The sequence below is a fragment of the Schistocerca gregaria genome, chromosome 6, assembly GCF_023897955.1.
Source record: "Schistocerca gregaria isolate iqSchGreg1 chromosome 6, iqSchGreg1.2, whole genome shotgun sequence".
Classification (NCBI taxonomy): Eukaryota; Metazoa; Arthropoda; class Insecta; order Orthoptera; family Acrididae; genus Schistocerca; species Schistocerca gregaria.
Window position 1 is genome coordinate 414,487,577 of NC_064925.1, and position 72,089 is coordinate 414,559,665.

Consider the following 72,089-nt stretch of genomic DNA (forward strand, 5'->3'; position numbering starts at 1 on the left):
TACTTTGTGCCAGGAAGTGCTATCAACAAGGGAAGTGTCCAGGTGTGTCGGAGTGAAACAAAACGATGTTGTTCAGACATGCAGGAGATACAAAGAGACAGGAGCTGTCGATGATATGCCTCGCTCAGGCCGAGAAAGGGCTACTAGCGCAGTGCGCGACCGCGACCTACGGATTATGGCACGGGGGCACCCTGACAGCAATGCCACCACGTTAAATAATGCTTTTCGTGTTGCAACAGGACGTCGTGTTACAACTCAAACTGTGCGTAATAGGCTAGATGATGCACAACTTCTCTCACGACGACCAACGCGAGGTTCATGTTTGCAACCACGATACCATGCAGCGCGGTACACATGGACCTGATAACTTGCCGAATAGTTCGCTCCAGACTGGCATCATGTTCTCTTCACTGTTGTGTGTCGCATAAGCCTTCAAACTGAGAATAGCCGGAGTCATGTTTGGAGGCAACGTGGTCAGGCTGAACTCCTTAGACACATTGTCCACTGACTACAGGAACGTGGAGGTTCCCTTCTTTCATTGGGATTGAAGACTGAGGGTATTTCGCTGTCTCACACATCTTGCTCACCAGATGGTAGGGTTTTGTAAGGACTGGCTCTAACAAGGTCGTCAGTAGTTCTAATGTAATTTTGTGTATTCCCGGGGCCTTGTTTTGGCATAGGTCTTTCAGTGCTTTGGCAAACTCTTCACACAGTATCGTATCTCCCATTACATCTTCATCTACATCCTCTTCCATATCCGTAATATTTTCCTCAAGTACATCGTCCGTGTATAGAGTCTCTATCTACTCCTTCCACCTTTCTGCTTTCCCTTCTTTGCTTAGAACTGGGATCCATCTGAGCTCATGAAATTCATGTAAGTGGTTCTCTTTTCTCCAAAGGTCTCGCTAATTTTCCTGTAGGCAGTATCTATCTTACCCCTAGTGTGATAAGCCTCTACATCCTTATAATTTATCTTCTAGCCATCCCTACTTAGCCATTTTGCACTTCCTATCGATCTCATTTTTGAGACGTTTCTATTCCTTTTTGCCTGCTTCATTTTCTGAATTTTTATATTTTCTCCTTTCATCAATTAAATTCAATATTTCCTTTGTTAACCAAGGATTTCTTCCAGCCCTCGTCTTTTTACGTACTTTATCCTCTGCTGCCTTCACCACTTCGTCCCTCAAAGCTACCGATTCTTCTTCTACTGTATTTCTTTCCTCCATTCCTGTCAATATTTCACTTATGCTATCCGCGAAACTCTGTACAATTTCTGGTGTAGTCAATTTATCTAGGTCCCATCCAATTAAATTCCCACCTTTTTGCAGTTTCTTCAGTTTTAATATACGGTTCATATCCAATAGATTGTGGTAAGAGTCCACTTGTGCTCCTGGAAATGTCTTACAATTTAATACCTGGTTCCTAAATATCTGTCTCACAATTACATAATCTATCTGAAACCTTCTAGTATCTCCAGGATTCTTCCATATATATAACCTTTTTTTATGATTCTTGAACCAAGTGGTAGCAATGATTAAGTTATGCTCTGTGCTAAATTCTACCAGATGGCTTTCTCTTTCATTACTTACCCCAATCATTATTCACCTACTATGTGATGGGAAAAAAGATAGTAATTCCTTTAGATCAATTACTGTTTTGCCCTATGTGAGTGCTCTCTCCTCGAAGATCCGTCATATTCTTGAGAAAAACTGTGTTAAGGCTATCTTACGAAGATTGCAACTTTACTCGATGTAGATTAGCTAATAATTTAATAAACGGAGATAGTGGTTTCTGTTTGGACAAAGCATAGAACCCTGCTCTTGGGGTAACTAAACTGCAGAGAAGTTGTCATGGTTTCATCTACGCCGAACATATATCAATAAGCGAATCGAATTTCTGTACGCTTTCTTCACAGGCGGCGCTGATATAAGCGCATCTTACTGCTGCTGACCAGCGTCTGTGACCCGCATACGAAACTCCGCCGCTGTGGAGCATGTAAGGACGCGCATAGCACATTGTCGTCAGCCTTACCGCACGTTCTATGGATGGCCGGACAATATTCATCCGAACTATCGGCGGAAGAAATTTTATTTGCGCGGCCGCATGTCCGAAAATTAGAGGGCTAACATAAAATCTCTTTTGTATGGTGATTTCGGTTAACTGTTTTCTGTGCACCAATTACTTAGTCTTTCAAGAACTTCACTAAAATCTTCTACTCATTTAGCGCTTCTGCTGCCAGATACTGTAATTAGGAGATCATCTCCGTAGGCTACGCAGCCTCTAGTGTCTGCTGTACTATGAAGCTGGTTTATTAATGACTCTATGCCAGCATCTCAGAACTGTGGACGCAAGGAGCATCCTACAAGCAGGCCTTTGGTGATATCTGTCACGATTTTGGTTCCAATGTTTCAAATGGCTCTGAGCACTATGGGACTTAACATGTGAGGTCATCAGTCCCCTAGAACTTAGAACTACTTAAACCTAACTAACCTAAGGACATCACACACATCCATGCCCGAGGCAGTATTCGAACCTGCGATCAAAGCGGTCGCGTAGTTCCAGACTGTAGAGCCTAGAACCGCTCGGCCACTCCGGCCGGCTGTTCCGATTTTGTTTCAAGTACATTCCAGTTCCATCTGAATGTCTGTGCAAAAATTTCGTAGTCTGTTATAGAGACATATGAGGCAGTCCATCTGCTTCATTCATTTTAACAGGGCCCGCCACCATAAATTACCAGAAGCCATAGCTATACCAGTCATTGTGCCTATAACGTACTTGTCCACTGAGGTGGTCACAACATATGCTGGTTGATTTACCGATCATGGGTGGTTTTCCATTTCCTGACACCATCCTGCAGGGGATTAACGCCTATTATATTTCTGTGATCCTTCAGGTGGCAGCACAGAAGCTCTTCTTGTGTTTTGTCTAGAACACACCATATTTTCCCCCTCACCTTACTTTCATTGCGGGGCGGAGCTGAAACTACTCTGATTCCTTGGTTACAATTTCTCCCTCTACTAATTTTGAGGCTAATTATACGCTGCATTACCTCCTTCCCTCTCGGTGTGACGTATTGCCTCTCGTCGCATATAAACTTTCCATGCAGCGTCCTCATTTCTGCTGGCGCTCTTCTAAACTCCCTTCGCACTACAGTTGTCCCGTTCCCTGTTCATACGTGCGAAAGCCACCTCCGAAGTTGCCTTTACTATTGTGACCCGTACCGCTACCTCGGGAATCTCTCTTCGCACAGCTGCCTCGTTCTTCTCACTGTCCGTCATTAAACTTTTCGGTGGGAGAACGTTATCGCGCCTCTGAGGCTTTCGCCGTTCACAAACTTTTTTTGTGATTTCTCTAGTTCAGACCCCTGTTCTACTCATTAATATCGAGACCCTCCTGTTGTGCTCTCTTTCCAACATCATCATCTCCTTCTTCTACTCCTTCTTAGCGTAGTCCCATTGGAGCATGGTCTGCTTTCTTGGACAATGTACACCTTTTCGTACGTTCTAACGCTAGCTGTGGGTTTATGTTCCTTGATTTTAGATATACGTTTATAGTACCTATCCGATGCGGTTAAGGTCTTCCGCGTTGGTTGTGGTCTTCAACAGTGAGACGATAGGCTAAGCTGATGACTAAAGTAGATACTATATAATGTGTCCATACCACCGAACGCTCCATTTTTGGATCTTTTCGTTGATTGGAGCCACTCCAGTTAGTTGTCATATCGTTGTCTTGTTACTATGGCCGAGCGGGAAATGGCTAATGGTCTTCTCAGCATCCGAATTTTCATAATGTAGTGAAACCTGAAAACTCCTTGGTGTGAGCTTACGCTCAGTATCACATAATGCAACTGTCTTCACCGTTGTGCCTTATATCTTTTATTTTATGTGGATGTGCATCTTGTTCTCACAAATAATATCAGTGATGTGTCTGAATCGATTCAGATCACTGTGATTCCTGCTTGTTCATCCTCTTACCTGTAGTCGAGAACCTAGATATAGAAATATGTCCATCTTGCTAAGAGTTTCAATAGCCTTCGTTGTATCCACCACGTGCATCATATCTTCACCATATTGGATTGTCATCTATACTATTTTCTATAAGGGGCTTGTTATGGTAAACATAACAGTAAAAAGAGCAAGTATGTAGCTGAATTATTTAAGTATCTGAATCACACATGATCACTAAATTCACAAAGGGGATATTGGCTACAGGTATGCTACAGATAGCGCAGACAACACATGCTCCAAAATAACTCACGAAAATTAAATAAATGACCGAAGGAGTGTAAATGAGTAGCCATAAAATTTAACTGATACACAGTGTTAACTCTTTCGCGGGCACATTTTTTGTAGCACCTCAGCGAACATAATATTTTGCTATCGTTTTATGAATGTGGTAAACGTACTGTACTTATTTTTAATAACTTTATTTTTGAGATAGAGGACCAAAAACTAAGTTCGTACATATATCACCACCCCGTCTTTGTGAGGTATTTAAATTGGTTGTAAATGGATTTACACTTCCCTTTTGAGTGCTGTTATGTGTCGCCACTCCACGCAGATAAAATCATAAACAGTGTTTTCTGTTTTTATTTTGTTCTGAAAATAATTGTTACTGATATTAATGTTAACTTACCACAATGTGAAAACAATCCTTGAAACTTTGTAACTGGATAAAGCTACGAGCTGATAAGGGATACAATAAAGGATATTGCAGGAGGGAAGCAATGTAATCTGACAACAGTATTAATCCCACGACATACAGAAACTAATTGTTGTAGTAGTTTTAGTACACCTTGTGCAGTGTACTACCACAACATGTCTGGAATAGACAGAGGTGGTAAGAAATGTTCCTAAATGTTTTTGGATACCACTTTGTTGGTGCTAAGTACGCTTACCAAGGACCACAAATGACAGATAAATTTTACAGGAAGTATACTTTCCAAGCCACTTCCAGATACTATATTGGTGGTTACCATCATTCAGAATAACCTATTAATACACCGCTTTTTGTCGGGATATATACTTCTCGCAAACCTGAAGGCTGTATTTCACAACAAACTAAAACTACAGCTGGTGCAGCGAACTTCCACTAGATGCCAGGAGGGTTCACAAGCGATAACACAAATTCCCTTACGCACTGTAAATACACTCCTGGAAATTGAAATAAGAACACCGTGAATTCATTGTCCCAGGAAAGGGAAACTTTATTGACACATTCCTGGGGTCAGATACATCACATGATCACACTGACAGAACCACAGGCACATAGACACAGGTAACAGAGCATGCACAATGTCAGCACTAGTACAGTGTATATCCACCTTTGGCAGCAATGCAGGCTGCTATTCTCCCATGGAGACGATCGTAGAGATGCTGGATGTAGTCCTGTGGAACGGCTTGCCATGCCATTTCCACCTGGCGCCTCAGTTGGACCAGCGATCGTGCTGGACGTGCAGACCGCGTGAGATGACGCTTCATCCAGTCCCAAACATGCTCAATGGGGGACAGATCCGGAGATCTTGCTGGCCAGGGTAGTTGACTTACACCTTCTAGAGCACGTTGGGTGGCACGGGATACATGCGGACGTGCATTGTCCTGTTGGAACAGCAAGTTCCCTTGCCGGTGAGGAATGGTAGAACGATGGGTTCGATGACGGTTTGGATGTACCGTGCACTATTCAGTGTCCCCTCGACGATCACCAGAGGTGTACGGCCAGTGTAGGAGATCGCTCCCCACACCATGATGCCGGGTGTTGGCCCTGTGTGCCTCGGTCGTATGCAGTCCTGATTGTGCGCTCACCTGCACGGCGCCAAACACGCATCCGACCATCAATGGCACCAAGGCAGAAGCGACTCTCATCGCTGAAGACGACATGTCTCCATTCGTCCCTCCATTCACGCCTCTCGCGACACCACTGGTGGCGGGCTGCACGATGTTGGAGCGTGAGCGGAAGAGGGCCTAACGGTGTGTGGGACTGTAGCCCAGCTCGCCGATACCCCAGGAGCAACAGTGTCCCTAATTTGCTGGGAAGTGGCGGTGTGGTCCCCTACGGCACTGCGTAGGATCCAACGGTCTTGGCATGCATCCGTGCGTCGCTGCGGTCCGGTCCCAGGTCGACGGGCACGTGCACCTTCCGCCGACCACTGGCGACAACATCGATGTACTGTGGAGACCTCACGCCCCACGTGTTGAGCAATTCGACGGTATGTACACCCGGCCTCCCACATGCCCACTATACGCCCTCGCTCAAAGTCCGTCAACTGCACATACGGTTCACGTCCACGCTGTCGCGGCATGCTACCAGTGTTAAAGACTGCGATGGAGCTCCGTATGCCACGGCAAACTGGCTGACACTGACGGCGGCGGTGCACAAATGCTGCGCAGCTAGCGCCATTCGACGGCCAACACCGCAGTTCCTGGTGTGTCCGCTGTGCCGTGCGTGTGACCATTGCTTGTACAGCCCTCTCGCAGTGTCCGGAGCAAGTATGGTGGGTCTGACACACCGGTGTCAATGTGTTCTTTTTTCCATTTCCAGGAGTGTACATTCTACAGTGAGAAGTACACACTAAAAGGGTTAAAACAATCGAATAATACATATACATCACATAGGCTCTACACTAAGTGTGAACCTCTACCGAATTTTTAGAAATCACAGAAAGATAAGGTTTCTCTGCACATATTCCAGCAGTGCATTAAGTAACTTGAAATGCAAGGGACGATAATAAAACGGAGTGCATAAGACATTAGACAGAACAATTTAAATACTTTAGTGTAGTCATGTTGCAACATACGAAAAATAATCGATCTCTGAGGCTCTTCAATACCATGTCACTCAAAGCTAGACAGTGCCGGAATTAATCACCACTGCAGGACAGAAAACAATTACAATTTAAATATGTAAACATCACAATATGTAAGTATCCAACGCATTGTGTATTACTATGCACTGCAAACAACTGTAGCCGTCTAACCAAATCCCTAACTGAAATTTCATTCTGTGATCAGTTCTGTAATGTGTTCTGAAAAGATTCATTTCGGGATGTTATAAACTCATGCAAAACAAGAGAAAAATATCCTTTATACTCACATAAGGAAAGGAAGCCACTTAGCAATGAATATTAAGTTTGTGTGATAATACTGAAGCTAGGTTTTATTAATGCTAACTTCATGGTGAAGACTGCATGCTTGACGTTATAGAAACCTAATTCATGAGTACCAATTTTTTAGTTCCACAATAACAATAAAGTCACATATACAACATTGCAACTCAAACAATTATTCGAAGGTAAATATATAAATAGATTTTATTTATAGAAATCTAATTCATGAGTACCAATTTTTTAGTTCCACAATAACAATAAAGTCACATATACAACATTGCAACTCAAACAATGATTCGAAGGTAAATATATAAATAGATTTTATTTATAGAAATCTAATTCATGAGTACCAATTTTTTAGTTCCACAATAACAAAAAAGTCACATATACAAAATTGCAACTCAAACAATTATTCGAAGGTAAATATATAAATAGATTGTATTTAATCGTTGCATACAGAAGTGCTAAAAGGTATATTATTAGAATGTAGATACTAAACTTTACGTTAAAAGACTGATTAACTCCCGTAATACCAACACATTTTACATAATGTGCATTACCATGAGGATGGGGGGCGACACATTGAACACCCTGAAAAAGTTTTTTAAAAAATTCGTTAATTGAGATGCTGATGTATAACTAAGGCCCTCAACTTGGAAACACTGGAAACGTCCTTCATTGTAGAAAGTGACATCTACTACTGAGACTTAAATTTTTCGGTTGAGTTTACATGAAAAATATGAAATATCCTCGGTATATTAGGAAAGTAATGTGACTGATTTTTGGTCTACCAAGGTTTTTTTTCGAGAATTGGTTCCTACACAGTAGTTTCTTTCGGCAAATTTACGTCGGTATAATCATTCTTCCCAGGCTTGGACGCAGCGCCGAAAGGCTTTGAGTCCTACGGCCTTCAGTATGTTTCCAGAGTCCCAAAACGACGTCTTTTGAAGAAATTCTTAGTTTCGCCAACAGAAAATGCATGACAGGGACACACATCAGGTGACTAGGGTTCCTGTGGGACAACAGGAATGCCTTTTGTGGTGACAAGATCCGTGATGGAAATGGTTGTGTTAAATGGAACGCTATCACGATTCAGCGTCCATTCGTCTGCATGTACAGTCGGTCTCACTCGATTTAATCTTCTCCTGAGAGTTTTAAGGATATCCTTGCATAACACAAGGTTGACAGTTCGTCCTGAAGGAACAAATTCATTGTGCATGATGTCCCTACAGAGAAAAAAGTAAATACAAGCTTTTTTTATATTTGATTTTCTCATTCGAGCTTCTTTTGGTGGAGAAGGTGTCTCAGTGTGCCACTTCTCACTTTGCCCCATTGTCTCAGGATCATACTCAATAATCCTCAATACAACAACGATGATTACACTAATGAAACATTCGCAGTTAATAGCAGACTTCTCATGAACACCAACACACGTGTTTCTTCAATTGTTGTTCTTCTGAATTGTGAGATTTCTCAGCACGATTTTGGCACAAACCTTCCACATGTGCAAGTCTTCAGTCAGATTTTTGATTTAACGTGAAAGTTGTCAAGTTTGACAGTTCACCCATTATCTTTATTGTTAAATGTCCGTCTGGTCTCGAAAGATAATGCACACGTTCGACGTTCTCGTCTGTTTTTGATTTTGAAGGCCTCCGTGAGCAAGATTCATCTTCATCGGGCTATCAGCCTTCCAAAAATGATTTGTGCCAGCGAACAATTTGTGCTCTTAACAAGGATTTTTTCCTATAGGCCTGTTTCAACTTTTGAATGATCGCACTCATTGATTCCCCAAGTTTAACAATAAACGTGACTGAATAACGTCGTTCTAAATTCCGCTGTTCCATTACTGTAAACACAAAACAAAAACTCAACTTCACTGATGGGGGCTACCAAAAATCACATGATTCATGTAAAGAGCTGAAAACTCAGACTGTCAGAAAGCGACGATCACGCCAGTGTACATAGCACTGCTAGATCGTTCAAGTGCTGTCTGCGACATTACTTTTCTCACACCACACATATACGGAATCTGGTAGTATAATTCCTTAAAAACAATAATATAGTTTGAAGGTGTCAGCTTGCGAACCTTTCAAAGAAACAGCACCGATATGGGCTTCAGGAGGCGAAGGCCGACTCCTGTACCCTGATGACTGCACGATACAATACTTTACACTTTGACTAGACCAATCAGCACATCATTGGACTGTTGATCACTGGAAAAATTATGCCTGGTCGTCATCAGAGGACTGTTCAAGCTGGTGGAAGCTTGTGTAATGGTGTGGGATGTGTGCATTTACAGTGATATGGAACCTCTTATACGACTCTGACAAATGACAAGTGCATAAGCATTCTGTCTGATCACCTGAATCCATTCCTGCCCATTGTGCATTCCGATGGACTTGGGCAATTCCATCAGGACAGTGTGGTACCCCCCACGTCTAGATTTGCTACATAGTGCCTCCAGTAGCACTCTTCTGCGTTTAAACACTTCTTTGACCACCAAACTCCCCACGCATGAACATTACTCAACATACTCCATACCACATCGTGTTGCAGCAGTTCTGCGTGCTCGTGGGGCCCTATGCTGTATTACACAGTTGTACTAGTTTCTTTGGCTCTTCAGCACATAATCCACATGTAATCCATTCACATTAAAGTATTTATGAATGGTCTCACAGTGAACATCACCTCAGATGATCAATAAACTTATAGTGTCAACATGTACATCACAGAAAACTTCATCGAAAATTCTGTGCTAGACTTGTGGCTCATAGTAAAATCCCTTTATCAACACTAAGTAGAAAAAGACATCTAGCGGTACCGCAAAAATTAATCGAAAACATGATAACAACCAGGGAAATCATGTCCATAATGCAACAACACACACAAAAGAATTTTGTGTCTCTGAATGCACTGAAAATATTGAAGAATTATGTCGCAGTACACTAAATAAATTGCCTTTCAGTAATTTGCCTACCACTTCAGCACAATTACTCCAACTCAATATTTATTGTGAAGTTCAACGACCTCATTGGTAAATGATGAAATAAGATTGCTTGAACACCATACTCAGTCACTACAGGCAACTCTTCCCTCATGCTTTAACATACCATCATTATACTTAAAACTCACTACAACACAGCCAAAGGCCATCACTTCTTGGTATTTCAACAAGAAATCAGCCCCTAAAATCGTATAACTAGCCAAATTCCACACAGTTACTAAATTCGAATGAAGCTATAACCTTGACAAAGAAAATCAATACTGACTTGTCCCTTCATCCCTGCTCCTTTTCTGTTAATCATCCCTTTCACTTGAGTCCACGGTAAAGAAGGAATAATCCATAAAGCTACAACTTCAGATCTGTGAAATGCTGACTCGCTCACCCCAGATGACTGGCTTCCAACACCTTAAACACAAGGTGAAATATATTTGAAACGTTGGACTCTTCAGAGAATTGAGATTTTCCTGTCTATCACTTATCAATATGTAACTCAAACATACAATAGTCAACATATTCAATTTCTCACAGGCATTTTTCAATCTGCTTTCAGCACTCAAATCAGCCGCGCACATCAGTTTTCAATTATGTGGCTATGGGGCTATGGGCTACCCACTTGAATATTTTTCTGTGGATGAAATAAGCGTAATTCTACAAAATAGGGACTTGTCAATGTCAGTGACTACCATTCTCTTCAGCATCTTGATTTGACGTAACAGTCTTCTAATCTAATCACTATTACCACTCCTAAAATTGTTGCTTTCATTGCAATCACATAATTCCTCCGATTCCTCCAGTTTCCGTTCCCATATCTATCACAATATGTATCACATTGCTGCTGATCATTATTCCAATTGCTCTGTGGCCTCCGATTAGGATAAATAACTCACTGTTGCTTCTACCACATCCATTCTCTTCAGCATTGTCATATTCTAATTCTTGGAGCAAATTTCAAAACCCACTAACTACCCATTTACCTGACCAGGAATAATAATATGACTCAACTTGGGAGGAATTTTACCACGTCAATTATAATTCAGTTCAGTAGGATTGTAAGTATTGTTAAAAATTTATTTTTCCACACCATTCATTCAAAGAATGAAGCAGGATTTATAAAATGAGTATTATTAATATTTTTCATAACCAAATATGCCAAAGATTATCTCTTGCGCTGCTCAGACCATTCTTCTAACAGGAATATCTGATAAAACTCGTCATATGGTACACAGTTTCACGTACTAAGGTCACCCACGAAACAGCCACATACAAAATCAGTTCTGTGATCGGCTAGCAATGTGGAAGGAAATACAAAATCAAACTAGTCTAATCAAGCATGAGGATAAGTAATATTTAATTTAATTATGAAAACTTGAAATTTTAGAACAGGCAACAAATGATTATATTGAAAACCATGCTTCATTTCATAGTTTCCAGCATCATGATTAAAATGACCATGTTGGTGAAGAATTCTCCTCCTTTCATAACGAGCTTCAGGATCTAATTCATCTTCCTGAACAGAATATAAATCACTATTATCTGGCACACGACCTTTGCTGTAACAATGACCTCAACATTTTTTCACTTTTAGAAACTCTCTCATTCAAGTACTGTCATAATTCTTTATTCTCCTGTTACACTCCATTTCATTTTCTCCAAATCTCCAAACGTCTGGAGAGTTTCTAGAACAATAGATTGATTCCAAACGAAATTGGCAACTTCACATTAATCATGCCTTAGAAAGATATTAAAGCCGTCCTACCTCATACAGAGATTATTTGATCCAGGTAGAAATAAATATATTTGCACAGCTTAATTTGGCTCTTTTAGCTTCACACACATATGGGTTGTTGTTATGTGGTCACTCATGTCATGTCTGTGACGTAGTACTGATTCTGAAATAGCTGCTACAAATAATTATGAAATTAGCCCAAGGGTAAAATGCAGCCCTTTGTTCACTAAGATAAAAATAGTGATGATGATAAAACTTTATCTCTTTTTGTCATTTATATTCACTGAAAACAGCACAGAAGATTTTGACACCACAGAGAACATACTCTATCATGATGCCAGAAACAAAAACGATATTGACATTGTTGTTGTTGTTGTGGTCGTCAGTGCTGAGACTGGTTTGATGCAGCACTCCATGCTATACTATCCTGTGCAAGCTTCTTCATCGCCCAGTACCTACTGCAACTTACATCGTTCTGAATCTGTTTAGTGTATTCATCTCTTGGTCTCTCTCTACGATTTTTGCCCTCCACGCTGCCCTCCAATTATAAACTGGTGATACCTTGATGCCTCAGAACATGTCCTACCAACCGATCCCTTCTTCTAGTCAAGCTGTGCCACAAACTTCTCTTCTCTCAGCATTCATCTGTAGCACCACATTTCGAAAGCTTCTATTCTCTTCTTGTCCAAACTAGTTATAGTCCATTTTTCACTTCCATACATGGCTACGCTCTATACGAATACTTTCAGAAACGACTTCCTCACACTTAAGTCTATACTCGATGTTAACAAATTTCTCTTCTTCAGAAATGCTTTCCTTGCCATTGTCAGTCTACATTTTATTTGTTCTCTAATTCGACCATCATCAGTTATTTTGCTCCCCAGATAGGAAAACTCCTTTACTACTTTAAGTGTCTCATTTCCTAATCTAATTCCCTCAGCATCACCCGACATAATTCGACTACATTCCATTATCCTCGTATTGCTTTTGTTGATGTTCATCTTATTCCCTCCTTTCATCACAGTGTCCATTCCGTTCAACTGCTATTCCAAATCCTTTGCTGTCTCTGACAGAATTACAATGTCATCGGCAAACCTCAAAGATTCCATTACATCTCCATGTATATTAATACCTACTCAGAATTTTTCATTTCTTTCCTTCACCGCTTGCTCAATATACAGATTGAATAACATCTTGGATAGGCTACAATCCTGTCTCACTCCCTTCCCAACCACTGCTTCCGTTTCATGCCCCATGGCTCTTATAACTGCCATCTGGTTTCTGTACAAATTGTGAATAGCCCTTCGCTCTCTGTATTTTACCCCTGCCAACTTCAGAATTTGAACGAGAGTATTCCAGTCAAGATTGTTAAAAGCTTTCTCTAAGTTACAAATGCTACAAACATAGGTTTGCCTTTCCTTAATTTTCTTCTAAGATAAGGCGTAGGGTCAGTATTGCTTCACGTATTCCAATATTTTATACGGAATCCAAACCGATCTTCCCTGAAGTCTGCTTCTACCAGTTATTACATTCGTCTGTAAAGAATTCCCGGTAGTATTTTGCAGCTGTGACTTATTAAACTGATTGTTCGCTAATTTTCACATCTGTCAACACCTGCTTTCTTTGGGATTGGAATTATTACATTCTTCTTTATGTCCGAGGGTATTTCGCCTGTCTCATACATCTTGCTCACCAGATAGCTGTCAGTAGTTCTAATGGAATGTTGTCTACTCCCGCTGCCTTGTTTCGACTCCGATCTTTCAGTGCTCCATCAAACTCTTCACGTAGTATCATCTCCATCCTCTTCCATTTCGGTAATATTTTCCTCAAGTACATTTCGCTTGTGTAGACCCTCTATATACTCATTCCACCTTTATGCTTTCCCTTCTTTGGTTAGAACTGGGTTACCATCTGAGCTCTTAACATTCATAATAGTGGTTTCACTTTTCTCCAAAGGTCTCTTTAATTTTCCTGTAGGCAGTGTCTATCTTACCCCTAGTGAGATAACCCTGTACATCCTTACATTTGACCTCTAGCCATCCCTGCTTAGCCATTTTGCACTTCCTGTCGTTCTTATTTTTGACACGTTTGTATTCCTTTTTGCCTGCTTCATTAACCGCGTTTTTATATTTTCTCCTTTTATCAATTAAATTCAATTTTTCTTCTGTTACCCAAGGATTTCTACTAGCCCTCGTCTTTTTACCTACTTCATCCTCTGCTGCATTCACCACTTTATCCCTCAGAGCGACCCATTCTTCTTCTACTGTATTTCTTTCCCCCATTCCTGTCTATTGTTCCCTTATGCTCTCCCTGAAACTCTGTACAACCTCTGGTTTATCAGTTTATCCAGGTCCCATCTCCTTAAATTCCCACCATTTTGCAGTTTCTTCAGGTTTCATTTACAGTTCATAAACAATAGATAGTGGTTGGGGTGCACATCTGCCCCTGGAAATGTTTTATAATTTAAAACCTGCTTGCTAAATCTCTGTCTTACCATTACATAACCTACCTGAAACTTGTCAGTATCTCTAGGCTTCTTCCATGTATACAATCTTCTTTTATGATTCTTGAACCAAGTGTTAGCTATGATACTCCGAGATTAGACTCAAAAAATAGGTAACTTTCGCAAAGTAAACTGTTTGAACTTTTTGAATAAACTGACATGTTGTCCAATCAATACCGCTTTCAACAATTTTAGGAGTAAGTTGTATAAGTAAGTTCTATAAGTTGTTAATAATCAATCCACTCTACAGTTCAAGAGAGTTCTTCGAGAGTAGTAGAGTAGAAACTCAGTTTTAGGATTATGATTACAGTTCTGTACAACTGGTTTATATATGATAAATAATTTGTATCTGCAAAGTGAACAGTAATTTTGTCATGATAACTACTGGACTCTCATCTACAGAAACCACTCTTATTTTTTTCACAGCAGAGAGCCTCTCTGCAGCTCTTACCTTAACCGAGTGGTAAGTGCACTAAATTTTCTTGAAATGTCTTCCACAGTGAATTCAAACTTCTGCACAAAATTCTGAATTCGTCTCTGTAGTAGAATAGCACTGCCTCCGTGTTGACTGGGAACATCCAGCAAGTTACCATTAAACCAATTCGTACTAGTTTGTAATTTCACTCTATGTTCCTCTCCACTAGTTCTCGGGCTAACATTTCATTAGGCCCCTTACATTAGACTCAAATCCCATAATTCTTGGAACATTAGCATATTATTCATTTTTTAATTGTGTTTTGAAACTGAATTACATCTCTATAGATCATCAACAGGAGCTATAGTATCATTTTGCAGAATACCACAAGTAGTACTAGATTCAGAAATTGTATCAAATTGACACATCAGTGTAAACATTAAATCCTTGTAGGAGTGATGTACTAAAAGTTACATTATCGCTCCACGAACATTAATTATTCATTGGAAAAACTGTGTTGATGATCACAGAAGCACAATCAGCCCAAGCTGACACCCTCTTTCCACAATCCACCGCATGACCACTCCAGATATATATATATTTTTTAAATCCAGATTGATACTAATAGTAATGAAACAAATAATTTTAATATCAATTGTTCTATATTCCATTATACTCGACATGCTCTCTCAATGCACAAACGACTTAAGTCTCTAACTTCTTCACAATCTCGCCCTATTCAAACAAAGGTGAGTGTACAGGTGGTAGTTAGAAGGCAACTTTAATTTTCAAACACTAATTTATTAAGCAAACTCATGTCCTTTTTCTACTACAATTACATCATGTTTGTTGGGTACTATTCCTACTCCAGATATGACTCCCTGTAATAGCATCTGAACTATTGACTCCTATGTGGGAGGTAGAAAAACCACAACTCTAATCTACATTGCAAATCCAGTTCCCTGCTGAGGTCATCAGTCCATAACTTTACACTCTACTTAAGCTAAATTATCCTAAGGACAAACACATACACCCATGCCCGAGGGAGGACTCTAACCTCAGCCGCGAACAGCCGCACAGCCCATGACTGCAGCGCCTTAGACCACTCAGCTAATCATGCGCCGCCGGTGGCCAAAGACGTCTACGTTTCTAGGAGACCGCGAGTGAGCATCTCTCGCAGCTAGACTGTAGACATCTGGTAGTCCATCGACCAAAGTAGCTCAGGGGGTGGAGATTGGCTGGGCCCAAACTCCCCACATCATCAAACTTCGCGCAAATCCCGCAGCCAACACGCCACAGACATGGTGTGCCTCGTTGCCAGGTTTGCCATCGGATTTCCATCACCAAGGCTGGGTCATGGTTTCTCTATAACACAGATGACAGCATTCTCTTCAGTTTAATAAGCAGACAGAATGGAGGCATTACTTCATGCTTTGAGTTCCTACACTCGATCACTTACAACCATACAACTACGAGTGCGACTTAGTACTATTATAGGGGGACGAGTATGTTTATTTCATGTTACTTGGCTTTCAGCTTTTACTAGCTCGCTGTGCCCCGAGTACGGGCTCCTACATCCAATGAAATTTGCAACGCGTTAGTTTCTCGGTAGTGCGCAAGTGTCTCTTATGAAACATCTGCTCACTCTTGGTCGTACTATGATTCGGCATTGCGTAGTCGCGAGTGGGAATAACACGTTTAAGATAATCTCAACTCGCGCATCTAAATTTTTGGTGTGCAACACACATCCCCTCTTTCGAAAGATTCGTCCAGAATCTTCCAGGACCGAGCCTTCCATTCTTAAGGTGTACCACATGGGTCCTTCCTTATCCATTTACAGCATGAGCTGACTCTTAATGGGAGGTCACCAGGACCTTACTACAATACAATCCTGAATGTAAATTTTATACCACCTAATACAGAACTTCTACGTCCATCAATCTTTCCCACGGCCATTGCCTGCTAAAAACTCGTCTGGCAACTGGTGTTTCGGCTGATCTGTAGGTTGTGCCTTTCTGCGATTACTGCATAAATATAATATGAAATACCTAGTAAAGACACGACATCTTGGTTGCTGAAAATCATCTATTTAATCATGATTTGACGATTTTCTTGAATGTTGTGCATATAATGTAACATGCTCTCCACTGAAATTTCCACCTGCTGTGAATCGATAAGTATGTGTAATGAATGTGTAAGTACAGGAGTGAGGGTGGCCTCAAGGTGCTCTCAATTCTGGAAGTGTAACACGCTTAATGGCCCCTCTGGCCAATGCAGTGAATTCCGCGTTAGTGTATTGACAGTCACACAAGTGAGTGTACACCTAAGACAAAAACCCTTCCCAGGATGAAAGCCAAAGCACCTCACTCTTCATAGCAATACCGCTTTTTCAAAATGACCAAGTACATCATTTAATTTAGGAACTTCGCCTACTCTGCTATCGCGGACAACGTTTTTATTAATTTTTCTTCCGCATTAAACCAAGTTCACTTCCTACAAACACCGAGTCAGGTGGCGCAGTGGTTAGCACACTGGACTCGCATCCGGAAGGACGACGGTTCAATCCCGTCTCCGGCCATCCTGATTTAGGTTTTCCGTGATTTCCATAAATCGCTTCAGGCAAATGCCGGGATGGTTCCATTGAAAGGGCACGGCCGGTTTCCTTCCCCATCCTTCCCTCACCCGAGCTTGCGCTCCGTCTGTAATAACCACGTAGTCGACCGGACGTTAAACACTAATCTCCTACTCCTCCTCCTCTACTTCCTGCAAACAACAGGTTGTGGCCAACATATACAAGCTGTGATAGGTGTGCTCTTAATTTATTGTGATTATGATACTCTTGAGCACCTCCCTAAAATTTGTTACTTCCCTGTGAATCTGTATATCAATCCGAAACAAAATCTAGCAATGTCGGAATTTCATTTCTCTGATGTGATGATTTTAATGACCACTGATGTCTCATAAGGAAGGCATCCGACTGCCTTGTGATATATATATCTTAAACAAACATATGAACGACAGCTAAACATTCTGCTCGACTCCCGATGAAGTATGGCAAATCCAGGACCATTCCCATCATCCAGGATGTCATAACAAGTTCGCCAACTGAGGAGAGGAACCATCTATCACTCCTGTCCTCCTTCCGAAACGAGTAACTAACGACAGATAGCAACAAGAACAACATTAACAAGTACCTGACAATGAAACTACAATAATAAAAAACACATGTGGCAAAGACATGAAAACAATTAATACCCTGAAAACAACACAATGCAAAAAATACCCATAACACAAATATGAAGAATAAATCCAACACCAACATAATATTTCAAATATTTATTTATTTTATATTTATTTATTTATGCATTTATTTTACCTGGCAAGATTAGGGCCTTCAGGCCCTCTCTTACACCTAACCAGGCATACTCAGATTGAACGAGTTACAGTTTCTAAATAACATTAAGGACATTTAACGTATTATGCAGTATTGATGTTAAACAAAAAAATTGAGATTATAACAGTAGTACAATGATAATTATAACAATAAAAATAATTATGACAATCAAGAATAATAATGATAATAATAATGATAATAATAGTGACTATGTATATGAAAGTAAACATACTTTTCTTTTGTGAATGTCAGTCCCATTGTTAGTTGGGAATTTTCTCGTTATATTCTTGCAGCTTGTGAGTTATTCTCATCGAGCACAGACATAAGACGATAGAATGGGGTGAAAGAGATATATAAGAGGTAGATAGGTTAGAGGAAGAGAAAAAGAATGGTAAAATTCGAAGCTGTGATGGAGAGGAGAAAGAAATGGATGGGAGGGACACAACAATGGTGGCTATACCGTCCCTAATATGTAAGTTTTGAGTTCCCTCTTGAATGTTGAGTAGTTCTGGATAAGACGCAGATCACAGGGGAGTGCGTTCCATAGTTGTATGGCTGAGATGGAGAATGACACAGAGAAAGATTTTGTGTTATGTAAAGGTACAGCCAAGATGATAGACGTAACCGATCTGGTACTGCGATTGTGGAATGATGATAGGTGTTTAATGTGAGAAGATAAGTATTGGGGGCACCAGTGGCTAAGAAATCGATGAAGTAAGCACATCGTGTGGAGATCGCGTGGCTTATGTGGGCGTATCCAACCTAGCTGGGAGTATGAAGGGCTGATATCATACAACCGAATATTGCACATGTATCTAACGCAAGCATTCATCACTAGCTCGAGGCATCTAGAATTTTCACTATTTGTGCTGTGTTGAACTACATCGCATTAGTAAAGATTAGGCAAGACTAGTGTTTGGACTAATTTTTGTTTAACATGGGTTGGAAATATTTTTCTAAATTTTTGATTTGCATGTAGGGAGGAGAGCGATTTCCGGCAAGCTGTGACTGTTTGTTCTTCCCAGTTTAGGTGTTCATCCAAGATTATTCCAAGGTCTTTTACTGTTTTTTGGTATGGTAGTTGGGTACCATTGAGGAGTATTTTAGGGACCGTTTCGCGAAAGTACCGGCTGATTAACTTTGGATGAGATATAAGTGTGACCTGGGATTTCTTGGGGTTTAGTTTCAGACCTAGGATCTGTGCCCAGCGAGAAACAGAGCAAAGATCTGCGTTTATACTCGCTACTGCGCCAGCCATGTTTTTGGGGCTTGCACATATGTACAGTTGGATGTCGTCAGCATATAGATGGTAGCTGCAGGAGTGAATCACTGAAGAAATATCATTAATGTACAGTGAGAAAAGTAGTGGACCAAGGACGGAGCCTTGGGGAACTCCAGAGTGCACGCTTTTCCATGATGACTTTTCCGACCCACAAACGACTTGTTGACTTCTGTTTTTGAGGTAGCTGTCGAATCAGTATATTGCGCTGATTGAGAAATTCAGCTGTTTCATTTTAATTAGTAATATAGCGAAGTCAACTGTGTCAAAAACCTTGCTAAATTCAAGCAGTGTTAGGATAGTAGCTTCACGTCTGTCCATAGCAAGTTTAATGTCATGAGTTACTTTGATTAATGCAGTTGCTGTACTATGGTGCTTTCGAAAGTCTGACTGATATTCGTCATGGATATTATGAGTTTTGAGGTAATCCGTCAACTGTTCATGGACGATGTATTCTAGGGCTTTAGATATTGCAGGTAGTATGCTGATCGGCCTGTAGTCACCTGGTGACTTAGAGTTGCCAGTCTTGGGTATAGGCGGCATTAAACTTTGCTTCCACTCAGTAGGATATATACTACTGACAAGAGACAGGTTGAAGATGTCTGTGATAACTGGAATAATAGTTTCTACGACGTTTTTAATCATGTCCATGCTCACTCCATCATTTCCTACTGCCTCGGAAGAGATTCTCATAATTGCCTTGTGTACTGTGCCGGTAGTGACATGTTTTAGGAAAAACTTGTCTCTCGAGAGATTGATATCTTGGGGCTGGTAATTTGTCGCTGCGTGGCAGATTACAGATGTTGAGAAGAAATCGTTTAATTCTTCTGCAGACGCTTGATAACTATAATCAGTGATACAATATCTACCAGCTGTGATAACTATGCTCATAATTTGCCGTAGATAAACTGTGACTAACACAGCTCACTTGTAAGTCCCGAAATAACCGTCACTTTCCTGTATCTCTTTAAACAATTCCGAAAGAAAATCTTTCAATCTACCAATTTCATTCCTCATTTCAATATCCGCTGATGCCTCATAAGGAAGACATACGATTGCCTAGAGAACAACTCAAATCATACCAGTTGTTGACCGACAACCAAGCGTTCTGCTCCACTCCCGATAATGTATGACAAACCCAGGACCATTCCATCATTCAGGATGACATCACAAAATCGTCACCTGAGGAAAGAAACAGTCTATCAACGCTCTCCTTCCAAAGACAGGAACTAACGGCAAGCAGAAAGAAGAAACAATAGTAACAAGAACCTGATAATAGTAGTATAGTAATAAAAGAAAAATATATCTTGCAATGATACGAAAACACCAAATCCACCCTAACACAAGACAATGCAAAAAGTATACATAAGAGAGATATCAAGTATAAATTTAACACTAACATACCACACTAAATAATCCAACAACATTATTAATTACGTGACGTCAAGGTATTAGGCATCCTAGTGCCTCTAATTGTCTAACGGACGAGGTTCCTACATTCTACCTTCTCCAGACTATCCCACCAAGGACACAGGTAACTGTGGCACAGCATCCAAAATACTCTTAAATAGTTTCACCAGCCTGATGTGCACGACATACATTTTGGTAGGAACCTGTACCTTTCCGTTAACCGGCGTGTTCATCCCCACGACCAGATATGGTTTGTGATATTTGATCAAGATTTTCTTCGTCTTTCCTTCTGGCGTACTGGGATTAGCGACCAATACCCACTGCCGTACACGGTACTGTGGTAGTCTGCCCATTAGCCTATTCGGCGGTCCATGGCATTCGTGTTCGCCTTTTGTACGTTTTTCCACACCTCCCGATTTCTTCTCACAAACTTCTTCACTGCTTCGCTGTTGGCGCCTAATTTAGGACTTAAAGCGTCAAAGTGGGACAGCATTTTCGGCTCGTATACTGGCTCAGGTAGAGACATAACTGTTACCATGTGGACCTTCGAGTTGCACGTGCAAACTACACTCCTGGAAATGGAAAAAGGAACACATTGACACCGGTGTGTCAGACCCACCATACTTGCTCCGGACACTGCGAGAGGTCTGAACAAGCAATGATCACACGCACGGCACAGCGGACACACCAGGAACCGCGGTGTTGGCCGTCGAATGGCGCTAGCTGCGCAGCATTTGTGCACCGCCGCCGTCAGTGTCAGCCAGTTTGCCGTGGCATACGCAGCTCCATCGCAGACTTTAACACTGGTAGCATGCCGCGACAGCGTGGACGTGAACCGTATGTGCAGTTGACGGACTTTGAGCGAGGGCGTATAGTGGGCATGCGGGAGGCCGGGTGGACGTACCGCCGAATTGCTCAGCACGTGGGGCGTGAGGTCTCCACAGTACATCGATGTTGTCGCCAGTGGTCGGCGGAACGTGCACGTGCCCGTCCACCTGGGACAGGACCGCAGCGACGCACGGATGCACGCCAAGACTGTAGGATCCTACGAAGTGCCGTAGGGGACCGCACCGCCACTTCTCAGCAAATTAGGGACACTGTTGCTCCTGGGGTGTCGGCGAGGACCATTCGCAACCGTCTCCATGAAGCTGGGCTACGGTCCCGCACACCGTTAGGCCGTCCTCCGCTCACGCCCCAACATCGTGCAACCCGCCTCCAGTAGTGTCGCGACAGGCGTGAATGGAGGGACGAATGGAGACGTGCCGTTACTTTACGCCTTATTAAACCGTCACGGTTCATAATCTACTAGGTGCCCCTGTCCATAAAGCATCCGACCCAAAATACAGCCGACTGCCTTATTTGAGGAATCATAAGACGGGATGAACTCTTTGTCAAAATCTGGAATAGCAATACTACATCGGAAATCATTCTTTCCCCCAATTCCTCCATTGATACCTGATACTCCTGCGTCCACTGAAACATTACACTCTTTGTGAATTACATAGTAGAGAAAATTATACATTCTCTAAAACATAAATCTTATCTGGTTTTGATGGTGTTCCCGATAGAGTAATAAATGTTAACTCCCCAAATCTTAGAAGCATTAAATGATAAATAGCACCATTTGGCATTTTCTGCGACCTGTCTGAGGCGTTTGACAGTGTGAATCACAGTACAGTCCTAGATAAATTGCAGATTTATGAGACTGGAGACACAGAAAATCAAACGATAATGTCATATGTAACCAAATCAATAAGAAAAGTTGTACTCAATAAGTCAACCAGTAGAGTCCAAGGACATGATTCCCCAAGGTTCAGTATTAGGCCTATTATTGTTCCCTGTATGTATGTAACCGATCTGTGGTCTGATACGCCACAAGCAGAAATAATTCTTTTTGCACATAACAACAATAGCGTAACCAGTCCAAGCATACACAAGAAACAGAATAAATGATAAACGATGTTTCTAAAAGTAGCATTGGTTATCTGTGAATGATCTCACACTCAATTTTAAAAAGGCACAATATAAACAGTTCTTCATATCTATGAGTACAACATCAGTGTTAAGGTAACAAGTAGTAAGGAAATAGCGTACAGGTTGAAACTTCAAAATTGTCATGTGTCAGTATTGACGAGCATTTACACTGGAATAAGTGCATTATGGAACTCCTAAAACAACATAGTTCAGACCCTTTTGGAATTAGAAACATTGCAAATCTCGGGGAGAGGCAAATCAGTAACGTGCTATATACCCCATATTTTCATTCAGTGCCGACAAATGGGATAATGTTCTGGGGCAATTCACCTTTAAAAAAGAAACACTTCATTGTTCAAAAACCTACTGTACGAATGATATGTGGCGGTCACCCATGATCATCTTTCAGTCATCTGTTTAAGGAGTTGAGCATTCTGAGCATTCCGACAGTACAGTAAAGTAAAATTCAAAAACAATCTGAAAAAGTTTCTTCTTGACACTTCTGTTCAGTAAAAGAATTTATATTTAATGGGTAAAAGTTGGTGGACAGGAGCTACTAGCTTAAATCTGTAAATTTTACAGTTATAAATGATTAGCATGTAGCCATCTTTACAAATTAATTGTCGATGTGTATGTGAAATCGCTGATTACACATCATTACTATTTGTTGTACAGAATTATCTGTGGAACATAAATCTAACTTACTAACTAATTTGTTCAAATGTTCAGTTGTATTCAAGAAATCCCTTATGAATTTACGATAGCTCAAAGCGACAAACGACTGCATGTGCTTGTTAGATGTGCAGACTTAACCTACTAAAAGCATCCTCCAATCGTCTCACATGTTCCGGTTTAACCGAAGAATACATTATTAAGTCATTCAAATAGATCATGTATGGGCCTTAGGATTTAACCCTCTTAAAACTCCGTCCAATAACCCCTGAAAAGTAGCAGGAGCGATTTCCAAACCGAATGACATTCGCTTCTATTGATAGCGTCCGCATGATGTGGTAAACGCTGTCTTTGGCCTATGCTCAAGTGCTACTTCCAACTGATGACAACTTTTGAGTGACATGCAGTAAAATAACAGCACTCAACACTTATCCAAAATTTCAGTAAGGTTAGCGATTGGATAATCATCTACTATCTCAGAAAAAACATGTATTCCTTGGTTTTATCCAATGATTTCTTAGGGATGATTACGACATGTGTACTTCAGAGCCTGCTACTTAATTCTTGATCCAATCTCGTAGTTTCTGTTCCATGAACTTCTCTACTAATGTCTGTAAATGTCTCGCTGTACGAACTGTTTGCTGTAAATTGGTGTAAAATCCCAATTTTATACAGTGCTGAGTTACTAGAGTAGCTGGTAACACCCCATCTCTACAAAACAAGTTGATAAATTTCAATAATACACTTTCATTATTTGTGCGATCACTGGCCTACAAGTGACACAGCTTCTTGCGTAATGTTTGCTTATGACTCGTGTCCAAACTCAACGTATCGACGTTTTAATATTTAGTAGTGTCATTATACCTTTTGACAGATTAACTCCTCCTCTCCCAAAATTATTTACGCTAACTGAAACCCTTATATTATCCATTAACATTACTCAGTGAGCCACGCTTCTGCATACAAAACAATGTGAAACATCCAACTCTTCATTACACGAGTGAGATTTAACTAGGTTCTGGTCTTTCGGATTTAGTGGAAGATCTGATGTGACCATCAGACTACAATTCTTGGAGTCGCCTGTTCTATTGGGAAAAAGACTGATAGGTGCGGTTACTGCTGGATCAAAACGAGAAGAATCTACCTCCAACTCTGCCTATTTTCCCCCGACAGGCTGTGACTGAACCTCAAAGCTTTCCAAAACCACAAATCTACGAAGAAGGTCCACATGCTCGTGCTTTTGGTAAAACGTTTCTTCTGTTAACATCCGCAATTGCTCTGTTATAGCAGCAACAGATTCTGTTGTAATACCAGCACTTGATTTCACCACTACCAGTACCAGAAACACAAGTAACTCACTACTGAAGAAAAACCTTATAAGTTACCTTTTCTCATGTGTCGTCACCCATCTATAGTCTGCACTATGGAGAGCCAAATGATCAACACGTGTACATGTAAAAAATGTGCCTGCTACACCTGTAGTGCATGGCAATTCGTGCCCTGCAAAATTGCAAAACAAACAATGATAAGTTCAGGGATTCACATGAATTCGCAAACGTAACCTTATCATATTCCACCCAGTACTCGACGTTGTGGGTCTCTTAACTGAGAAAAAATACTGAATCAAACATAAACAACGTGTGGTTCAACGCACCCCACTGTAATGAGCCAATGCTAGTGAAATGGAGATACGACGAGTACCACTGCTCGGATGTAATTTACTAAATTACCCAGTCTTACTGCCCGACTCCAAGAAACGTTCTTTGGGCTTAAGTGTTACCGAACAATCACCTCTCTCGGCTAACTCTACGGTTTGTATGCTGGAAGAACATTTCCCCAGACAACCCGCGTCGTGAAGCGGAACGACTAATTCATGACACCAACTGTAACAGTTGGGCCTATACCTGACCGAGCGAGGTGGCGCAGTGGTTAGCACACTGGACACGCATTCGGGAGGACGACTGTTCAATCCCGTGTCCAGCCATCCTGATTTAGGTTTTCCGTGATTTCCCTAAATCGATTTCCTTTCCCATCCTTCCCTAACCCGAGCTTGCGCTCCGTCTCTAATGACCTCGCTGTCGACGGGACGTTAAACCGTAACCACCACCACCGCCTATTCCTGACCTCTGCCCCTCATGATGGGTGAGATGGTGAGGGAGAGGGCAGATTACCGCGGGGTCATATACTCAAACGATTGTAGTATTGACAGATCTTTATGAAAGCAGCCTTATACTGCATTCCAGCTGCCTTCACGGACGCGCTTTGTGCTTGAAAACACGGCCGATCGAGTAATACGTCGACGCCCATTCCCGTTGGTGACGTCTGTTGACCTGAGTCATGAGTGGCAGCTACCGTGATGCTGAGTTGCCCACGAGAAGTGAAGAACGAGGGTATGAGTCAGTCATTGGGCAACTAGTCAACAGATCTTCATCAAGAAGCGTGTATTGTGGTTACTCTGAAATTCAAAAGCACATCATTCTGTTTGGTTCAAACTAAGGCAGAACGGCGGCACTACTCAATGCTTTGAGCAACGATGTTCGATTATTTACAAGCTTATAGCTATGCTTCTGATGTAGAATTATCGGAGCGTCATGAGTAGGTTTTCTTTATATTACTTGTTCCGTTAGCTTTTTCTAGCTCGCTCTCTACTGAGCACGGGTTGCTATACCCAGTTAAATTTGCGAAGTATGAGTTTCTTGGTAGCACGTACGTTCCTGAGTAATAAAATATTACTTCACTCTTGGTCACACTGTTCCATGCACTCGGCCGTTGACAGGTGGTGTAAACGCCACTCTTCCTGGACTGTTTTATCATAGTGGTAACAATACCGTCGAGTGGCTTACTTAGTTATCACATAGAATGGGCAGGCCTCTACTGCCTGCAGGCGGTAGGAATAAAATTCTAACAGTTCACATATCCCAAGCCGAACATTTAAGGAGCGCAGCAGCACAAAGTGTACTACACATTTCGAAAAAAATGGGGCAGAAAAGAGAATGTAAGTGTCGGACCCAAGAAAACTGATGTAGCACCATTTATGAGAAGAAAATTCATCACACAGACCGTATACTTGAATGTCAAGGTTAATGATGAAACTCTACGAGTAGGGGGATGCGAAACTATCATGGGTCCCTCACGTAAAGAATCAACATTTGTGGGCAAAATGCACTCTTTGCAGCACTAAAATGGCCAGTTGTAAAAACTAGCTTCTAACTGATGGGGCTACAGTATGGAGGAATAATGTGGAGGGTGGTTGTTAGGGAGCTTAGTAATGTATAGACAATGGACTGGTTATCTGTAACAGTAGGAATCAGTAGCACAGCTTAGTAAAGTACAGACATTGGACTGGTTATCTGTAAAAGGAGGAATCAGCAGCACACCCACTACCTGGTATGGAGACCATGGTGGACATGCCACCTTTGCATCTTTTGATTACAATGGAGGCAGCTGCATGGACATACAGTTAAAAAACTAGAAATAACTTGATTCCTTTAGCATAAGGAGAACCTCGAATCAGTATAACGAGTGTGATAAATATAGGAATTGTCTATGAAATGCCGACTTACCATACAATAACATTTTGCTATTTCATAAACGTTTCGCTCTAACAACTGCAAGACGGGAGCAGTCGAAGAATGAACCACAATACCTTGCAGGAGACATAATCTGGTCTGGTAGAAGGTCGAAAACAGATAAACCTTCTGGGGCCAGAATTTACGGGGCACAGCGTAGAACACAGTGAGCAGTATCTCGAGGGAAGATAGCCACAGGCGAAATTCCCCGTTTTCTGGGTTTACAAGGAGGAGCATTTCCGTTGGTGCTACAAAGATCGTAGCACCTATTTTTGTAAGGTGGTCATGTCGTTTTCATTTTTGTACACGCACTTTAGAGAGAGAGCAATTTACGTTAAACAATGTTTGGTATTGTCGTGGCAAAGTATTTGCCTCTGCGCGCTCTGCTACGTTATTTGAAGTAGGGTAGGTGACGGACGTATTTCGTAGTGCTGTGTGAACCGTGTCTTTTGGCACGGTTCCTGTTTTTCCCTTGCTTTACTCCTGTTTGGAGTTTCTCGTAGAGGACGTTGCGGAGCCTCCGCGAGGGCGCTGCTAGCGCGCCCTCTGGGAGGAGCCGCGGTGTGCCGTGCCGAGGGCGGAGGAGGCAGTTGAGATGAGGGTTCAGCCTTGGACGACCGTTCTGTAGCCGGACGCTCGGTCCCTCTAGGTCCCTCTACGCTAAGTCTGGATGAGCCCAAAAACCAGGGCTGTGAGGATACAAGAGGCTGTAAATCTGTGGACAACGTTTGGTTTCCGTTCATGGGCTGGGGAAGCTATGAAGTCCGTATGCGACTGCTAATAACCTCCAGAAAGTTGTGTCGTCACTGAAAGTAAGATTTTTCATCTAGTTAGTGCAACGGTCGTCGTCTGGCGGGGCCAAACTCCAGTGTTGTGGGAGCTATTGATAACCGTGTGGAACGTTTCTCTGCTTTGAGTTTGTGAACGGAAATTGCGTTGCGTGAGTGTTACTGCCCCGTGCATGATCGTGTATTTGAACGCCATGCTGACTTAAAGGGCGCGTAGAAATAAACAAAAAAAAGGAAAATTTTTTTGGCTGTGGCCCTTCTGCAAGCTGTTATTTTACCATGGACGGCGTAGGTCACTGTTTGGATAAGCACGTTGTAAGATATTAAATAACCGTGTATTGTCTGGCGGAGAGACAGAGAGGATTGTAGCCAATTAATTTTATGGATGTCTGAATTGCGAGATTATGTTAATATTCGCCAATATTTGTTGTGTTTTAGTACGTAGGTATATTTAACTTTAGTCTTTGTTATTGTGTGTATATTCTTGTGTTAAGGAGTTTATTCCCCGTGGCATTTAAGTGCTCTATGTAATTACATTTATGGTAGTGCCACAGTTTCTATTTGGTAATCCGCCTAGCCACGACTGATGTCGGTTGCTCGATCTGTCTGAAATGTTACGCCAATTGGGTGGAGACCGTTGTTGACTTGCTCTCCTTAGCTCCGAAGTCCCGTATTGATACTGCGGCGGTAGTTCTGCTGGAATCTCATTTTCAGAAGTTACCAGTTCTTGTGAGCACAAATAAAGATACCTTTGCCTCTGTAATTTTCGTCCTCTGGCCAGCAAGCTTTGATTAATGATTAAAATTCGCCGTCTGGTCTTCGTCCAACCTAGTGGCTCGTGTTAGACGAGTTCCCTTTCCAGTTCGGGCAAATGTTTCCTCCTCCTGGTGGAGCCATCCTCTTTCCCGAGCCACACTGGATAAGAGTTGCCCGAGTGTCTGTTGCCGCTAAATGTTCTAGGAGCATGAAATAAGAGGTTATTTATCTACTCCACCGTTTTGCCCAAGAAAGGCGAATTATAGTATTTCTGGATAACCTAAGTATTTTACACTATTAAGATGGTTCTAGCTTTGGAGAAATTGTTGTTTGGTAGACCTTAGCCTTCTGTGTCGGTAATCCGGCGTATTCCACAATCGAACATTGTTATAGAGCTGAAAGATTTGATTTTCATACATTTGATGACACGTGACTTAGTTATTTGCTATTGATGTTAATGGCTTTAAATGGATTTTCTTTAATTTGTGTTTATAATTCTTAATGAGTGATCATTCTTATTGGTTAACATTTAATGTAAGTCCTATTATCCCCTATGTCACCTACTGACTTCATTTAGAGACTGAAAAAGTGATCCTTGCTCAAGTTTATTGGACTTTCTTAACCGTTGACCTTTATCGTTTATGGTCTTAAAATCATGTTTGTTAGATAGGAATAATCTTAGATTCCTATTGCTTATTAAATAATTCTTAAATTATATAGCAAATATTACGAGTTGAAATATTCTCTCATTGTTACTTTGCTTGTTCTGTTGTTTACACTGAAGGGTGTGACAATAAATGCAAAATCTAAAGAGAAGCGTTGGGGCGAATTAATCCTTTCCCTTATCATTACCTTTAAAGGTAACTGTTTGTCACTTGTTATTGAAATTGGTTGGGAAAATAGTTTATTGATTGACCCCGTAGAAACAGTACATCACTGTGTTGACTTGTGGTTGTATATTTTAGATGAAGAAAGATGCAATGAAAAGGATAACAAAGATGAGTATGATGTATATGATGAAAATTGAAAGGAATATAAATTTTAGATACGATTTTTTTGTTTTAAAAGTGAAGGAGTCTCAGATACGACTGCAGCACTGCGCACCTAATTTGTAGAAATGATTATTGCCAGATAGTTAAAGTCGTGCATTTGCCCAGAGCTGAGAGAAAGACCACCCCACTTCCCTGATCATGAATTAAAATTTCAACTGATCAAGTTATTTCATTTTTATAAGAATTCTCAGTAAATTTTGTACTCTTTTGTACGTTGTTCACATTGCACCAAGAGGTAGGCAACAGTTTGAATATAATTTGATAATTTCATTTTGAAATAGGAATCTACCTCTGATGCTGTCTGCTTGCCGTTGGCTGTTGTACTTTGGAGAAATCTGCAAAAGTGTTGTCACAAGACGTGCGATAAGTGGAAATTTTGATTACAGGCATGCCACTTATTTACTTCAGTTGCACATTTAATATAAAGAGAGGTTGTATTCAGCGCAGTTACATTTCAGATCAAATTACGTTATACTTTGTTAAAAGTTAGCATACGAGTTCAAGGTGGATAACAGTTTGTAAAGAAATAGTCTTGGTAACAAGTATTTTTTTAAGAGTGGAAATTAAAGTAGGGCTAAGTTTCACGCAGAAACGGAAATACAGTGGGAATGTTACTCATGTATTCAGACTGCTAACCAGCTGTGAAATATCTTTCAGCCCCTGGAACGATGGTACAATCAAACTTGCATTGTTCAATCAGAAGGGGGTGCGTAGAATATTGATCTAAGACTCAAAATCAGAAATATGGCATAACAATATTGCCGAATCCATATTTAAAGAGAAGTTCTATAATGTGGAACTTGAACAGGAAACAGATCAAACTCGTGGTAGAACTCATGACTGGCCGGGGAACTTCATAAAACATCAACACACGATGGGTACGGAAGGAAAGGCTCTCTAAGAGTGGACTAAGTGGTGAGGAGGATGAAACTGCACCACATATAAGCTTTAGCGGGCAAAAGTCACACAACATTCGACTCGATAGAGCCTGAGGAAATCGCCTGTAATAAGGATCTAGTGAAGAGTCTTGTATCACTTCTTAATGGTACTTGTTTGCTTTACTACAACCATAGGGGGCGAAACGGCACAATGAATTCAGTTTCCGCGGGTTCAGCAGTGGGCTAAGGCCGTTATTGTTTTATTCTACCTGCAGTAAGCATATCAAATTGAAGGATATCTACATGAGCCTCTTCGTCATTTTACTTACCATTTATCTTAATGTACGTACATCTGGCACCTGAAATCTGGGCGCAAACTATAAACTAAATAAAAAAGCCTGAGCAGCTGAGTGCGACTTTAGTGGCTACAAGGTATATTATCTTTATTTCACTTCACATTTTACTAACGTTTGGTAACTGTCCGAGCACGATTACGCATATTCAATACATCTATGTGCAGTATGTAGGTATGTACATCCTTTCCTCATCTAACCTGATGAATGAAATGCGTGAATGAGAGTGCACAAGACAAATTTCATATCTAACTCTGTGAGAGTAAAAGTAATCTGCTTGTGTGGCTGAATAGCCAGTCCCATAAATCGCATATCAGATAGCAAAGAGGTTGTCCGCAGCTCGTGGTCTAGTGGTAGTTCACTTTCAGCTGCGCTAGCGAGTGGACGTTGTTTTCTTTGCTGATCTGCAATTCCGTGTTTACATCGCTGTACTTGATCTTAGTTGAGTGTTATCCGTCAGTTCATCTCCGCGTTCGCTCATATTCCTTGTAATCTGATTGCTCCTTCTGGTCGTGCTGATGTTAATTGGAATTTTGGGTGTTTAACCGAAATTTCGTCCCTGTATTTAGCCTAGCTACAAATCTCAGGAAGAATACTTTGGTATTTTCTTTTGACAACGTGTCACGTCCTGTCCAGCCGACATCCCTCGTTGCCACTTCCCCCAATGATCATAGAAATTCTAATAGAAAGTTATCTATCCTTCCTGCCTTATTCGATCTTAAGTTATCCTGAGCTCTTCTGATTCTAGTACTGGATCTTCTATCTCTTCTAAATCGTCTCCTGTTTCCTCTTCTATTACGTCAGGCAAATCTTCCGAGTCGGTAAGGGCCTTCAATGTACTCTTTCCACCCAACTGCTCTCTCCTCTGCATTTAACAGTGGAGTTCCCGGTGCACACTTAATGTTACCACCATTGCTTTTAATGTCAGCGAAGGTTGTTTTGACTATCCTGTATGCTGGGTCAGTCCTTCTGACAGTCATTTATTTTCCGATTTCTTCACGTTTTTCATGCAGCAGTTTTGTCTTATGTTCTCTGCACTTCCTATTTATTTAATTCCTCAGCCATTTGTAGCTTTGTATACCTGCCTTTCCCTAAACACTTTTATAGTTTCTTCTTTCATCGATCAGCTAAAGTATTTCCTTCTTAGCCATCATTTGTTCTCAGTTACCGAGTTTGTACCTATTTGTTTCCAGTTTTAGAGATGTCCATTCCTCCTCAAATGTACTGCCTACTGTGTAATTATTTATTGCTGAATCTATAGCCTTAGAGAACTTCAAGCGTATCTCGTCATTTCATAGTACTCCCGTATCCCATTTCATTGCATGTTGTTTCTTCGTGACTAATCTCTTCAACTTCAGCCTACTTTTTCGTATTTGCTACATTGTGATCAGAGTCTATATCTGATCCTGAGTATGGCTTACAATCCATTTCGGAATCTCTGTCAAACCATGAAGTAATCTAACTTAAATCTTCCGGTACCACCCGCCCTTTTCCAAATGTACCTCTTTCTCTTGTGATTATTGAACAGAGTATTCGATAACTACTAGCCGAAATTTGTTACAGAACTCCATTAACCTTTCTCCTTTCTCATTCTTGACCAAGGCTCATATTCTCCTGTACCCTTTTCTTCTACTCCTTCCCCTACAACTGCATTGCAATCCCGCATGACTATTAGATTTTCATCTCCATTTATGTACTGTATTACACTTTGAATATCATCATACACTTTCTCAATCTCTTCATCTTCAGTATGCAACGTTGGCATGTATATCCGAACTATCGTTGTCGGTGTTGGTTTGCTGTCGATGGTGATAGGAAGTACTATATCACAGTAACAGTCTTTCTCCCCTACCTTCCTATTTATACTGAATCCTTCTCCCTTTAAACCAGTTTTTGCTGTTCTTGATACTACCCTACACTCATATGACCACAAATGCATGACTTCTTTCCAGAACACAACAATGACCCTAACTGTGTGTAGATTAAGCCTTTGCATTTCTCTTTTTAAACTTTCTACCATCCCTACAATGAACAAGCTTCTGACATTCCACGCCATGACTCGAAAACTTTATCCCTTATCTGAGTATTCAATCTTTTTCTCATGGTCACCTAGTGCTGGCAGCCCCCTCCTGGAGATCGGAGAGGGGGGACTGTTCCCGAATCTTTTTCCAACGAAGAGATCATCAAGATACTTGTTCAGTTACAGGCCATGTTTCCTCTGGATAAGCGTTACATGATCTGATGCAAAGGTTTCCATTGCCTTTCGCATCCACATGCCGTTGGCCACTGCTGATTCTTCCTCCTTTAGGGGTATTTCCCACCCCGAGGACAAGTGGGGTTATAAACCTCTGTCCGCTCCTCTGCCCTCTTCAACAAGGCCGTTGGCTTAATGAGGGGATCTTCTTACCCCGAAAGTCTTCGGCCGCCAATATTTATTATTAATCAAAATTTAACCCGTTGCGGGTTTCACACAGGGAGCCGAGAACGTTTCGATTACTACACAAGCGCGCTACACCAAGACTACAGGGACGCTATTACCTGGTGTATAAAGTTGGTTCCGCGCAGACGAATGACTACGGCCTTCACCATACGCCAGTTGTCTAGACTATTCTCCACTTTTTGCCCTCCTTCAGACAATGGTTGGTGACAGTAGTGAACCTTTTTGTCCAGTCAATTTAAGCGTTTCTGTTCATCACCCTACCGTACTGCCCTCGGCGTTCTACTGCCGAAACAATGAACAGTAATTTAAAAACTGCACTGATCATGTATGACGCAGAATCCCAGCACTAGTGGACTTTTTCTATTCCAAGGTTCAACTCAGCCTTCGATACGGGTCTTCACGAGATTCGTAAGGCAACACCCCTCTGCTTGACGTGGAGATGCCCTCTGAATTCTCCACTATCTATTTTACGGTCTTTGAACGATCTTTCGCCGGGAAAAGTCACACCTGAGGTCATACAGCAGCATTGGAAAACAAGGAGAAAGGATACTGGACTCACACATTGGAGGTAGGCACAGTGCTATAATAAGGGTCACCATGTATGCAGGGTGAGGGTTGGTGTTCATGTTTTTACTTCCTATTTTGTGGCCAAGGCTAGGGTGATTTCTAAGTTGGTCTCTCGCTTTGTGGGTCCAAGCTAGAACATCCAGATGCTCAACCCTCTCAGCCCCTTGGTACACAATATCGTCACGGGCAAAGATACCAAGCTGCAAGTTTCTCAAATTAAAAAGAAAAGTGAGTGCGTTCAGTTAAAACATATTAAACTCTATCTCTACGGATGTAGACTTGATCTATACAAGAACGTTGCTCTGACCAAAATACCACTCTCGGATTGATGAAGTTCAATATTTCAGGACTGAAAGGCGATAGGCCGCGCGCGAGCCTTCAGCCGCTGTTTCCGCTTTCGCTAACAATCTGCAGTTGCCTCACCAATTGCTTGTCAAGAGGACTGGCACAGAAAACCGTCGAAGATTCCGCATGACTATCGCGACTGAGAGATCTATCCGAGCCTGCGTAACTCAGACATGTTTTTGAAGGGTATCTGTAAGTGATGGGTGTTTAGTAGAGTCTGGTGACATACGACCTGATTTTCGGAAAAATATGATTCACACAACTCCGAAGAGTGCAAGAGCAGAGAGGAACCAGAATTATCGCACAGTCAGCTTTACAGGTCACGCACCCGAGTTGGTGACTAGACTTATATATACAGAAGAAATGAAAAGAAAATTGTGGGATGTATTAGATGACGATCAGTTTAGCTTTAGAAAAGGTAAAACCACCAGTGAGGCAATTCTGAGACTGCAGTTGATAATGGAAGCAAGACTAAAGAAAACCCAGGACATGTTCTTAGGATTTGTCGAGTTGGAGAAAGCCTTCGACAATATAATATGGTGCAGGTTATCTGAAATTCTGAGAACAATAGGGATGAGCTATGGAGAGGGACGGGTAATATTTTATATGTACAAATGCCCAGAGGGGATAATAAGAGTGGGTGACTAAGAGTGAAGCGGCCGGAATAAAAAGGGTGTATGGTAGGGACGTAGACTTTCCGCCCTACTGTTAAATCTGTACATCGTAGAAGCAATGATGGTAATAAAGGAAAGCTTCAGGAGTGGAGTTAAAATTCTGTGATACGATTCGTTTATGACATTGCTATCCTGATTGAAAGTAAAGAAGGATTACATGATATGCTAAACGGTATGAACTATCTATTGAGTACAGGATCTGAACAGAGAGTATATCCAAGAAAGACGAAAGCGATGAGAGGTAGCAGAAAAGATAACAGCGAGTAACATAACATCAACGTTGATGCTCACGAAGTAGATGAAGCTAAGAAATTCTGCTATCTAGGTAGGAAAATAACCTATGATGAACCGAGCAAGGACGTCAGAAACAGACTAGCAATGGAAAAAATGGCATTCCTGGCCAAGAGAAGTCTACTAGTGTCAAACATAGGCCTTAATTTGATGAAGATATTTCTGAAACTGTACGTATGGAGCACAGAATTTTATGGCATTGATACATGGACTACGGAAAATCACAGCAGAATAGAATCGAAGCATCTGAGATGTATTGCTACAGACGAATGTTGATAATTATATGAATTGCTGAGGTAAGGAATGAGAAGGTTCTACGCAGAATCGGTGAGGAACAAAATACGTGGAAAACATTGACAAGGGGAAGAAACGGGATGATAGGGTATCTGTTAAGATATCAAAGAAATGCTTCCATAGGACTAGAGGGAGTTGTAGGGGAAGACAGAGATTATAATACATCCAGCATATAACGGAAGACTTAAGCTGGATATACTACTCTGAGATGAAGAGGTTAGCACAGGAGTGGAATTCGTTGCGGGCCGCACCAAACCCTTTGCCATGTGACTGGGGCGTCATAATCAATGAACATTTTGTCCATGGGATCACTTCCTCGCGTGGACTGAAGTAAGCCTTCTGTAGAACTATATTTGGGCTTGACGCATTTGTAATCTTCACACTTACCCACTAATTTACGTACATAGTTATTCGTTGTGGACCAGACAGATAATGCTTAGCTTTCATAACCGTTTTATTCACTTCCAAATGACGGGCAATAAGGGGGTTGTCAAAATACTTAAAAATGGCGAACACTAGTTACTCTGGTGAACAGATCTTAAAGGATATGTCGCTCTGAGCTGGGGTAAAAATTGCTGTTTTGAAGAGCGCGCTGCAGCGCGTAGCGTGAAACAGTCGCCCTCCGTTTCTGGTGGTGGTGGCGCCGCTGTGGCAATCGCAGCTTTGGTGTCTCCCTCTGCTGGGAAAGGGGAAAGGTTGCCTCTTCACATGAATTTAAGGGGCGCTATGGCTCGCCATTCGGTCAGTCTGGGTCAGTCTCTCGTCTCCAGCTTGCCACTGTGTCTCTCGTCCGGGTTTGTTAGGCAGTAAGAGAACTAAGCGTGTGGTCGTCCGGTCGGGCTTATTTGATGCATCTGAGTTTGCGCGTTAGGCTGCCATTCTGCTCGAGTTTGCTCAGGCAATGGTCATTGGCGGTTGGAATGATTGGTTGGTGGGTCGCACACTGAGACACAAGACGACTTGTCGGTCTGGAGCATCGGCGCATGTGAGGTCGCCACGTGTGCCCAGTGGGCCGCGGCGTATAGCGCGGTGTAGTGACTTCGCGGTCGACACGAGAGCAACAGCAGTCAACCCACGACATGAGTCTGGTCGGTGTGAGCTGCGACGCCGTGAGACGGGAGATCGGCGCGCCTTCCTGCATCCGTTGAAGCGACTGGCAGCGGACGGTTCTGGAGAGCGATTTGGGGGTGCTGCGCCAGGTCTTCTCGAGAAATCGCCGTTCATTAAAAGTTAAGTTTATTGGTGACATGTTGTTTGATTTACTCTTGTTACATCCTACATGTTTTCTTGGTGAATTCACCAGTCGTTTGCTTTGGGGGCGGTACTCGCCCTATCAATCTACCGAATGTTAGCAACTACCTCTGTCACGTTTGTCGGATTTGGTGTGTTAACGAATTTATTGGTTGGAGTGTAACGGTCTAATATCTGAAATATGTGTCGATCTTTGGAAACTTTGATATTATTGCCTATGATCTTAAGAGGCGGTATCTGTGTACTGTAGAGCATCTTAACTATGGTCTGGCCAAACTTGTAGAATTTTATATAAGATTGCATATCATGGGCTCTTATTTAAATAATCATTTTAGTATATAAAGTCGCCACCCTTTCACCTTACAAGTTAAAATCGAACTACTTAAACCTAACTAACCTAAGGAGAGCACAAAACACCCAGCCATCACGGGGCAGAGAAAATCCCTGACCCAGCCGGGAATACAAACGCGGGAACCCATGTCGTGGGAAGCGAGAACGCTACCGCACGACCACGAGATGCGGGTGCTAATGTTCTTGATGAATCACTGGTAAATAAAATAAATTCTTAAGAATATTCTTTGAAAATAAATCACGGTAAACGCTCTTAGACTTAAAACATATAATTCTTTTCTCAGTTCATTACCTGACACCTTTCCCAGTATCAGGATTTTGTCTCATCCCCTAATTCTATGGTTCCTGCCTCTAATTTGTCCAGCAACTTCCCAAAGAGCTCATGTACCTCAGAAAACACGATTGAAACCCATTTGGAGTCCAGTGAATCATGTTACAGCTGTTTTTCCGTTGCATGCTCCTGGAACATACGGCTAAATGAATCTGTTACCAGATTATTTGCTCCCTGGATGTGCCTGACAAGGAAACGAAAGGTGTAAACATACACAGCCCACCTCGAACCCACCTCGCGATTGGTCCTGTCTTCCTGGATCTCGCGACCACCCAAATCAAAGCCTGACGGTCTGTTCCGAGGACAAATGGCAAAGCTCCAAGTGGAACTTGAACTTTTGGAAGGCCAAAACCAAGAAGACTTCCCACTCACACGGAGTACTTCAGCTACGTGTGGGACATGGCTCTGGAACCATAAGCTAAACGATCGCACTCCATCGTTTTTTTGTGGAACGACAGCAACGACGCTAGAATTAGAAGCACACGTTTGGACAATGAAGGATCGTTCAAAATCCGTAACATCCAAAACATGCAGAATACTCAAAGATACTATAATTGTCTCAAAGACCGCGTGCTGGGTTTCTCCCATCTGGAGACTCAACCCTTTCTTCCTCAAGCCATTTACTGTTTCTGCAAATTGGACAAAATTCGAAGCACAGTTTATAAAAAAAATGTGAGATACGGATAAAGAGAGGTATTTCCTTCTTCTCTAAAGATCTAGTCTCTTTCTATGATATATGTTAACAACACTAGCTGAGACCAAGGTCCTAAAAAGGGAAGCTCCCCTTCCAAACGGTGTAAAAACCTGTAGCATGTTTACAGTCCTCAATGAGAGAAATCTTCTGGAACGCCTTGTTCAAATTCAGGACGGTAGTATACTGTGCCCCCTGCAAAAGAAATAGAACAGGTACGGAAGTCCGGGAGCAGTACAGATTTTAAGACGGCTTTTTGGTTAGGAATTGTATAATCAACTACCGATCGCTAACTACCGGCTTGACCCTTCGGTGCCTGAAACATGGGCGACGCATACGGAGAGGTGAAAACCCGTATCACGCCGACTCGATGCCTCTCATTAATCAGCTGTCACAAAATTTTCATTTTGGGTGGCGCAACCGTTATGGACGTTAGCAAACCAGAATATCGTCCATCAAACCGATGTTATACTGAATCCTGGTGGTGACACCAAGTTTATTAGTCATCACGTCAGAAAACGCCAGTTCGGCCCTAACTCGTGACCATTAACTTTATCACAAAACCTGCTTCTCTAAGTCATCCAACATTAACGGAATCTCTACTACATCAGCCACACTCTTACAGAACAAACCAATAGTCAACAAATACGTCAACTGAAGCATCACTGTTGTGGAACATTAATGCATTCGCAAATTCCTCACAATGTTCCAACACTCACAAAACTTCTCCCACTTCAGGTAATTCATCTACCGCCTTTCAGCCCTGACGTATTAAACTCTTTATCGGCGGCTAGGGTCCTGTTCTGTACAAGGACGTCGTTTTGGCCACTTTTGGGGTGATAGTAAACTCCATAAATTTAAATAATCCAAGTTTGATGATACCTTGTCTGCCCTTCCCTATTATTTCATGATGTATTTCGGTGAGCTTGTTAAGATAAACTTCGTACTTTTCTCCCTAGCATCGTGGTAGTCCAGCCAGGTACCCCTCAACTGTATCGCTGTACTTGTTGCCTGTACGGTTCATTCCAAAATAACTGATGCTCATTTCATTGGTGAAGATTTTTTAATAACTCCTGCTCTTTTCATTTAAGTTATTATCGCCAACTGCTGACGAAAAACTTCTGGAGATTGAAATTCTGTCGTGTCTCCTATTTAAAAGCAGTGCAGTTTATCTTAAGGATAGCTACCCTTTTCATTGAAGTTATTCCGGACCAGCTTTAGTACATCTTTTTTGGGCATTTATAGTTTGTTTGGTCTCCCAATAAAAATATGGAGATTCATTTTTAAAAAAGCTACTATTTTCAAGGCCGTCATTATGTTCATTCATATGGTAAAATAATTTTGGAGCGTTGATGACTTGTCTTCTCGCCTTTTACTGTAATTCTGGTGTTACTGTAATTTTGGTGTTGCAGAGGACTGTATAACCCATTGCAATTCTGAGTTGCGCCTGTAGATAGTTTGCTTATAATCGTGTGTAGTCATTGGGCATATGGTTTTATCAATTTATGTTGCCTTACATTTTGTTATGTACCAGAATTTGTCCTTACTTTGGTGTAAATGGAGTGCACTGTTATAAGTTCTTAAGATTAGTTTTGCGTCTGTTGTAGTTGACCTTGTATGGGATCTGCACATCTACCAGTACGGCCGTGGATGGTAGCGCTGCACCACCGATGCTGTCTGTTCCATTATCACCGCATAAGCGAGGTCTCAATTTTATTCATATAGCTTCGTCGTATTCTAAACATACGTCACCGACGGGCGTAACACATTTGTTGTGTGTTTACTTCTAGTTTACGGTGAATTTTAGTAGCTTTAATGATTTTCAAGTGTACAAAAAAAGGTTATTTTCGATCACTGCCAAAGTATTATAAACAAAAGACAGGTTTAGCTAATATGGGAAACTTTTTCTTGTTAAGAATTTGGTAAAAATTTAGTTTTTTCGTAAGAGTAAGGGGAGAAGAATTTGTGTTAATGTTCTACTGAATAAAATAGCGTTGGTGTTGTCACCGGCGAATGCTCTTCATTGTTGTCTGGCCCACTCGCAACATTTGTATCCATGCTGTGCAAACAGTAAAGTTGAGCAGTTAAGCATAATGATAAGGCCGGTGGCCTTGGGATACTCCTAATACATTAATATTTTTTTCTGTACATAATTAGCTTATACTTTGTGTGTATTTATTAATTCATCTACATACACTAATTAAATTACGCCACGTAGTGAAGTGGTGTTACTTATGTGTCTGTAGGATCGTTTCTGTGTACGTCAACTCTTCTGGTGACAGAATATGGTGTGTGTGAATATTGTCCTTATTGAGTAACACTGGAAGTTGCGCTCGACACTTCCAAACCAGAAACTACATTTACTGATGATTGATTAAAAAATGTGACTCCTGTAACCCTTAGGCACCCTGTAATATCAGAAACTATCTTAGATACTTGTATGGAATATAAATTTTATTCGTGTGTAGAATCAAATCCCTGCAGCTGAGAGGAGAGCAATGGAGTTTTAAGCAAATCGTTGCCCGCTTTAGTTCCTTGCAAGTATCAATCGATGTTCAGTTTGATCGTCCTCTGTTTTCACTTCTTTTCATTCAAGCGAATGACGCGCTTTCACTCACAGCTATGTTATAATGTTATATGGCTGTTTCATTTCCGTTAGGTAAAAATACAACTGCACTATGCAGCAATGCAGACAGGTAAAATGCACTACGTGTGTAATTTGTTTGTTAGTTGGTCGTAAGCCAAATGAACTCACTATTATGTGTCATTTGTAATGATGAAGAAGGATAATCTGTGTACTGAAAGTTATGGCAGTCTGTGTATAATATTTCTGTGGGTGATGGGCATCAAAAAAGATAACATTCTCAAATATTTGTCTAAATGCAGTCATACATGTAAAGAGAGAGAAATAATCGTACATCTTTGATAGATATTATTAATTTTATTTCATTACTTGTTTAAATGGAGTTCAATGATATTAAAGCTTCATTAACATTCTTTTACATGGATGCTTTTAAAGTTTCATTTTATCAATTCATTTAATAATTCATTCACTTTAAATATCTGTGAGTCGGTGTCCCCATTCACTTTTCAGACAAACAAGAGATTTAGTCTTGATTTTATCTGCCCGAACCACCAGCACTGTCACTGATGACATGGCATCAATGGGATGTCCTTCTGAGCCAGTGTACTTGGTTCCACATGAATATGTTCACTGGCTAGTGAGCCGATATCCCAATCCACTTTGCAGTTATGCAAGAGTCCCAGTCATGACATTCTCCATCCAGCAGCACGAACACCCTGTCCAATAATGTGGCATCGGTGATTTGCCCCCCTCATACACTGTTCTAAGTTCCTCATGAATATGTTCACTGGCTTGTAGAAAAGCTGTTGTCACCACCCAATTTGCAGTCACCCAAGACTCTTAGCCGTGACATTCTCTGGCCAGTATCTCTAACACATCCCCAACGTTGAGGCATTGTTGGGATATCCAATGTAATCAGTTTCTCACGAACATGTCTATTGGTTAGTGAGTCATTATCCCTGTCCATTTTGTACCCGCACAACAGTTCTTGCACTGACTTTTCTTCACCCAGCACCTCCAACACCCACACTGACGATGAGGAACTGGTGGGATGTCCTCGTCATGAATACGTTTAGTGGGTAGTGAGGCGGTGTGCCCGGCCCCCAGGTGGGCGCACAACGGTCTTCTCCCCGACTCTCTCCGCCCAGCACCTCCGACACCCTCTCCGGCGGCGAGGGATCGGCGGGATGTCCTCGTCACACTCCACCACAGGCGGCTCATGGATCTCGGCAGTCGTCACAACCATCCAGCCATCGTTCACCTGCACACAAAAGCAATTCTTCCCTTTAAAATTCATAAGACTTCCTTTACGCAACTACAGTACCAATAATTGTATAGTGTGACTCGTATGGACAAAGTGTACATTAAGAGAGAACATCTTTCTATTATTGTGTGTGATCGAAAGAAAGGGAAGTGTGTTCAGGGGAAAACATTAACGGTGACAAGGATCATAATTATTATCTTCCAGTATTAACTATACTTGTGCCACTTTATATTGGTCTGAGAAAAGGGTATGTTGTATGTAATCTAACTTAACCCTTAGCATTGAGTTATCAATGAAGTTGTGACTTTAGTGTCGCCTTACCTTCCCGATGACTTTGCCGCAGGCTACATCAATGGCAGCAGGCGGTGGCCGGGACTTCTCCGCCTGCGCTGCCAGCAGAACCAACTCGTCCACGTCTGAGCGCAGCCGCCAACGCGCGGCGCTCATCCTCTGTGGGAGATTTGTTTCCAAGGTCACAATTCATCCATTTGTTGATTTTCAGTTTTATTTTCTATCTTTTATGTAACATCTAATATTTTGTGGGCGTTTACTCGCACCATAAGTTAAATTACTCTCCTGTTAGCGTATTAAATTCAGCCGCCTTGCAACATTTATCAGTTAGACAGAAAGGTCTTAGCTTTGGTTGCACATACTTGGATTGTTTTCCAGACGGTCATATGGTAACAATACGACAGAATATTACCTTGGGTCTGGATCGTTAATATGTTGTACTTAGAATAGGGATTGAAGCAAACTGCTTTTAAATTATCTTCGCTTGAATCATCCGTGCTGATAGTCCCTGGTCGGTGTACAAGACTCTCTAATGACATTTCGTCTCCGACTGAGACAGATATTCTCCGAGGATGTGTACGCACATTCAGTTACAACAGTCGACTTGGAAACCTGCAAGTGGCTAAGCCGGACCTAAAATCATCGCCTACTCAGTTGGTCCAAGTATCAGTTAACGAATCATCATCATGCACAAGTGAGATCTGATACAGTTCTTGCATTAATTTTATCAGAAGTTAGAGTGAATCTTCTATAGTGATAAATGCTGTACGAGCAGGAGTTGCACGTAGTGTAAACTACGTTGTTACCAATTTTGGAACCAACAGAAACCAGTTTATGAATACATTTCTCCACATTCCGTAAATTCTTGTGCAGCTCTTGTGATTTCGAATAGTTCCATCTAATATTAAATCTCAGAAACTTAAGTGATTTCTGACTATTAATGTCCTGCGTAAACTCCTTTTTTATTTAAAGTACATTCTTCTTGTACAAAGTACAATTTTGAGCGGGCCAGTGGCAACAGAGTTCCTATGAAACGGATGTACTCGTATAGAAAGCCGAAGGATATTTCGTTTTATTAGCGCTACAAGCAAGTTTAACGAAGGCACAAAGGAATAGTTGTTATTCTATGATGACCTATTTACAACTACGAGTAGCTAAGATAGATTTACTAAATCCAGAAGGTCTTGCAGTAATCAGAGGTCTCAAGTAATTATCTTAGTAAACGTGGGTGCACTTAAGTCATTACTGTTTTTCCAATAAATCTCGGTGGTCCTCACCTCTGGCTTTCCAATTAAATCGACGTCTATCAGGTCTCCGTAAAAGTCTTCCTCTGCCTCCCGCCGAGACCGGAGGCAGAACACGCCCAAAAGCCTCCGGAACATCTGCGAAGAAAAAAATAGATATCACGTCACGTACTGATCACACGGAATTACAGCGTGTCCATTATTGACTGTTGGACGGTCAGAAAGATTGGAATGAGAACAGGGAGAGGTCTCTACGAAGATATTTTTCTAATCAGTATTCTAGTAGATGGAACCTACAGAAACGTCGAAATGTCTCATAATGGAGTGTTTTTAGGAAATTTAAATATTAGCTCATGAATGATTTACAAATTCTGACCAAGTAACGGTTTCTGTTAGTACAATAATACATGTAGACCGAACATGTTCTAAGAACCAAATCGATGATTGAAGCCTTGTCGGGTTGTGGGGACTTACAGTGCCAATTAAAACAGGTACACAGTTTTCGAACTAGTATTATGATACGTGATGTAAAGGGTGGGGGGTTTCGCATTGCATTTTAGAACAATGTACGAACAGTACGCATGATTTCATGGGACAGAACACAACTTTATAGTTACCAAAGCTGTACGTTTTTTTTCCGTTTCTTTCTCTGTTCTTCTCGTCGACTGATAACACAAGGACAAACAACGGTTCCCACTAGTTACTGTTGCCCTACTTATCTGGCTCTCTGTACAAATTTCCACAAATTCTTTGCCCTGCCATTTTAAAGCCACTTCCACATGCAAAGAGTCTACCACCAATTTGCCCATAAATTGCGCCAAAAGAGTACAAGGTACTTGTGGCAAACGGACGAATGTAAAGCATGTATCGGATAGCTTGATATATCGACTAGAACGAATAGTTGCGTGAGGTAGCATTGAGTTATTTGCGCTCTACATGGCTTTAAAAGAGTTAAAATTACATTTTGGTGAGATTAAAACGGAGTCTATGATATATTTCAGGATTATTGTAGTTTATGTTCACCTTACTTGCAAAACCTGTTGCTTTCTCCTACGTTTACCTAAGGATATGACCGTGTGGGAAAAAAAGGGATACATCTGACCCCCCACGGTGGATTACCACCTACCGTTCCCTCGGGCCATTCGCGACTGGGTGAGAAAAAGGGGCAGATGGCAGTGGTATATAAAGTACCCTCCGCCACACGCCAGACAAGATAGTGAGCTAATATTGCTTTACCAGGTATGTCTGAACAATGCTGGAAGTTTCAAGACTCTACGTCACCTTTAAGTTGATTTAGAATCAATTGTGGAACCTGTACCGAAGAGGTTGACAGACAAGGAAGCGATCTAACAGGAACGTGCTTGAAAGTGGTGCTTTTCTGGTGATGTAATGTTAAAGGTAAATCCTAAGAAACCATTAATCGAGCTCAACGCAACATGCAGATCCTCAGTAAGTTGATAAATGCGTCTTAACTCAAGTATAGGAGTCTAAAAACTAAACTCCATCCGAACAGGCCAGGAAGCACAAAATTACCGACCGGCCGCCATGTCATACTCAGCCGACAGGCGTCGCTAGAAGCGGATATGGAGGGGCATGTGGTCAGCACACCACTCTCCCGGACGTATGTCAGTTTACGAGACCGGAGTCGCTGCTTTGTTCAAGTGGCACTGAGCACTATGGGACTTAACTTATGAGGTTATCAGTCCCCTAGAACTTAGAACTACTTAAACCTAACTAAACTAAGGACATCACACACGGTCATGCCCGAGGCAGGATTCGAAGTTGCGACCGTGGCGGTCTTGCGCTTCCAGACTCTAACGCCTAGAACCACTCGACCACTCTGGCCGGCGAGCCGCTGCTTCTCAATAAAGTATCTCCTCAGCTTGCCTCACAAGGGCTGAGTGCACCCCGTTTGCCAACTGCGCTCTGCATACCGGGTGGCCACCGATCCAAGTGTTAGACCAGCTCGACAGCAGTAAACTTCGGGGATCTGACAGGAACCACTGCGACAGGGAACTTGGCAAGTATGATGTTGTTGCTGTTGCCTTCATCCGGAGACTTGTTTGATGCAGCTCTCCATGCAACTCTATCCTGTGCAAGCTTCCTCATCTCCCAGTACCTACTGCAACCTACATCCTTCTGAATCTGCTTGGTGAATTCATCTCTCTGTCTCCCTCTACGATTTTTAACCTCCACGCTGCCCTCCAATGCTAAATTTGTGATCCCTTGATGCCACTGGACATGTCCTACCAACGGATCCCTTCTTCTAGTCAAGTTGTGCCACAAACTTCTCTCCTCCCCAATCCTATTCAATACCTCCTCATTAGTTACGTGATTTATCCACCTTATCTTCAGCATACTTCTGTAGCACCACATTTCGAAAGCTTCTATTCTCTTCTTGTCCAAACTAGTTGTAGTCCATGTTTCACTTCCATACATGGCTACACTACATACAAATACTTTCAGAAACGACTTCCTGACACTTCAATCTATATTCGATGTTAACAAATTTCTCTTCTTCAGAAACGCTTTCCTTGCCGTTGCCAGTCTACATTTTATATCCTCTCTACTTCGACCATCATCAGTTATTTTGCTCCCCAAATAGCAAAACTTCTTTACTACTTTAAGTGTGCCATTTCCTAATCTAATACCCTCAGAATCCCTGCCCCAGAAAGCCCAAGCTGAGATTACTAATCAGTGCTTAACAGTCGACTTCAGAATCACTGGAAACTGGATTGCTGTCAACTTACTACAGCAAGCTAAGATAAACAGTACTGAAATATACCCCCGCCATCTTTTGCTGTTAAGGTCTTCTTTTTTACACACTAAATCAACTTCTAATTTATTCTTAATCTCTACATATAAGGCACTATTTCCAGATTCACTATATAACACTACGGAAAAATCTCATTTAGCCTGCTCAAATTATTTTGCGTTTAATTTTGGACCGTAGTTTTTAATTTCATTACTGAACTCTCGTCATTTGAGCATCTGCTTATAGCAGAGTATTAAAACATTTCTCCCTGTGGATATTTATGCCGCAGCTGATGCCTTTCCAAGCATTTACTAGGTCACCCACGTAGAAGTTGAAAAGAGTTGGAGACAAGTTACATACTTGTCTAATTCTGTTTTATTGTTGTTTATTTTTGGCCATTTGTAACAGCTTCAAAAGAGTTGATTAGACGAACTGGGTAACCTTTGTTTGCAGGATGTAACGTATCACTCGTCTATTGTATTTCTCAAAAGCATTTTCATAATCTACGAACATTATAGCATCTCTAATTAAATTCTTTCATCTTCTTTAACCGTTGCCTTACCCTAAAATATACTGTCAAGACAGGATAGTTCTCTTCTAAAGCAAAAAAGCGCATGCAACTGTACTCGCTGTTAAATAAAATGCTAAATAGCTACTGGCGAACCTCCCATGTCGTATGTCGAGGCACGTGAAACTCTTTTTGTTCCTGACGTATCATCCGAATTGTGTTGGACATCTATTGAGGGGTTCGTGGTTCCGCGACTTTTCGCGACTGACCACTTGTGTCTGCAAGCCTCAGCGGAATCAAGAACATCAATGATGTTCAACACCACCTGTGGACGGAGAGCCAGGACAAATCAGTCTCATGGACCGCGATCATACTAGCTGTAAGATTCAGCAACAGCTAAACCGACTGGACGTGGAAGTAACCATTACATGAACGAAATTCATGTTTTTTCGTTTGCTGCTTATACACCACAATCAAATATCATTTATTTACACTACAGAGCAGATGTGTATGTAGAACGTCTGCAAAAATAGGGCCATGGGGACGAGATGTAGGCAACTCATATTAGTTTGTAGAATGACAGACTTCACGATTCATGCCACGAACGATTTCAAATTTGAGATCACAGCGATTAGCAGCATTAGTTTACACTCGACGTCAACAGCAAATGATGATATTACGGATAAGAGATGACGGAAACAAGATGTTGGCTCGTCACTTACTGTTTCGTATAGTGTCCCACCAAACGCTATCTTGTTACGTTTCCCTACTAAAACGGTCCTCAAAAAACAGTTCAAATATTCAGTCAATGTCCTTTTCTCACCAAGAAGAAGCACTACAGTACGAAAAATAGCACTACGAAAATCACACAAGCACAGACAATATGTTTATGCCACACGATACGCCATCGCAATTTTGCCTCTCATCGACCCACTCGTGTTGTAAGATATTTCATTTTTGAAAAAATTGTCTAATACCCACACTAAAAAACTTAGATAGCTCCTCACTGTACCGCAGCGCTTTACTAGCCATTGGTAATATGTGGCTTATCTGTCTTCGTAACCTTCATCAATGATAATATTAGTATCGAATTAAACATTTTAAAATCAGATTCATTATTTCCCTACTAAGCAAGATAAAAGAATAATGTGTATTTGAAAATTTCCCAAATCGAAGCTAATGTGCTGATAGAAGTCTTTATAATTGAGTGTAGCCGCACACAGTACCCGCAGATGCCTACAGAATTGTGTAATAAATTTGCTTTCAAAGCAAGACGTCGACCTACACGACTACAACATATATTTTTGACAGACCGATACCTTAGATAATTTTTTTCAATATGCGGTGAAATGCGAGTGGTAACTACTTGTGAATATGAACAGATACGAAACAGTCACGTCTTGTGAAGTTTCAGTAATACTGAACTAATAGTTGTACGAAATACGATTGCATCAGATATTTCCCAAGAACTTCTGAGATTTATAAACCGACGCACTGAGTTGGTCTGTGGGTCGTCAGGATATGCAGATACGTCCCTTTAGACCTTGAATAAAATTAGGACGGAATGGAGTAAGCGTCGAAAGAAACTAAAAAACGAAAGCGATGGTGTCAAGGGGCCACCGTAGTTAGCAAGGAAGACACATTCAAAACGACGGTGAATTAATTATGGAGGAATGCATGCAAAAGGCGAAGCTATGTTCCGGAACAGAATCAAAATGCGCATACTGTAGTAAATAATGGTTCCCTAAGAGAATTAAGACCCTTATTAAAGAACATGTACACACATGTTTGAACACTTACAACGTGATGGCACGAAAGTGTTACAGACGTGAGGCAGTGCAGCCAGTTCCTAGGTCAGTTACGTTCATGAAATTTGCTAAAACTGGGTGCAGAGTTACTAATAACACGAGGGAGATCTTCGATACTAATTAACGGAAATGTCGAATACTATTCATGCACCCAAAAGTAAGACTTAAACAATAAATGGTGCATACTTTTGACATGATGATAGAAAACCTATAAATTAGTGGATGCGAAATCATAAGATATTATCCATACAACAGTACCCGTATGTAATGTAATTACCAGCAACCAGAATCAAAAAATACGTATTTACTGGTAAGAAGCAGTAAACCCCAACTCCTTTCCGCTGCAACGCGACATGTAAATAGTAGACACCTTAAGCAATTCCCTTACATATCTACACCATATTCTTGCAGTAAAACAATAAGAAAGACACACCGAGTTCATAAGCACGTCTAAAAACTTTCTGTAACAAATTATCCACAGTTTCCACCAAACCTAAAAGATCTCAGGTATATCCTGATTTCTTCAAAATGGGCAAAACTTCTATAACAGCAACACGTTTCTTATACACGATTTCTACTGGAACAGAACGTGATGTGCGCCAGCTGACAATGAACATCATTTTACTTCCATGTAATTTGGTAGCAGTTGGGACTTTTTGAACCTCTCCTCCCCTTACGTTGCATTGTGAAGGTTGCAGTGTTTTTCGTTTTTGTTTCCGTTGCTCTTTACCACTTGGCTACTGACGTCCGACAGATGATTGGTCGTCTTCGCTTTGCTTCATTGACCACTCAGTTACCAACTTCACAACGCCACCTATGAGCTTGGTACACTGTAACTGTAACTGTAGAGAGAGATACAGATAGACAGCCAGCAAGTGACCTAATACAACCATCGTTAAAAGTGGCGGCTTTTAGTGTAATGACTCGTGACATAGTAGGGTAGAGAGAGAATGGAGAAACGACTGGTCGCGCTTCAGTTTGCAGACTAACGAAGACGGAAGAGTTTGACGACATGCCAGCGGCCTCCGTTCCCTCACGTGTGTAGCATCCGCCCACACTCCTCCACCCTGTTACAGTACCAGAATATAATTTATCCCTTAACAACGTTATATTGCACTTTGACGAGCGACATCCATTTAATAAGTTCCTTTATCCCCTCCGTTTAACAATAAACATTAATTTTAAAACGCCAATTATTATTTTCAATAATCTACGATTTTTTTAACCGCTGCAACACTAAGAATATTTCTTCTCCAGAGAATTGAACAGGACAATTTTCTTACGAAATTATAATGCAGCTTAACTGAACACTAGATTGCACTTTTTCTCAAAGCAGTCCGCCTGTCTAGACCATTAGTATAATATTCATGTCAGTCCCTAGTCCTAAGGTTAAATTATCAACTATAACAATTTTTTCTTGATTCGACCTATCTGTTCTTCGTTGGCTGGGCTGTGACCAATATACACAATCTTGATAATAAATACAAGATTTAAGACATACCATGATTCAGTATGCTAATACGGTGCAGAATAATGTCGGCACAAAGTCAATAAATCATCTCGAAAATGAAAATAAAAAAAATCCGGAATTTAAAGAATGTAAAGAACTCAGCAGGCTACATGACTTACCGATATCATGGCCACGATTTAGTCAAAGTACTCTCGTGAATTGAATCTCAAGTCGCATTGGAAAGAATTTCTTTTGTCTTTCTCGTTAGAATGTAGCTGGTGTGATTAAACATTCAAAGTAAAACCAAATAAAAGTGATCTGAGGCGTGAGCTACAGCGTTCAGCAGCAGTAGATTACAGTAACATGTACAGCAAAGAAGGTTAGCGGGGATAAGAGATGACCGAGAGAAGATGTTGACTAATCACATACGGTTCCGTATTGCGTCAATCCAACGCTGGCTTTGTAAGTTTTTTTGGCGGAAGACCTTTCTCGACAAGCTCAATTAATGAACTTGTCTCACCGAAAAGAAGCTCTAGAGCACAAAGAACAGCACTACGAAAATCACGTAAGCACAGTCAATATGTTTACGCAACACGATTCGAAATCGCAATGTTGCTATGCAACTGTCCACCTAATGTTGTTTGACATTTCATTGATCATAAATTCCTCTGGGGCCTACGTCAAATAGCGACGATTACTTCCGACTGCATCCAGGCAGTTTACTGACCATACGTATAATACGTGTCTGATCTCCCAAGCCCACAAATTCCCAAATCAACTGCAGTTCAGAAGTGCATATCTTATAAGCTATTAAATTTGTCACTTTCCTTGATGACCACATTAGTTTCAGCTTTAAACTTACACCCTCAAATTTTTCGTTGCCTATTAAGCGAGGTAAAGGAATAGCATTTACTGAAAATATTGATTTCTAATTAATAACATCCTACATTGCAATGATTACCTAGACTTTAGTTGGGATAACCCAACCTTCTTCATAATAAAAGGAACTACGACTTGTCCATAACGGACAACGTCAAGAACTAAAAACTATAAATAGTAATACATCGTTATAGTACGGAAACAACGGATAAGTTATTGCAATATGACGATGTATTACTATATTATAGTTTTTAGTTTTTGACGTTGTCCATTACGGACGAATCGTAGTTCCTTTTATTCTGAAGAAGATTGGGTTATCCCAACTGAAACCAAGGTAAATCTAGGTAAACATTGCATCTGAGGTTGTCGTTAATTTAACACAAATGTTTATACAGATGCTGACAGAACCGAGAAATGTTGAGAATATTGAAAATATCCCAAAATGAGCTTAATATGCTGGCAGAAGCCGATAATTTTTCGATCACCTACCCGTTTGTGCCTGGAGAACTGTGTAATAAATTTGGTTTAAAAACCAGCAGCTGACTTGCACATATCATATAATTATTTCCTCGATGATTACAACGTGTCCTTTAGCCACAGGAGTACCTGAAATCATACTTTAATGTACTGTGAAATGATAGTGGCAACTACTTATGCATGCGAACATATCCGAATATTCACATCTTTTCAAGTTTGAATAACATTGGGAAAGCAGCTCAACCAAATATGTTTGCATCAGACACTTAACACGAAATTTTGACATTTATAAACCGACGCCCTGAGTGCGTCTATGGTACGCTGCGATGTGCAGATGACCCTTTCTTAAAGCCTGAATAAAATTAAGATGTAGTAAGAATACGACGATCGTCGAAAGAAACTGTGAAGTAAGATGCAATGATTTCAAGAGGCAGCTATAATACTAAAAGACGACACATTTATTACAATGACAGACGTGCAGAAGGTTCAGCTGCGTTTCGAAACAAAATCGTAATGCGCATGAGGCAGTATATATTGCGTAACCTGAGAGCATTAAGGTCCTTATTAAAGAACATGTACACAAGTTTGTATGTTTAGAACGTGAAATATTGTGTGATGATACGAATTTCTCGGAGACGTGAGGATTTCCACACTATTCGTAGGTCAGTTACGTATATCAGATATTCGTAAACGAGGGACAAAAAGGGGTAAATTTACTACTAACGGCAGCCAAATATTTGAGCCACATTAATGGCAATTTCGAATATTACTCGTGCATCCAGAGGTCAGACATAATCAGTCAATAGAGAATACTTTTGAACATAAGGTCGAAAAACGTAAAAATCTGTGACACGTAATCACAGATATTAACTATACAGTAGTGAACAATTAATGTAACTAACAACATTCAAAATCCAAACATACTTATTTAGAGGTTAGAAGCAATAAACGGTAACTCATTTCCACTGCCACACAACAGATGAATAGTGGAGTCCTTAATTCCCTTTCGTATGTGCAACATTTCCTTGTAACAAAACTTCAGGAACACACATCAACGTCACCGAAGCGCTTCCTAAAACACATCCTAAACAAATTATCCTTACAATATTTTCCATAGCTTCCTGCAAAAATAAAAGATTTCACGAAAGCCCTGATTGCTTGAAAATTGTCAAAACATTTACAGCCGAAACACGTTTCTTGTGCTTAGATTCTACTGGAACAAAATGTGATGTGCGCGAACAGACACAGAATATTATTTTCCTTTGTAGCAGATGGATTTCAATTTACTCTGTCCAGCCCCCATGTTGCATTCTGAAGTTTACAATCTGTTTCGCTTTTGATTTCGTTGCTCGTACGTGGTCAGCTGCCGACGTCCAACCCATGTTTGGTCGCCTTCACTTCGCATCATTCACTACTCAGTTACCAACTTCACAGAGCTACCTACACTGTGAATGTACTTTTGTACCAAAGTGGGCAGATAATGTAGATACACAGACAGACAATGTAAAGGAGAACACATGCTCGTCCACTTGATCGGAATCTGTGCGACCCCTCAGAGTACCATCCACTGTGGAATGTATAATGAGTCAAATTTTTAATGGTGTTCACCGCTGACAGATTGGAAACTAAGCATATGCCTTTTGGCGGCAAGGCCCTTTTTAGCTAAATAAATGCCATGCTCTCACTCTGCAACGAAGTGCCTGTAAGTGTATGAGAGAGAGAGAGAGGGAGATGGGGGGGGGGGGAGGAGGGGAGAGATACAGACGGACAAATAGAGAGCCAGAAAGCGACGTAATAAAACCGTGGTCAAATGTGGCGGTTTAGCCGGTAGCGCTTCAGTTTGCAGACTAACGAAGAGGGAAGAGTTTGATCAAATACCAGACAACTACATTCCCTCACGTGTGCGCCGTCTACACACCACCACCACCCTGCTACAGAGTACTGAATAGGACAATTTTCCTAACAAATTTAATGTAGCTTACTGATTACAGAAATACATTTTTGCTTGAAGCAACTCATTTCTATTTATTTAAGATAAATAAAAAATTCCTCTTGAACCCAAACCCCTCTCTTCCCCACCACATCCCATGCCATCTCCCTTCCATACGCTGTAGCGCACATCTCGCCGATCTGGACTTTTAAGTATAATATTCATATCAGTCCCTGCTACCACCTAGCACAAATTTTCAACAATATCAATTTTCACCTCGCATTTTTTGTCCTCGTCGACTATGAACAATATAAAGAGCCTTGGCAATCTCTAGAACATGTAGGACATAAAAAGCGATACATTATGGTAATATGACGCAGAATATAGCCGACACGTAGCCCCTAAACACTCTTGATGATGTACATACACACCTTTCAGAATTTGAAGGATGTAGAGAGTTCAGCAGGTTACATCAGCTACCGAAATCGTGCCCACGATTTTGCAACACTGCTCTCATAGGCTAAAGCTCAAGTCGGATCACTGGAAACTTTTTTTTCCCATTTTTCGTTACAATGTAGCTGGTGTGATTAAACATCCAAATAAAATCAACTACAAGGGATTTCATGTGTGTGCTAAAGCGCTCAGCAGCAGTAATTTAGAGTGACATTAACGGCAAAGGATATTAGTCTTGATAAGAGATGAAGAAGAAAAGATGTCGATGTTCACTTACGGTTCCGTACTGCGTCACACCCAACGCTGGCTTTGGAAGATCTTCTGTTGGAAGACTTTTCACGAAAAGCACTTCAGATATTCAGTTAATGAGCTTTTCTCACCAAGAAGACGCTCTAGAACAAAACGAATAGCACAACAAAAATCACGTAAGCACAGACAATGTGTTTACGCAATACGATTCGGAATCGCAATGTTGCTACGCAACTGCTCGCCTGATGACCTAGGATATTTCATTGTTGACAAATTCCGCTGGTACCCAAGCTAAAGAGCGACGACCTGTTCTGACAGTACAATAGTATCGTACTAACTATACAAAATAAGTTACTGCAATGTTCATTCTCAGTATTATTGTTTTCCTCTTGAGTAAAATTTATTAATCATCTCTCTTTGAAAATCTAGAAGTGAAGATGATGATGTGATATAAGGTATTATAAACGAGAACAGCCTTAACCATATTTGCGAAGAATTGGGGTAATAAGTTTTTCTTAATGCCACGTAGGCCGCCCGCGGTGGCCTTGTGCTTCTAGGTGCTTCAGCCCGGAACCGCGCAACTGCTACAGTCGCAATCCTGTCTCGGGCATGGATGTGTGTGATGTCCTTAGGTTTGTTAGGTCTATGTAGTTCTACGTTCTAGAGGACTTATGGCCTTAGATGTTAAGTCCCATAGTGCTTAGAGCGTTTTAAACCATTTGCACCAATGGCACGTAGTCCACTATCGCTATAGTTTGATCTGGCACTGTAGATCCCAATGATGACAGTTTCAGGACGATGGAGAAGTTTCTAAGAACAAATTCAAGTAGCCTGTGTAGTTCCGGTTCAAATCAGTTTTAAAATTCGTATGCGGTAGTAAATACTGGGTCCCGAATGCGAATTACCCTCCATAGTAAAGACCATATACACACACACACAATTGAAGGTTTAGAAAGTGAAACATTATGTAGTGGTATGATGTGAGAGCATATGGCGCAGCTGTCGCCACCGTATGGCGGCTGTGTACGTTAACCACTGCTGCCATGTTGGTGGTATTAGGAAGGAGTAGGCTCTGCACCAGTGCTGAGTACCACTTGCTCATCTCCATACATTACAAAAAGGACACTTATTTATGTGTTTTTAGTGATTTATCTCCTGTTTTCTCTCGTATTTTATCTAAATACAACAGTGAACCAGATGTTTCACATGTATTGACATGAACATTGCGCGTAATATTTTAACATAATTGCAGATGTGTTAGTGTAACTAATCATTGTCTTATGTAAGTTGGAATAATCTACATAAAATATCTGCATAAAATATTAATTGAAAGTCTGTATGAAATATGAAATTCAGTAAATAGTAAGTTTGAAAATCAAATCTGTTTTCTAACCTTTAGCTTAAAAGCTAACTATTTGTAGTATCGTTCCCAGAACCGATCGCGGTCCGCTGGTTTGGAGCCGAGTGGAAGGCTTAAACCAGAGGCTCAGACGATTCTGCGGAGAGCTGGGGTGCAAATTTCTCGACCTCCGCTATCGGGTGGAGAAATGTAGGGTCCCCCTGAATAGGTCAGGCGTGCACTACACGCCGGAAGCGGCTACGAGGGTAGCGGAGTACGTGTGGAGTGCACATGGGTTTTTTTTAGGTTAGAGAATTCCCTCCCTAGGCCCGACAAGATGCCTCCTGAGACGCGGCAAGGCAGGAGTAGGCAAAATGCAACAAGGAATAACAATATTAATGTGCTAATAGTAAACTGCAGGAGCGTCTATAGAAAGGTCCCAGAACTGCTCTCATTAATAAACGGTCACAAAGCCCATATAGTACTAGGAACAGAAAGTTGGCTGAAACCAGACGTAAACAGTAATGAAATCCTAAACGCTGATTGGAATGTATACCGCAGAGATAGGCTGGACAGTGAAGGGGGAGGCGTGTTTATAGCGATAAGAAGTACAATAGTATCGAAGGAAATTGACGGAGATTCGAATTGTGAAATTACTTGTGTGAAGGTCACGGTTAAAGCAGGCTCAGACATGGTAATTGGATGTCTCTATAGGCCCTCGGGCTCAACAGCTGTTGTGGCTCAGCACCTGAAGAAAAATTCAGAAAATATTTCGAGTAGATTTCCCCACCATGTTATAGTTCTGGGTGGAGATTTTAATTTGCCGGATATAGACTGGGAGACTCAAACGTTCATAACGGGTGGCAGGGACAAAGAATCCAGTGCAATATTTTTAAGTGCTTTATCTGAAAACTACCTTGAGCAGTTAAACAGAAAACCGACTCGTGGCGATAACATATTAGATCTTCTGGTGACAAACAGACCCGAACTATTTGAATCAGTTAATGCAGAACAGGGAATCAGCGATCATAAAGCGGTTACTGCATCGAATATTTCAGCCGTAAATAGAAATATTAAAAAAGGTAGGAAGATTTTTCTGTTTAGCAAAAGTGACAAAAAGCATATTACAGAGTACCTGACGGTTCAACACAAAAGTTTTGTCTCAAGTGCAGATAGTGTTCGGGATCAGTGGACAAAGTTCAAAACCATGGTACAATATGCGTTAGATGAGTATGTGCCAAGCAAGATCGTAAGAGATGGGAAAGAGCCACCGTGGTACAACATCCGAGTTAGAAAACTGCTGCGGAAGCAAAGGGAACTTCACAGCAAACATAAACATAGCCAAAGCCTTGCAGACAAACAAAAATTACGCGAAGCGAAATGCAGTGTGAGGAGGGCTATGCGAGAGGCTTTCAATGAATTTGAAAGTAAAGTTCTATGTACTGACTTGGCAGAAAATCCTAAGAAATTTTGGTCCTATGTCAAAGCGGTAGGTGGATCAAAACAAAATGTCCAGACACTCTGTGACCAAAATGGTACTGAAACAGAGGATGACAGACTAAAGGCCGAATTACTAAATGTCTTCTTCCAAAGCTGTTTCACAGAGGAAGACTGCACTGTGATTCCCTCTCTAGATTGTCGCACAGTTGACAAAATGGTAGATATCGAAGTAGACGACAGAGGGATAGAGAAACAATTAAAATCGCTCAAAAGAGGAAAGGCCGCTGGTCCTGATGGAATACCAGTTCGATCTTACACAGAGTACGCGAAGGAACTTGCCCCCCTTCTTGCAGCGGTGTACCGTAGGTCTCTAGAAGAGCGAAGCGTTCCAAAGGATTGGAAAAGGGCACAGGTCATCCCCGTTTTCAAGAAGGGACGTCGAACAGGTGTGCAGAACTATAGACCTATATCTCTAACGTCGATCAGTTGTAGAATTTTGGAACACGTATTATGTTCGAGTATAATGTCTTTTCTGGAGACTAGAAATCTACTCTGTAGGAATCAGCATGGGTTTCGAAAAAGACGGTCGTGTGAAACCCAGCTCGCGCTATTCGTCCACGAGACTCAGAGGGCCTTAGACACGGGTTCACAGGTAGATGCCGTTTTTATTGACTTCCGCAAGGCGTTTGACACAGTTCCCCACAGTCGTTTAATGAACAAAGTAAGAGCATACGGACTATCAGATCAATTGTGTGATTGGATTGAGGAGTTCCTAGATAACAGAACGCAGCATGTCATTCTCAATGGAGAGAAGTCTTCCGAAGTAAGAGTGATTTCAGGTGTGCCGCAGGGGAGTGTCATTGGACCGTTGCTGTTCACAATATACATAAATGACCTGGTGGATGACATCGGAAGTTCATTGAGGCTTTTTGCAGATGATGCTGTGGTGTATCGAGAGGTTGCAACAATGGAAAATTGTACTGAAATGCAGGAGGATCTGCAGCGAATTGACGCATGGTGCACGGAATGGCAATTGAATCTCAATGTAGACAAGTGTAATGTGATGCGAATACATAGAAAGATAGGACCCTTATCATTTAGCTACAAAATAGCAGGTCAGCAACTGGAAGCAGTTAATTCCATAAATTATCTGGGAGTACGCATTAGGAGTGATTTAAAATGGAATGATCATATAAAGTTGATCGTCGGTAAAGCAGATGCCAGACTGAGATTCATTGGAAGAATGCTAAGGAAATGCAATCCGACAACAAAGGAAGTAGGTTACAGTACGCTTGTTCGCCCAATGCTTGAATACTGCTCAGCAGTGTGTGATCCGCACCAGGTAGGGTTGATAGAAGAGATAGAGAAGATCCAACGGAGAGCAGCGCGCTTCGTTACAGGATCATTTAGTAATTGCGAAAGCGTTACGGAGATGATAGATAAACTCCAGTGGAAGACTCTGCAGGAGAGACGCTCAGTATCTCGGTACGGGCTTTTGTTAAAGTTTCGAGAACATACCTTCACCGAAGAGTCAAGCAGTATATTGCTCCCTCCTACGTATATCTCGCGAAGAGACCATGAGGATAAAATCAGAGAGATTAGAGCCCACACAGAAGCATACCGACAATCCTTCTTTCCACGTACAATACGAGACTGGAATAGAAGGGAGAACCGATAGAGGTACTCAGGGTACCCTCCGCTACACACCGTCAGGTGGCTTGCGGAGTATGGTTGTAGATGTAGATGTAGAAATGGCTCTAAGCACTATGGAACTTAACATCTGAGGTCATAAATCCCTTGGACTTAGAACTACTTAAACCTAACTAATCTAAGGACATCAAACATATCCATGCCTGAGGCAGGATTCAAAACTACGACCGTAGCAGCAGCGTGGTTCCGGACTCAAGAGCCTAGAATCGCTCGGCCACAGCTGCCGGCTACCATTTGGCCATTTGCCACATAGATATTAATCGTATGTTAGTTTGGAATCCATAGTTACATGCTACCTGCCTTTTGTACTATGTTGCTTTGAGACATCAAAAATTTTGTAATTTGTGATTTTTGACTGCATTACTATACAACAGTACACTTTGCAGCACTATACTACATTAACACAACACTAGATTAGACTACTCTCACCCGTCGCACAACCAAGCTAGATTTTTCATTTGTCTTGATAGTGACCCCTGGCAGACTGAGGCACAGCTCAGGTTTCATAGGGACCCTGCTACTGCCACCCAAGTTGTATAGATTGGGAGGTGACTGCCAGGGAATAATCCCCTAGGCTCATCTCCTCCCTCCTTGTGAAAAGTTGCTGTAGTTGGATGTTCTGCTATGGTACAACTCGTCGTCTTCATATGTGGCCTTTTCCTTGTTGTCTCTAGCCAGTGTATGCTTGCAGTTCATATGCTAATACATACATCACAAAAAGTTTTGCATCACTCCGCTTCCCAGAAATCCTGAAGACAGACGTTGACTGTGGATTCCGTATGACACATATAGTCACTTTGACTGTTCAGATAGGTCACTAAACGTGCCTAAAGGTGTAAACAGCCATGCATGAGCTGCTCCCATTGGACGAAGTGTGTCCGATAGCAAATCATATACAGTCACTCCGCCAGGAAGGAGGTACACGGCTCATGTAGTCTGTAGTTCCATCGTGCCTAGACGGTCAATACCGCGGTTTGATCGCGTCCGCATTCTTACTTTGTGCCAGGAAGTGCTATCAACAAGGGAAGTGTCCAGGTGTGTCGGAATGAAACAAAACGATGTTGTTCAGACATGCAGGAGATACAAAGAGACAGGAGCTGTTGATGATATGCCTCGCTCAGGCCGAGAAAGGGCTACTAGCGCAGTGCGCGACCGCGACCTACGGATTATGGCACGGCGGCACCCTGACAGCAATGCCACCATGTTAAATAATGCTTTTCGTGTTGCAACAGGACGTCGTGTTACAACTCAAACTGTGCTTAATAGGCTAGATGATGCACAACTTCTCTCACGACGACCAACGCGAGGTTCATGTTTGCAACCACGATACCATGCAGCGCAGTACACATGGACCTGATAACTGGCCGAATAGTTCGCTCCAGACTGGCATCATGTTCTCTTCACTGTTGTGTGTCGCATAAGCCTTCAAACTGAGAATCGCCGGAGTCATGTTTGGAGGCAACGTGGTCAGGCTGAACTCCTTAGACACATTGTCCACTGACTACAGGAACGTGGAGGTTCCCTGCTGTTTTGAGGTGGATTATGTGGGGCCGACGTATGGCATTCATGGTCATGGAAGGCGATGTAACGGCTGTACGATACGTGAATGCCTTCCTCCGACTAATAGTGCAACCATGATGGGCAGCATGTTTACAAGGCATTCGTCTTCATGGACTACAAGTAGCGCATCCTTCGTGCACATCTTGTGGATGACATCCTTCAGAATAACGAAATCGCTTGATTAGAGTGGACAGCATGTTCTCCAGACATGAACCCTACCAAACATGTATGGGTTATAGACTAACAAGGGATGGATGACGTGATCCATCACCACTCTGAGGGATCGACGGCAAATTGCCGTTGAGGAGTGCGACAACCTGAATAAACAGTGCGCTGATGAACTTATGGATAGTATGCCACGACGAATACAGGCATGCATCAATGCAAGAGGGTGTGCTACTTTGTATTAGAGGTACCGGTGTGTACAAAAGTCTGGACCACCACCACTGAACGTCTCGCTATATAGTAGTACAACATATTAAGCTTGGGTTTCATGAGAAATAAAAAGGATGGAAATAATGTTTATGTTGATTTCTATTCCAATTTTCTGTATAGGTTCGGAATTCTGGGAACCAAAATGACGCATTTTTTTTTCGTGATGTGTGCATTTTCACTGTCAGCAAATGCCACTTGTGCCACACTTCTTCTTTCCTTGTTATGTCATCGACTATTCCATAACCAACTATCGTAGTCTGCAACGTTTTGTGTAGTGGCACATTCTCACACGATGTGTTCAAGTGTGACAACTGCTCCATATTCACAAGGGCCTGTAATGTCTGGTTGTATTTTCTGCATTAAAGAAGGATATGGGCCATGTCCCGTCAGGTAGCGTGTTGGTTCCTTGGTCGGGAAAAATTATGACTTGTGGATCTTTCTTATATGAGCCTCGTATTTTGCAGCTGTGACTTATTAAACTGGTAGTTTGGTAACTTTCACATCTGTCAACACCTGCTTTCATTGGGATTGAAGGCTGAGGGTATTTCGCTGTCTCACACATCTTGCTCACCAGATGGTAGGATTTTGTAAGGACTGGCTCTAACAAGGTCGTCAGTAGTTCTAATGTAATTTTGTGTACTCTCGGGGACTTGTTTCGGCATAGGTCTTTCAGTGCTTTGGCAAACTCTTCACACAGTATCGTATCTCCCATTACATCTTCATCTACATCCTCTTCCATTTCCATAATATTGTCCTCAAGTACATCGCCCGTGTATAGAGTCTCTATGTACTCCTTCCACCTTTGTGCTTTCCCTTCTTTGCTTAGAACTGGGATCCATCTGAGCTCATGAAATTCATGTAAGTGGTCTCTTTTCTCCAAAGGTCTCGCTAATTTTCCTGTAGGCAGTATCTGTCTTACCCCTAGTGTGATAAGCCTCTACATCCTTATAATTTATCTTCTAGCCATCCCTGCTTAGCCATTTTGCACTTCCTATCGATCTCATTTTTGAGAAGTTTCTATTCCTTTTTGCCTGCTTCATTTACTGAATTTTTATATTTTCTCCTTTCATCAATTAAATTCAATATTTCCTTTGTTACCCAAGGATTTCTTCCAGCCCTCGCCTTTTTACGTACTTTATCCTCTGCTGCCTTCACCACTTCGTCCCTCAAAGCTACCGATTCTTCTTCTACTGTATTTCTTTCCTCCATTCCTGTCAATATTTCACTTATGCTACCCGCGAAACTCTGTACAATTTCTGGTGTAGTCAATTTATCAAGGTCCCATCCAATTAAATTCCCACCTTTTTGCAGTTTCTTCAGTTTTAATATACAGTTCATATCCAGTAGATTGTGGTCAGAGTCCACATGTGCTCCTGGAAATGTCTTACAATTTAATACCTGGTTCCTAAATATTTGTCTCACAATTACATAATCTATCTGAAACCTTCTAGTATCTCCAGGATTCTTCCATATATATAACCTTTTTTATGATTCTTGAACCAAGTGGTAGCAATGATTAAGTTATGCTCTGTGCAAAATTCTACCAGATAGCTTTCTCTTTCATTACTTACCCCAATCCTTATTCACATACTATGTGATGGGAAAAAAGATAGTAACTCCTTTAGATCAATTACTGTTTTGCCCTATGTGAGTGCTCTCTCCTCGAAGATCCGTCATATTCTTGAGAAAAACTGTGTTAAGGCTATCTTACGAAGATTGCAACTTTACTCGATGTAGATTAGCTAATAATTTAATAAACGGAGATAGTGGTTTCTGTTTGGACAAAGCATAGAACCCTGCTCTTGGGGTAACTAAACTGCAGAGAAGTTGTCATGGTTTCATCTACGCCGAACATATATCAATAAGCGAATCGAATTTCTGTACGCTTTCTTCACAGGCGGCGCTTATATAAGCGCATCTTAATGCTGCTGACCAGCGTCTGTGACCCGCATACGAAACACCGCCGCTGTGGAGCATGTAAGGACGCGCATAGCACATTGTCGTCAGCCTTACCGCACGTTCTATGGACGGCCGGACAATATTCACCAGAACTATCGGCGGAAGAAATTTTATTTGCGCGGCCGCATGTCCTAAAATTAGAGGGCTAACATAAAATCTCTTTTGTATGGTGATTTCGGTTAACTGTTTTCTGTGCACCAATTACTTAGTCTTTCAAGAACTTCACTAAAATCCTCTACTCATATAGCGCTTGTCCTGCCAGATACTGTAATTAGGAGATCATCTCCGTAGGCTACGCAGCCTCTAGTGTCTGCTGTATTATGAAGCTGGTTTATTAATGATTCTATGCCAACATCTCAGAACTGTGGACGCAAAGAGCATCCTACAAGCAGGCCTTTGGTGATATCTGTCACGATTTTGATTCCAATGTTTCAAATGGCTCTGAGCACTATGGGACTTTACATGTGAGGTTATCAGTCCCCTAGAACTTAGAACTACTTAAACCTAACTAACCTAAGGACATCACACACATCCATGCCCGAGGCAGTATTCGAACCTGCGATCAAAGCGGTCGCGCAGTTCCAGACTGTAGAGCCTAGAGCCGCTCGGCCACTCCGGCCGGCTGTCCCGATTTCGTTTCAAGTACACTCCAGTTGCATCTGAATGTCTGTGCAAAAATTTCGTAGTCTGTTATAGAGACATATGAGGCAGTCCATCTGCTTCATTCATTTTAACAGGGCCCGCCACCATAAATTACCAGAAGCCATAGCTATACCAGTCATTGTGCCTATAACGTACTTGTCCACTGAGGTGGTCACAACATATGCTGGTTGATTTACCGATCATGGGTGGTTTTCCATTTCCTGACACCATCCTGCAGGGGATTAACGCCTATTATATTACTGTGATCCTTCAGGTGGCAGCACAGAAGCTCTTCTTCTATTTTGTCTAGAACACACCATATTTTCCCCCTCACCTTACTTTCATTGCGGGGCGGAGCTGAAACTACTCTGATTCCTTGGTTACAATTTCTCCCTCTACTAATTTTGAGGCTAATTATACGCTGCATTACCTCCTTCCCTCTCGGTGTGACGTATTGCCTCTCGTCGCATATAAACTTTCCATGCAACGTCCTCATTTCTGGTGGCGCTCTCCTAAACTCCCTTCGCACTACAGTTGTCCCGTTCCCTGTTCATACGTGCGAAAGCCACCTCCGAAGTTGCCTTTACTGTTGTGACCCGTACCGCTACCTCGGGAATCTCTCTTCGCACAGCTGCCTCGTTCTTCTCACTGTCCGTCATTAAACTTTTCGGCGGGAGAACGTTACCACGCCTCTGAGGCTTTGGCCGTTCACAAACTGTTTTTGTGATTTCTCTAGTTCAGACCCCTGTTCTACTCATTAATATCGAGACCCTCCTGTTGTGCTCTCTTTCCAACATCATCATCATCTTCTTCTACTCCTTCTTAGCGTAGTCCCATTGGAGCGTGGTCTGCTTTTTTGGACAATGTACACCTTTTCGTACGTTCTAACACTAGCTGTGGGTTTATGTTCCTTGATTTTAGATATACGTTTATAGTACCTATCCGATGCGGTTAAGGTCTTCCGCGTTGGTTGTGGTCTTCAACAGTGAGACAATAGACTAGGCTGATGACTAAAGTAGATGCTATATAATGTGTCCATACCACCGAACGCTCCATTTTTGGATCTTTTCGTTGATTGGAGCCACTCCAGTTAGTTGTCATATCGTTGTCTTGTTACTATGGCCGAGCGGGAAATGGCTAATGGTCTTCTCAGCATCCGAATTTTCATAATGTAGTGAAACCTGAAAACTCCTTGGTGTGAGCTTACGCTCAGTATCACATAATGCAACTGTCTTCACCGTTGTGCCTTATATCTTTTATTTTATGTGGATGTGCATCTTGTTCTCACAAATAATATCAGTGATGTGTCTGAATCGATTCAGATCACTGTGATTCTTGCTTGTTCATCCTCTTACCTGTAGTCGAGAACCTAGATATAGAAATATGTCCATCTTGCTAAGAGTTTCAATAGCCTTCGTTGTATCCACCACGTGCATCATATCTTCACCATATTGGATTGTCATCTATACTATTTTCTATATGGGGCTTGTTATCGTAAACATAACAGTAAAAAGAGCAAGTATGTAGCTGAATTATTTAAGTATCTGAATCACACATGATCACTAAATTCACAAAGGGGATATTGGCTACAGGTATGCTACAGATAGCGCAGACAACACATGCTCCAAAATAACTCACGAAAATTAAATAAATGACCGAAGGAGCGTAAATGAGTAGCCATAAAATTTAACTGATACACAGTGTTAACTCTTTCGCGGGCACATTTTTTGTAGCACCTCAGCGAACATAATATTTTGCTATCGTTTTATGAATGTGGTAAACGTACTGTACTTATTTTTAATAACTTTATTTTTGAGATAGAGGACCAAAAACTAAGTTCGTACATATATCACCACCCCGTCTTTGTGAGGTATTTAAATTGGTTGTAAATGGATTTCCCACTTCCCTTTTGAGTGCTGTTATGTGTCGCCACTCGACGCAAATAAAATCATAAACAGTGTTTTCTGTTTTTATTTTGTTCTGAAAATAATTGTTACTGATATTAATGTTAACTTACCACAACGTGAAAACAATCCTTGAAACTTTGTCTCTGGATAAAGCTACGAGCTGATAAGGGATGCAATAAAGGATATTGCAGGAGGGAAGCAATAAATCTGACAACAGTATTAATCCCACGACATACAGAAACTAATTGTTGTAGTAGTTTTAGTACACCTTGTGCAGTGTACTACCACAACATGTCTGGAATAGACAGAGGTGGTAAGAAATGTTCCTAAATGTTTTTGGATACCTCTTTGTTGGTGCTAAGTACGCTTACCAAGGACCACAAATGACAGATAAATTTTACAGGAAGTATACTTTCCAAGCCACTTCCAGATACTATATTGGTGGTTACCATCATTCAGAATAACCTATTAATACACCGCTTTTTGTCGGGATATATTCTTCTCGCAATCCTGAAGGCTGTATTTCACAACAAACTAAAACTACAGCTGGTGCAGCGAACTTCCACTAGATGCCAGGAGGGTTCACAAGCGATAACACAAATTCCCTTACGCACTGTAAATACATACTACAGTGAGAAGTACACACTAAAAGGGTTAAAACAATCGAATAATACATATACATCACATAGGCTCTACACTAAGTGTGAACCTGTACCGAATTTTTAGAAATCACAGAAAGATAAAGTTTCTCTGTACATATTCCAGCAGTGCATTAAGTAACTTGAAATACAAGGGACGATAATAAAACGGAGTGCATAAGACATTAGACAGAACAATTTATTTACTTTCCTGTAGTCATGTTGCAACATACGAAAAATAATCGATCTCTGAGGCTCTTCAATACAATGTCACTCAAAGCTAGACAGTGCCGGAATTAATCACCACTGCAGGACAGAAAACAATTACAATTTAAATATGTAAACATCACAATATGTAAGTATCCAACGCATTGTGTATTACTATGCACTGCAAACAACTGTAGCCGTCTCACCAAATCCCTAACTGAAATTTCATTCTGTGATCAGTTCTGTAACGTGTTCTGAAAAGTTCATTTCGGGATGTTATAAACTCATGCAAAACAAGAGAAAAATATCCTTTATACTCACATAAGGAAAGGAAGCCACTTAGCAATGAATATTAAGTTTGTGTGATAATACTGAAGTTAGGTTTTATTAATGCTAACTTCATGGTGAAGACTGCATGCTTGACATTATAGAAATCTAATTCATGAGTACCAATTTTTTAGTTCCACACTAACAATAAAGCCACATATACAACATTGCAACACAAACAATTATTCGAAAGTAAATATTTAAATAGATTTTATTTAATCGTTGCATACAGAAGTGCTAAAAGGTATATTATTAGAATGTAGATACTAAACTTTACGTTAAAAGACTGATTAACTCCCGTAATACCAACACATTTTACATAATGTGCATTACCATGAGGATGGGGGGCGACACATTGAACACCTTGAAAAAGTTTTTTAAAAAATTCGTTAATTGTTGTTGAACTATATTAACAACATGCTTTTTAAAAGCCAACTCATATGCGATCATGGTCCAGATATGGAAATACCTTTAGCACAGTCTTAGCAATTACTACACACTTTCGATAAGGTGTAATGCTGGTTTTATGAACACCACAAAAAATAAAAAAAAGCCATTCGGTAATTGTTTTTGACGTTTTCTCTCAATATACTTTTTAAAGAGATGCAGATGTGTAACTAAGGCCCTCAACTAGGAAATACTGGAAACGTCCTTCATTGTAGAAAGTGACATCTACTACTGAGACTTAAATTTTTCGGTTGAGATTACATGAAAAATATGAAATATCCTCGGTATATTAGGAAAGTAATGTGACTGATTTTTGGTCTACCAAGGTTTTTTTTCGAGAATTGGTTCCTACACAGTAGTTTCTTTCGGCAAATTTACGTCGGTATAATCATTCTTCCCAGGCTTGGACGCAGCGCCGAAAGGCTTTGAGTCCTACGGCCTTCAGTATGTTTCCAGAGTCCCAAAACGACGTCCTTTGAAGAAATTCTTAGTTTCGCCAACAGAAAATGCATGACAGGGACACAGATCAGGTGACTAGGGTTCCTGTGGGACAACAGGAATGCCTTTTGTGGTGACAAGATCCGTGATGGAAATGGTTGTGTTAAATGGAACGGTATCACGATTCAGCGTCCATTCGTCTGCATGTACAGTCGGTCTCACTCGATTTAATCTTCTCCTGAGAGTTTTAAGGATATCCTTGCATAACACAAGGTTGATAGTTTGTCCTGAAGGAACAAATTCATTGTGCATGATGTCCCTGCAATCAAAAAAGTAAATACAAGCTTTTTTTATATTTGATTTTCTCATTCGAGCTTCTTTTGGTGGAGAAGATGTCTCAGTGTGCCACTCATCACTTTGCCCCATTGTCCGAGGATCATACTCAATAATCATCAATTCAACACCGATGATCACACTAATGAAACATTCGCAGTTAATAGCAGTCTTCTCATGAACACCAACACACGTGTTTCTTCAATTGTTGTTCTTCTGAATTGTGAGATTTCTCAGCACGATTTTGGCACAAACCTTCCACATGTGCAAATCTTCAGTCAGATTTTTGATTTAACGTGAAAGTTGTCAAGTTTGACAGTTCACCCATTATCTTTATTGTTAAATGTCCGTCTGGTTTCGAAATACCATGCACACGTTCGACGTTCTCGTCGGTTTTTGATTTTGAAGGCCTCCGTGAGCAAGATTCATCTTCATCGGGCTATCAGCCTTCCAAAAATGATTTGTGCCAGCGAAAAATTTGTGCTCTTAACAAGGATTTTTTCCTATAGGCCTGCCTGTTTCAACTTTTGAATGATCGCACTCATTGATTCCCCAAGTTTAACAATAAACGTGACTGAATAACGTCGTTCTAAATTCCGCTGTTCCATTACTGTAAACACAAAACAAAAACTCAACTTCACTGATGGGGGCTACCAAAAATCACGTGATTCATTAAAGAGCTGAAAACTCAGACTGTCAGAAAGCGACGATCACGCCAGTGTACATAGCACTGCTAGATCGTTCAAGTGCTGTCTGCGACTTTACTTTTCTCACACCACACATATACGGAATCTGGTAGTATAATTCCTTAAAAACAATAATATAGTTTGAAGGTGTCAGCTTGCGAACCTTTCAAAGAAAGAGCATCGATATGGGCTTCTGGAGGCGAAGGCCGACTCCTGTACCCTGATGACTGCACGATACAATACTTTACACTTTGACTAGACCAATCAGCACATCATTGGACTGTTGATCACTGGAAAAATTATGCCTGGTCGTCATCAGAGGACTGTTCAAGCTGGTGGAAGCTTGTGTAATGGTGTGGGATGTGTGCATTTACAGTGATATGGAACCTCTTATACGATTCTGACAGATGACAAGTGCATAAGCATTCTGTCTGATCACCTGAATCCATTCATGCCCATTGTGCATTCCGATGGACTTGGGCAATTCCATCAGGACAGTGTGGTACCCCACACGTCTAGAATTGCTACATAGTGCCTCCAGTAGCACTCTTCTGCGTTTAAACACTTCTTTGACCACCAAACTCACCACGCATGAACATCACTCAACATACTCCATACCACATCGTGTTGCAGCAGTTCTGCGTGCTCGCGGGGCCCTACACTATATTCCACAGTTGTACTAGTTTCTTTGGCTCTTCAGCGCATAATCCACATGTAATCCACTCACATTAAAGTATTTATGAATGGTCTCACAGTGAACATCACCTCAGATGATCAATAAACTTATAGTGTCAACATGTACATCACACAAAAATTTCATCGAAAATTCTGTGCTAGACTTGTGGCTCATAGTAAAATCCCTTTATCAACACTAAGTAGAAAAAGACATCTAGCGGTACCGCAAAAAATTAATCGAAAACATGATAACAACCAGGGAAATCATGTCCATAATGCAACAAAACACAAAAGAATTTTGTGTCCCTGGATGCACTGAAAATATTGAAGAATTATGTCGCAGTACACTAAATAAATTGCCTTTCAGTAATTTGCCTACCACTTCAGCACACTTACTCCAACTCAATATTTATTGTGAAGTTCAACGACCTCATTGGCAAATGATGAAATAAGACTGCTTGAACACCATACTCAGTCACTACAAGCAACTCTTCCCTCATGCTTTAACATACCATCATTATACTTAAAACTCACTACAACACAGCCAAAGGCCATCACTTCCTGGTATTTCAACAAGAAATCAGCCCCTAAAATCGTATAACTAGCCAAATTCCACACAGTTACTAAATTCGAATGAAGCTATAACCTTGACAAAGAAAATCAATACTGACTTGTCCCTTCATCCCTGCTCCTTTTCTGTTAATCATCCCTTTCACTTGAGTCCACGGCAAAGAAGGAATAATCCATAAAGCTACAACTTCAGATCTGTGACATGCTGACTCGCTCACCCCACATGACTGGCTTCCAACACCTTAAACACAAGGTGAAATATATTTGAAACGTTGGACTCTTCAGAGAATTGAGATTTTCCTGTTTATCGCTTATCAATATGTAACTCAAACATACAATAGTCAACATATTCAATTTCCCACAGGCATTTTTCAATCTGCTTTCAGCACTCAAATCAGCCGCGCACATCAGTTTTCAATTATGTGGATATGTAGCTACTGGCTACCCACTTGAATATTTTTCTGTGGATGAAATAAGCGTAATTCTACAAAATAGGGACTTGTCAATGTCAGTGACTACCATTCTCTTCAGTATCTTGATTTGACGTAACAGTCTTCTAATCTAATCACTATTACCACTCCTAAAATTGTTGCTTCCATTGCAATCACATAATTCCTCCGATTCCTCCAGTTTCCGTTCCCATATCTATCACAATATGTATCACATTGTTGCTGATCATTATTCCAATTGCTCTGTGGCCTCATATTAGGATAAATAACTTACTGTTGCTTCTACCACATCCATTCTCTTCAGCATTGTCATATTCTAATTCTTGGAGCAAATTTCAAAACCCACTAACTACCCATTTACCTGACCAGGAATAATAATATGGCTCAACTTGGGAGGAATTTTACCACGTCAATTATAATTCAGTTCAGTAGGATTGTAAGTATTGTTAAAAATTTATTTTTCCACACCATTCATTCAAAGAATGAAGCAGGATTTATAAAATGAGTATTATTACTATTTGTCATAACCAAATATGCCAAAGATTATGTCTTGCGCTGCTCAGACCATTCTTCTAACAGGAATATCTGATAAAACTCGTCATATGGTACACAGTTTCATGTACTAAGGTCACCCACCAAACAGCCACATACAAAATCAGTTCTGTGATCGGCTAGCAATGTGGAAGGAAATACAAAATCAAACTAGTCTAATCAAGCATGAGCATAAGTACTATTTAATGTAATTATGAAAACTTGAAATTTTAGAACAGGCAACAAATGGTTATATTGAAAACCATGCTTCATTTCATAGTTTCCAGCATCATGATTAAAATGACCATGTTGGTGAAGAATTCTCCTCCTTTCATAACGAGCTACAGGATCTCATTCATCTTCTTGAACAGAATATAAATCACTATCATCTGGCACACGACCTTTGCTGTAACAATGACCTCAACATTTTTTCACTTTACGAACTCTCTTATTCAAGTACTGTCATAATTCTTTATTCTCCTGTTACACTCCATTTGATTTTCTCCAAATCTCCAAACGTCTGGAGAGTTTCTAGGACAATAGATTGATTCCAAACGAAATTGGCAACTTCACATTAATCATGCCTTAGAAAGATATTAAAACCGTCCTATCTCATACAGAGATTATTTGTTCCAGGTGGAAATAAATATATTTGCACAGCTTAATTTGGCTTTTTTAGCTTCACACACATATGGGCTGTTGTTATGTGGTCACTCATGTCATGTCTGTGACGTAGTACTGATTCTGAAATAGCTGCTACAAATAATTATGAAATTAGCCCAAGGGTAAAATGCAGCCCTTTGTTCACTAAGATAAAAATAGTGATGATGATAAAACTTTATCTCTTTTTGTCATTTATATTCACTGAAAACAGCACAGAAGATTTTGACACCACAGAGAACATACTCTATCGTGATGCCAGAAACACAAACGATATTGACATTGTTGTTGTTGTTGTTGTTGTGGTCGTCAATGCTGAGACTGGTTTGACGCAGCGCTCCATGCTATACTATCCTGTGCAAGCTTCTTCATCGCCCAGTACCTACTGCAACCTACATCGTTCTGAGTCTGTTTAGTGTATTCATCTTTTGGTCTCTCTCTACGATTTTTGCCCTCCACGCTGCCATCCAATTATAAACTGCTGATCCCTTGATGCCTCAGAACATGTCCTACCAACCGATCCCTTCTTCTAGTCAAGCTGTGCCACAAACTTCTCTTCTCTCAGCATTCATCTGTAGCACCACATTTCGAAAGCTTCTATTCTCTTCTTCTCCAAACTAGTTATAGTCCATTTTTCACTTCCATACATGGCTACGCTCCATACGAATACTTACAGAAACGACTTCCTGACACTTAAGTCTATACTCGATGTTAACAAATTTCTCTTCTTCAGAAATGCTTTCCTTGCCATTGTCAGTCTACATTTTATTTGTTCTCTAATTCGACCATCATCAGTTATTTTGCTCCCCAGATAGGAAAACTCCTTTACGACTTTAAGTGTCTCATTTCCTAATCAAATTCCCTCAGCATCACCCGACCTAATTCGACTACATTCCATTATCCTCGTATTGCTTTTGTTGATGTTCATCTTATTCCCTCCTTTCATCACAGTGTCCATTCCGTTCAACTGCTCTTCCAAATCCTTTGCTGTCTCTGACAGAATTACAATGTCATCGGCAAACCTCAAAGTTTCCATTACATCTCCATGGATATTAATACCTACTCAGAATTTTTCATTTCTTTCCTTCACCGCTTGCTCAATATACAGATTGAATAACATCTTGGATAGGCTAC